Source organism: Centropristis striata, chromosome 17, assembly GCF_030273125.1.
Source record: "Centropristis striata isolate RG_2023a ecotype Rhode Island chromosome 17, C.striata_1.0, whole genome shotgun sequence".
NCBI lineage: Eukaryota > Metazoa > Chordata > Actinopteri > Perciformes > Serranidae > Centropristis > Centropristis striata.
Window position 1 is genome coordinate 28,245,532 of NC_081533.1, and position 72,089 is coordinate 28,317,620.

General features: G+C 37.1%; 3 protein-coding genes across 4 annotated transcripts; all 3 read left to right on the forward strand.

Annotated features, from left to right (window-relative positions):
- The first annotated feature begins 9,366 nt into the window (after positions 1-9,366).
- On the forward strand, positions 9,367-22,726 carry LOC131989386 (schwannomin-interacting protein 1-like). 2 transcript variants are annotated; one of them, XM_059354592.1, is made up of 4 exons: positions 9,367-9,485; positions 12,553-12,806; positions 17,660-17,784; positions 22,076-22,726. In XM_059354592.1, exons 2-4 carry the CDS (start codon positions 12,555-12,557, stop codon positions 22,299-22,301), a joined length of 603 nt encoding a protein of 200 aa, XP_059210575.1. In that variant the 5' UTR covers positions 9,367-9,485; positions 12,553-12,554; the 3' UTR covers positions 22,302-22,726. The 2 variants fall into 2 exon arrangements, with proteins under 2 accessions (XP_059210575.1, XP_059210577.1); XM_059354594.1 differs by having other exon boundaries at positions 22,154-22,726.
- A 752-nt stretch (positions 22,727-23,478) lies between these two features.
- Positions 23,479-27,394, forward strand: LOC131989258 (schwannomin-interacting protein 1-like). The gene is made up of 4 exons (XM_059354447.1): positions 23,479-23,496; positions 23,665-23,790; positions 25,838-25,955; positions 26,711-27,394. Exons 1-4 carry the CDS (start codon positions 23,479-23,481, stop codon positions 26,809-26,811), a joined length of 363 nt encoding a protein of 120 aa, XP_059210430.1. The 3' UTR covers positions 26,812-27,394.
- Positions 27,395-39,583: 12,189 nt separating this feature from the next.
- Positions 39,584-45,877, forward strand: si:dkey-6n21.13 (P2Y purinoceptor 3). The gene is made up of 2 exons (XM_059354580.1): positions 39,584-39,715; positions 44,252-45,877. The coding sequence occupies exon 2, from the start codon at positions 44,441-44,443 to the stop codon at positions 45,875-45,877; it is 1,437 nt and encodes a 478-aa protein (XP_059210563.1). The 5' UTR covers positions 39,584-39,715; positions 44,252-44,440.
- The last annotated feature ends 26,212 nt before the right edge of the window (positions 45,878-72,089 follow it).

Consider the following 72,089-nt stretch of genomic DNA (forward strand, 5'->3'; position numbering starts at 1 on the left):
CGTCTTTCAATCCGAACCTTTTTAATGAGATGTAAGGAGGAGGCGCAGGGCCGCTGCTATGAGGTCAATGAGGTCATGTCGGCTACAGCTCTGTTCCGGAACCATTACTGTACTGAACAAATGCACTAAATTGTGTGTGTGTGTGTGTGTGTTTGCGTGCGCGCTCGTGTGTGTGTGTGTGTGTGTGTGTGTGTCTGTGTGTGTGTGTGTGTGTGTGTGTGTGCGCTGTCTTAGATGTGTGTCATCCACTCAGTGTCGTGGACAGCTGTGATGTATTTCATTACCATTGCTCCTCTCTGTTCATCACTGTTTTATCTCCGTCCTGTCATTTATCTTTTCACATCTTTCCGTCCTTCCGCGCTCCTTTTTTTTTCCACCCCACATCTCTCTCCCTCTCCCTGTTTCTTTCCTTCATTCGATTTTTTCCACCAACTGCCCACCACTCTCCTCCCCTCCTCCCCTCCTCCCCTCCTCCATCCTCCCGTCTTCCATTCCTCCTCTGTTCTCCTGCATCTGTTCCTCTCCCTCCATCACCACCCTGTTGCCCCGCTTTCCGCCTCTCAGCCTTCCTCCTGTTTCATCTTCATCTCAACCCTCCACCCACCCTCCTGTCTGTCTTTCCTTCTTCCTTCCCTTCCTTTCATCCTTTACTCCCTCCCTCCCTCCTCCGCTCCTCTATCCTTTCTACAAACCCCCCTCTCCTTTCTCCTTCCACCTCATCTAACTTTTCTCCCCTTCATCGTCTCTCTTTCCTTCCTCATCCATCTCTCGGTCGCATCACTCTTCAACCTTCTTCCCCACTCGGCCTCGTGCCCTCCATCCCTGCCCCCCTCCTCCATTTCTCTCTGTCCTCCTGCTTTCTCGTTAGTCTAATGGAGGCAGAGTAATTCACTCAGCAGCAGGGTAATGTGACAGAGCGCTTGCTCAGCCTCTGGCCTGCCAGCCAACAGGACACAATGGATGGATGGGTGTATGGATGGATGTATGGATGGAAAAATGGAGGTGGAAGGTACAGAGATGAGGCAAGGAGAAAGGGACAGAGGAGGAGGAGAGAGGGGATGGAGGAGGCAGAAGGAGAGGTGGAGATGTGATGGAAAGATGAAAAGACAGTCAGAGAAATACATCATTATGTAACTCTTGTCCTTAGAAAGAACTGTGTGTATGTGAGCTTCAGCTTACACATGTGGCACTGATAATACATTGTTAAAATCGAATTAAAGTTTGAAAACCCTCATACTCAAAATTTCTACAACTATAATATCCTGCTCAGATTTGGGCTTCAGGGCAGAGTCAGGCTTTTTTCAGGCCTCGACCCAGAATTTGACTGCCCTTACGTTGAACAAACCAACATGCAGTTTATATATTTTTTATGCAAAACAATTGGCTAATGGTTACCCAAGTCGTGTTTCCATCCAAATAAAGTGCCAATTCTAACCAAATTTTGAGAATTTTAGCAAATGAATGCTTGTTTCCACGGTCACTATACGATTATCAGGAGTTGGTTCATTGAGATAAACAGTACAATTACACAGTTGTAAAACCACTTTAGCATTGCAGAAGAAGAGAGGAAAGCAGGATTGGGCAGGGTCGGATTCAAAGTTGTGGTTGGATGTCCGACGTTTCCCGCATCCATCTATTTTCCTACCGACTTCAGATGAAACCACTACAACGTTAGATAGCTAGCTTGCTAATTCCCTCATGCAAAAGTCAGTCATCAGGTGATAGCAATTGGCTATTCTGCACTATGATAAGGGTGTGTGGATGAAGCATCAAGTTGTTTACTCGTCTGGCATTTGGCTAGTTAGCTAGATTCTGATTCCACCATGCTTTCATGCTACATGCTACATGCTACATGCTACTCCCATTCATGTATGAATGGGAGTTTTGACTTTTGGCTGCCTTCTGACTCCACCTGTAGTGTAGTGTGTAGTTGTGTATCATTTGTCCTTCTACTACCTTTATTATCACTGTATCACTGTTGTGCGCGTGTGTGTGTGTGTGTGTGTGTGTGTGTGAGAGAGAGAGAGAGAGAGAGAGAGAGACATATCCTCACTGTCTGTCAACCTCTTTGCCATTTTTATTTATTATCACTGGGAGGGAACTGAATCAGCGCTCTGATTGGCTGATGGCTGTCCCAACAAAGTGTCTCTGTCGGCATGTAAAGCTCCTATTTATGGATCGGAGTAGAGTAGTCTAGCTTTAAAAAGAACTAAATATGAATAAAGGATTGTACCTGATGTCTAAAACACCAGTGAAGAATGCATGTGTGACTGGCTGTGTGAGTGACAGCTCCTCCGGCTCCTCTCATCCAATGGGAGACCCCCGCTTAAGCCCTCCTTCCCTTGCCCTCCTATCAGATCCTTGTGCATGTCCTGAAGTCCACCTGTCCCTATTATTATATCCTTCCAAACTTGGACTGTTATTTTCTGTAAAAATTTGTACTTTTGAACAAAACTATTATCAAAGTAACTAATATATCTCTAATGTTAGGTACGTTTAATGTTAGCAATAACGTAAATACATCAGTAAAGGAATATATTTGATATTTAAATGCAGTGAAAATATAACGTGATAAAACAACAATGATGACGGATAGAGGTTGTATTTTAAAAGCAATATTATTCTGAGTATAAACTAAAAATGAGTGCCATAAATCTTTTTTCTTGTATTTTTTCTGTTTGTTTGACTTTGTTTCAGTCCTCTGCCTCATCGTTGTTTGTTCCAGTCACTAGTACTGTAAGTGTTGAAGGCTTCTGTAGCTTCCCAGTATGTCTCTGTGTATCATGAATGCTGACTTGGTTAAGCTATAGCAACAGAAATAAAGACACCCTGCTGCTTCTGTCCACATGGAGCTTTTATTGAGTCCCGTGCACCATCACAAGCCCAGGATATAAAAGGTTCAAGTCTAGAGTCTGACTTTACATTACATCATTTCTACGTCCATCACTTCCACAGAACCTGGTCTCACAGGAATCCGTGAAATAGCCACGGATTCGCTTAACTCAAAATCCGTGGAATAGCCACACACTGTAAAAAAAAGACTGTGAAATGTACATAAAAACTATGTAAATCATTACAGGAAATTATTGTAAACCCAAAAACATAGATTTCTTGTATAAATTACAATGCAATTTTGTAAACTATTAAACAGAATGTTTTTGTCTTATTTACAACAATAATGTATAGAATTTTGTAAATGGTTAATAATAATTGGTTTATAAACCATCTATAAACATCACTTGGATGGTTATGGTAAAGTGTTACCAATTAATCTTAAAAAAATGTCAACCAATATTTTAAAGGTATATGAATAATTTAAAAAATCATTAACATACTTAATATATTGTTAAAAATGTTAAAATGAGTGCAACTAAAACTATTAATAAACAATTAATTATAATTTAATTGTTTTTCAGTGATAAAGTAACTATAAACTTACATTAATATACCATCCATTTGCCATTTATAAATGATGTAGTTAGTTAAACATTAATAAATGATGTATTTACCATTTTAAATGGCCTATATACGGTTTATAAATGATGATTAAACATTAACAAACTATCTGTTTACCATTTATAAATGATGGTTATTGTAAAGTGTTACCATAGTTTTTATTTTTGCTTCCACTGAAAAGTCCTGTAACAATTGTCACTTTGTGTGGAAGCAACCTGGTCACACAGGAATCCGTGAAATAGCCACGGATTTGCTTAACTCAAAATCCGTGGAATAGCCACACACTGTAAAAAAAACACTGTGAAATTTACATAAAAACTGTAAATCATTACAGGAAATTATTGTAAACCCAAAAACATAGATTTCTTGTATAAATTACAGTGCAATTTTGTAAACTATTAAACAGAATGTTTTTGTCTTATTTACAACAACAACATGTGATTAGAATCAAATTTATTTGTGAAAACTACAAACATTGGTAACAAAACTGAGAAATACTGTAACACTAATAACAAAACAATTTTGTGAATTTGACATGCAAATACTGTAAAAAGTCAGTTTGTTTTGAAAAATACAAGAACTGTAAGTCACTTTACATGTTTTTGCTGTACTTTTAACATGATTGATGAAACAATGCAAACTGGGGTAGTAAAAATGTTTTCACACAAAAGAAAAAAATCATTTTAGGCCTACCTGAGAGGTTAGAAATCTATCTCATGAGATAGATTTCTGTGATATAGCTAATGTCTTCGGGCGCAGTAGTACTATAACTCAAATTTCCGTGAAACTGACACGGATTTCGCTACAATGCAAGTTAATGACAGTCATATCCCTATTGGCTATTCCATGGATATTTTTTCCTATTGGTTTGTTCCAAGTCACGTGACTGTCAAGGTCCCGGCGGTCAGAACAAAAAACATGGCGGACAGTTCTCTCATTTTTAGTGAAAAATCAATATTTTGACTTCGTTTCTGCATAAAAATGGATTTTGATCACATTTCTAGCGAGAAATATATGTTTTATTTTCTAAATATTCACTCAGTGAATGTACATAATCACTTTGTATGTTGGAATAGCCACGGGATATGACTGTCATTAACTTGCATTGTAGCGAAATCCGTGTCAGTTTCACGGAAATTTGAGTGATTCCGTGGCTATTCCACGGATTTTGAGTTAGGCGAATCCGTGGCTATTTCACGGATTCCTGTGAGACCATGTTGCTTCTTCACAAAGTGACAACTGTTACAGGGCTTTTCAGTGGAAGCAAAAATAAAAACTACTCATGGTAAGTCCAAAACATGTCAAAATTATGATATACTATTCTGCCCTACACTGTAAAACCCAATGTTGCTTGTTCGTTATTATAACTATTTATTCCTTTTCAATACAACAACGATTTGTGCAAAAATTGATTTTAACCTAAAATATTGAGTCAAATAGCAAGTTTCATTGAGTTAACTCCATTGTCTTTGTTGTTTAGACATAAAATTCTTGACTGAAATATTAAAGTTGAAACAACAAGTTGAGTTTTACAGTGTACAAAGCCTAACTGCAGTAACTACATTTTTGGTTGAAATAGAGTTAGAACTAAAAAAAATTAACTCCTTGATGTCTGTTTTATCTTGTGACAAAGTTTTAGATTTCAATTTTGCTTTATTTCAGATAAATTATGATTTATTTTTTTTTAAATGGCCGTAACTACAAAATCCAACTCAAAACCAAAGCAGACCACAGTAACTTCACTTTGACTGTGATACATAATAAAACATAATCTGTTTAATTTACGGAAAAATACCGGCAGCTGTGGTTGCCAGAACTTCACCGTAAAAAATACAGTGAGATTGTCTATTCTAAATTTAAATGTAAATATCAGCAAAAACTAATTTAGACTGAATAATCCTGTTATTTTTAGGGTAATTGTGTCATTTATTCACACATCATGGTGTTTCTCCATAAATTTGTGTGAAAATGTTATATTTTTACAGCAAAACTGTGTGTTTCTTCCAGTTTATGACAGAAAAAGTAAAAGTTTTGCGCTATTTTTTGATTTACGGTAATTAATAGTGTCTAATACGGTGATGTACAATTTTTAATTTTACGCCCCATTTCTGATGTATTTGACAGTGTTTTACTGTTATTTCTACAAACATTTTTTACAGTGTGCAGCCTTGAATTTCTTCATTGTGTTGAATAGTGAAATAGTGAAATAAATTATAAGTTAATTTGATAGGGAAATTATTATCTTGATAGTGATTAAGTAAAAAAAAAAGTGAGATAAAATTATATTAAGATTAAAATATAGCATTACTTTATCATATGAAGTCAAATCTTTAATTACACAAATCTTTTAAAAGGAGTTGTTAAACAATTTTAAATAAATGTATAACAATATCAATTTGAGAATGTTTATTCACTGACAACAAAATATAAAAGCTGAAAGAAGACAACAACATTGTAGTCACTGCATTCCTATTATAACCTTTTACAGCAAAACCAGAGTGCAGTAACTACATTTTTGGGGGACAAAGGTCAAATAAATCGTCATGATTTTTTAGCATAAATATGACATCATCAATACATGTAGAAATATGTGTCATATCACGTACCTACCTATAACTCATTTGGCTGTCCAGTTAAAAAAAACATTAAAAAACAGCAACTTTAAAGCAGTTTTTCTCAGTTTTACCCTTTGCATAGTTACTGTAGTTAGGCTTTGTAGGGCAGTTTTGTCCGCCATGACTGTCTACTTGCATTTTTGTCATAAATAATGAACAAGTTTTGCAGTCCCTGAGGGATGCATGAAATAAAAATGAGAAACAAACTCGTGTTCCCAGAGGCATTATGACAAGTGTTGTCCTATACTAACTGATAGTGGTTTCATGCTGCCACCTAGTGTCCTGTCTATGTTCCTCCACTAGAGTAACTGAAGACCATCAATATAAAACGTACAGTGGTGGAAGAAGTATTCAGGTCCCTTTCTTAAGTAAAAGTACTAATGCCACACTGCAGAATTACTCCACTACAAGTAAAAGTCCTGTATTAAAAATTTACTTAAGTAAAAGTACAAAAGGATCAGTATCAAAATGTACTGAAAGTATCAAAAGATAGATAGATAGATAGATAGATAGATAGATAGATAGATAGATAGATAGATAGATAGATAGATAGATAGATAGATAGATAATAAAAACAACAATATAAAAAACAGAATTAAATAAGGACACTTTAGAAGTTAAAAAGAGGTAAAGGTAATTGTACTGATGATATGATGGTAATGTTATTGTGACTAGACAGTATATAATAATAGTACAGTATATATGTGTACATATATAAATATAGTATATGATAATAATAATAATAATAATAATAATAAGGTCAGTATAATAATACTAGTATATCACAGTATATAGTAATAATAGTAATGGCAGCAACAGTATATGAATATAACAATAATAGTAGTAGTAGTACTAGTGGTAGTAGTAGTAGTAGTAGTAGTAGTAGTAATAATAATAATAATAACATAGCAATGTGTCATATATTTAGCCTGTGCAAGGTGTGCATACATACATAACATATATACACACAAGATATGATATAATGTGATATATTGTACCAGCAATGCATTATATATGCATATAAATATTTGACTATACAAGATATACATACAATAGATAATGTACTAAGAGTATAAGAATATGTAAAGAATATTTGTTTATTAGAACACTTTTAGAATTTTTGATCATTTTATAGTAACCTCAGTGTCTTTGTAATGTGTGTTTGGATCGGCCCTGAAGTAGGAAAACTCACTAGACTTTTTTCCAGCATTTATTTGTTTCTGATTGTACATTTTATTACAATATGCATTCAATTCATTTTATACATTACTAATCAAGATTTAATCAATTCTACAAGATTTTTTACTCAAGGTCAATTTTATCAACAAACCTCCTAAAACCATATACAAGTGAAAAACATGTTATCTGGTGGCCATAGTAACACAATGTGTGTGGGGCCCCTTCTCCCTTTGTCCATGGAGAAAATGACATCACCTTTATTACAAACCTATTCATTTTGTAGGGCAAATTTCACATACATGAATGCAAATACTCCAAAACTCCACCCAACGTTAGAAGTTTCTTGCATGAGTTTAAAGAGTACATGAAATCCCTTACACTAATTGACACTAAACAAAGCACTACATCCGATCATACAGATATATACAAGAGATTTTTCAAAGAAGAAAATGCATTTACATTCTGTTCCCTTTTTTCTGTTTTTTTTATTTGTTGTTTTTTCCTCCTTTCATGTCTTATTTATTTATTTATTTATTTATTTATTCATAATCCTCCCTACTTTTCTAAGTTAACTGGCATTACATAATAACCTTAATTTACTGTGATTTATGTATTATTTATTTATTTATTTCTGTTGACACATGTATATTGGAGCACCTGTCTTCTGTTCTATCAACAGTTGTTTGTATGTTCAACCTTTTTCAATAAAGTTCAGTTAAAAAAAAAAAAAAGTGGTCCATTCCTCACATTTGAATGTGGACAGAAGAGTCTGAACGAGTGAAACAAGACACCTCCACTTCCACCTCCTCTCCTGACTGCGTCAAGCTAACACGGCTAAGATCCGCTCCAACCGGAAACACTGCCAGTAAAAAAATAAAAATAAAACTGGAATTTAACTGGTACATTATTGTATTTTATTATTATGTTATTGTTGCCTTTATTCAGAGGCTACACATTTTTAAGAACATCTGTCCAATGAGTTTATTAAATGTTACTTTGAGTTTGTACTTTAAATTATCGTTTTTCCTCTGTCTAAATAAAAAAAAATGTATATCTGTCTGACTCACACTTCAACTTGTGTGATAAACACATGTAGGCCTACACATGAAACAAGGTTAGTAACAGATATTAGCTAAGTCTAGTCTAATCTACATAAGAGTGACATAGGTGTGTCATAAACATGACATGGATTGTGTCATGAACATTAATGACACTTTGAAGTGACATTAATGCTCATGATACTTGTCATGTCATGTTTCTGACAGGCTTGTGTGACTCTTATGTAGACACCTTCAAAATAAAGTGTTACCATATCTTGCTTAAGTCACAAAGGCATGTTCAAAAAATTGCCTAAGTCATTTATTTCTCTTAAGTTACATAATTTACACACAGTGTTATTACTATGCCAATAGCCATCCTTTGTTACATCCTTTTTGAGTGAAATGATCAATAAATGCCATATGTTACACTTTTGGTGAAGTTTTTTGTGTTTCCCGCCAAACTTGAAAAAATTAGTTAGGCGATTATTTTAACAACGTGACGATATATGAATGAATGAATGAATGCTTTATTTCGGTGACAAAAAACAACAAAAAACAACAACAACAAAAACAAACAAAACAAAGACAACAAAATAAAATCACGTTTTTTACAAAAGAATCCATCAGACAGCAACCGAAAAAAGGAATAGGCTGAAGTCCCAAGGCTTATTTTTGCCTCTCCTGTACTATCTACATGCATATACATTACATTATATACATTACATTAACTGAGTAATTCACATTGTTACAAAACACATGATACCTTAAACTGAAAAATCAAATTCAATCAAATTTCATTGTAACCCTTGATCATTTTAGATTTTAAAGTCTTCTTGAAAACTAACATAGAATTACACATCTTTATTTCATCATTTAGTCCATTACATAATTTTACACCCAAAACTGACACACATCTGTATTTGAGATTAGTTCTGACTTTCTGAGTTTCAAACATTAGCAACCATATATAAACACTTTCTTATACATATCTATGGCTGCACTAGCAAGAGACGTATCAGGGCGGCTTTTATTTTGAAGGCATGTCCCGGAAGTGACAGAGTTAAATTTGTGTTTGCCAACTTTTTCCCCAAGCGTGAAATTCCTCAAGTTCGTGTCTTTTGTTTGTATGTTGGACCGAGAATGAGCGGATCTCTGGCAGGATAACAGCTACAGTTAAAACCTGTAAAGACACAATGTGAGTTAGTGTGCAGACGTTGGCTGAATGAGGCGTTAACGGCTCTTGTGGACATATTTTCTGTTGCTGGTTGAGTAAGAAGAAGACACAGGAGTAAAAGGAGGAGGAAGGAGGAGATCACTAGGAGGAGCTGAGGAAGGAGCGGAGCTGGTAGTCTATGTGGCAAAACTCTCAACTACTCCCCTGAGCAGTAGAGTGGTGCTTTATAGTTTGGAGAAAGTGGTAAGTTACTTTTTAAACAACTAATGGCAGTTATTTGGTGTGATAAATACACACGTGTACAACTTTCAGACACGCGCTGGCTCGTCTTAGTTTGACTTTAAGGCCGCTCCTTCTTCCACCGCTACCTGGAAGTTTATCTTTTTTTCTTATTAACAGTTGATAAATTTACTTAACCCTATAAAGCCAAGTGTATCATATTAGATACAGTAGTTTTTGAGACCTCTACATCATCAAAAACCTGATGTATACATGGGTTGAAGATAAACAAACTGAGCAACAAATTGCACAAAAATACCAGATGTAGCAAAAGTTATTGCTGCATTAAAAAACTTCATATCTGCAGATGTATGATGTTGTGTTATATGGAAAAAATATGTATTTTGAATGTTTGAGGAAAAAGGTAAAGTCAAAGTCTTAATAGGTTAAAAATGGTAGGGTGTATATGTTTTTGTTAGTTCAAGAAAAAAAACTGAGCAACAAATTGCACAAAAAAACCTGATGTATCAAATATGATACAAATAAGAATTCATATATGCAATTTATTTGTTTTTTAAAATTCGTCAGCAGGTTAATAAGCACTCAGTTTTTATAAAAATTGAATTTTCTGGCAATTATTTCATGGTTCAGGCTTTATAGGGTTAACAGTTATGGTTAGGGCATAATGTGGTTTGAATTCAAGGGATTGATCCATCCGATTTTTTGAGCATGATAGTGTTTTGAAAGTAAAAAAAAGATTCAAAATCACATTTTATGTTGGACTAAAGGACTCAAAATGACTAAAAAAAAAGACACCTAAAGACACAAAATGACTAAAAAAAAGACACAAAATGACTTACAAAGACATGAAAAGAATAAAAGTTTTAGAACACACCAACTTTTCCAGAATTTAATTGAAAATGATGCAGTTTAATGTCTCAGTGTACTCTGAAATTAATGCACATTTGCAACATTTAAAATTCTTTATTGAGCATGATAGTGTTTTGAAAGTAAAAAAAAAAGATTCAAAATCACATTTTATGTTGGACTAAAGGACTAAAAAAAGACACAAAATGACCAAAAAAAAGACACAAAATGACAAAAAAAGACACCTAAAGACACAAAATGACTAAAAAAAAGACACAAAATGACTAAAAAAAAGACACAAAATGACAAAAAAGACACCAAAAGACACAAAATGACTAAAAAAAAGACACAAAATGACAAAAAAGAAACCTAAAGACACAAAATGACCAAAAAAAAGACACAAAATTACTTACAAAGACATGAAAAGAATTCAAAAATGGACAAAATAGCCCAAGACTCCATAGAGTTAAGTTGTTAACCCATTTCTTGTTCCCTGAAAAAGGCCTACTTGTATAATTCTGAAATGTACATTATCTTTCAGTTTTGGTTAAGCTTACCTTTTTTTATTTACCTGTGGCAGTTCACCACTTACCTTTGTACCCTTTCAAGCTGTTCATTTGACTTGAACTGCTTGAATTTCAATAAAAAACTGGAAAATTGGGGTGTTCTAAAACTTTTGACCGGTAGTGTAAATACTGTCTGAAACTTCATTTAAATCAGGAACTTTTACAAGGATTGTGTATGAAATATAAATCTGACCGGACATTACCCGAAGGGTATCGAAGTCTGATGACCACTCACTTTTATTTGGCTTCATGAAGATGATGCTGTTACATCCCAGTCACAGATTACTTCTTTTTAGGAATGTAATCTTTCAAAAACCAAGAAGGTGATTTAGACGGAGCTACTGCCACCCAACAACATTTACTTCACTATTGAGCAGTCAGTTTTTCCAAATTATTTTAGGGCCCTTACAACCATTTAAATAAAAAAGTGTTGGTGCCCACTCTTTTACTAATCCACAACAACTACCTGTAATAACACATGCATCCAAAATTAGAAAGTGTTGTTATCTGTTATATTTGTTAATGTTGGTGCAACTTTCTATTATTTTATGTTTCATCATCAATGTTTCCATTTTCCCTGTTTCATAATATAAGCAGATACATTATGAAAATATTGAAATGTGATAACTTTGACTGATATTGCAATATGATTCCCAATTATAGGGTGAATAATAATGTTTGCATCTTTATTCTCATCTTCATTCAATGATATATACTACTGGTCAAAAGTTTTAGAACACCCCAATTTTTCCATTTTTTTATTGAAATTCAAGCAGTTCAAGTCAAATGAACAGCTTGAAAGGGTACAAAGGTAAGTGGTGAACTGCCAGAGGTAAATAAAAAAAGGTAAGCTTAACCAAAACTGAAAAATAATGTACATTTCAGAATTATACAAGAAGACCTTTTTCAGGGAACAAGAAATGGGTTAACAACTTAACTCTATGGAGTCTTGGGCTATTTTGTCCATTTTTCAATTCTTTTCATGTCTTTGTAAGTCATTTTGTGTCTTTTTTTTGGTAATTTTGTGTCTTTTTTTAGTCATTTTGTGTCTTTTGGTGTCTTTTTTGGTCATTTTGTGTCTTTTTTTAGTCCTTTAGTCCAACATAAAATGTGATTTTGAATCTTTTTTTTACTTTCTAAACACTATCATGCTCGATAAAGAATTTTAAATGTTGCAAATGTGCATTATTTTCAGAGTACACTGAGACATTAAACTGCATAATTTTCAATTAAATTCTGGAAAAGTTGGTGTGTTCTAAGTAGTGTATATAAAATGCTCATAGTGTGATTATATTTGCAAGAATCTCTACCCAACGTGATTTTGTATTGGAAATAGTCAAATCTTGAGGAAATGGGTTAAAAAACAACGATGCAGCGCTCTGTCCCAGACAGCTGTAAATAGACGTGAACCTGTTTCTGCTGCTTCCCTCCTGTAGAGATGGAGGGAGAGAAGGAGAGACAGAGGCAGCAGCGAGAGGAGAAGGAGAGCAACGAGGCAGAAGACGACCAGAGGAGTGACGAGGACGATGACGAGGAGGAGGAGGAAGATTCAGAAGGTGCGGCGCTGGTCTGGCAGGAAGGCTACGGCGAGGACAATCTGGGCCTTCCCATCATGCACTGGGAGGCGCTGAGCCTGCGCATCGCTGAGCTGGAGAAGCAGGAAGAGGAGAACAAGGAGAAGAGGGCAAAGGTCAGTGGTTGTAGTCTGACAGAGGAACAAAGTTCTGTCTTATATGTTCACAAAGCAGTCTGAGGAAAACTCTAGAAGTAGGGCGTTTTCACACCTGAAAGTCTGTACCAAGGTCCGTGTTCTGTTAGGGTGCTTTCACACCGCTAGTTCGATTATTTGGTCCGCACCAGGCAGTAAAATTGTTACATTGTAGCATACAGACTGCGTGTGGTCCGCGTTTACACATGCAAACGAACCACATTGATCTGAATGACGTTTCGTCATCTTCCAGTGGAAATAAGCACCAATTTCAACTTTCACAATGGAGTGACACGTTCGCACAATGTTTCTTGCGCTGGTCCTTGCTTTTTATATCGTCAACATTACCCATTTCTGGCAAAATATCCAGTTCTGGAATGAGTCACGGCTGCAGCTACAGAACAATCTTCGGATTTACTGGATCCGCCGAAGGCGCATAGCGCGTCATTTCAGGCAGAGGAGACGCACTATTTTCACCAATGCTGTCCTGCTGATGATGAGACAAGCACCTTTTCGATATAGCCCTAATAACGAAACGACAAGCAAGAATAGGCTATGGCTCGTTTGGTAGATTTAATTAAATTCTACTTTAAGCTTGATTTGAGACATGGTGAGATTCTACAGTTATTTAACACAGTGGATGATATTGTTATCAGTATGCTACTCTGAGAAGGATTTTGAAATGTATGGGGTTGTACCGAATGAAACATGTATATTAAAGATTAAATTAATTTCATACCAGTGTCACAACACCATTTGCTCTGCTGCTGAATGAATGTAGGGGAATATACAGGCAGCGTGCAAATTAAGCATTGATGCATTTCGAATAGTTAGTTTAGACCTGAGTTGGTCCAGGTTCGTGTTCTCACCAGAAGGACCGCACCAGAGGTTGGCATTTGGTGCGGAATCAAGCGGACCAAGACCACCTCTTTTTGGAGGTCTCGGTCCGCATGATTTAGTGCGCACCCGAGTGCGATTGATGCTTTCACACTGACGAAAACAAACCGAACTAAGAGCTTTTGGTTCGAATGGACTGTTTAGTGCGCACCAACTGCTGTTGGTGTGAAAGCACCCTTACATTGTATACATTTGGTCCTGTTGGTTTTGGTTCCACACTGCAAAAGGAATAACGGACTTTACAAGACAATTCTACTGGACACGTTATCTCCCTGTGTACTTCCGCGGCTCATTTTGTTTTGGTTACGCTGCGTTGTTAGGCCGGCCGGCATCTGATGTCAGTGTTACTTCCTTAACGTGTTTACACTAAATGAATCCAGCGAGCCGCCTTTTACCTGTGGTAATACTTTTGCTGGTCTTTGGCTACCAGCAGCACCAGCTTAATGAGCAATACGTGAGAGTGCTTGGTATCCGCAAGATGAGCCTCCTCATCATGAAAAACTGTATCGCCGTCGACAGGAGAGGAGGAGAAAACAGCTCGCAATCCTGCCAGTTATGGCAAAGTCTTTTCCTGTACCGTAATTCGAGAGCAGACGAAGAAAAAAACTTCCTGTCATTGATACGAAGGTCCGAACTATTAAAAAAAGTTGTTTTCACACTGCAAAAGGTTCGGACCTTGGTTCGTTTGGTCCGGACCGAGACCACCTCTTTTGGTCGGACCAAACTTTGGTCCTTTGGTGCGGACCGTGGTCCGTGGCACCTTTCACACCTGGAACTTAGGTTCGGATCAAACTGAAAAGTCCTAAAGTCCGGATCAAACGAGATAGGTGTGAAAGCGCCCTTAAACTCTAGGTCAGTTTCTATGGTAACATAAACTGTGTACCTAACATGCTCACTGGAAGGTGTTCTGGGACATTCATACCGATTCTGCAACACTGAATATTGGCGTCCCCTGTCAGAATTCACATTGCAGAACAAAGTGAAAGGAGACGGTAGTGGCATGTAACAGAGCAGCTGCAGTATTTGTACAATAAACGTATATGTTATTACCAACAAAGAACGTATGAAACGGCACAGAGGAATAAATATCGGGGCTTGAAACAGCCGTCTGCAAGGGGCTAGCGTTAGCACCTGGGCGGATCCTGGTACTTTTTTTTTGTTTTGTTTTTTTAAGATTATTTTTTGGGCATTTTTACTGGTTTATTAGATAGAGACAGATAGAAAGGGGGAGACAGAGGGGAAGACATGCAGCAAAGGGACCTCAGGCCAGATTCGAACCCGGGTCCGCTGCAGCAAGCACACAGCCTTCATGGTAAACGCTCTACCAGTGGGAGCCACCGGGATGCCCCAGATCCTGGTACTTTTATCAGTAGCCCCTTTCATAGTGTCGTTTCATGCCGGGACATTTATGGCTCTGTAACGTCTCGCCTGCACTATGAACGCACCTGAAGTAGAATGCCGGGAACAAGTGATCCCACCAATTTTCTGCCTCCAGAGGTAGGCACAGAGGTGGAAAATTGACAATTTTTGACATCGCACATGACGCCTAAAACACACCTCCCAAAACAACTGCAGCCGCCGTCGCTAACTGTGCACAGTGTCCTGCCTCTTATTGTAAACAAACCGGCTCCGCCAACTGTGCACAGTGTCCGGTGCTTGTTGTAAACAAACGGAGGTCGCTAAGTGAACACATACTGCTGCAGCACATACATACTGTACTGCTATAGAGCTAACTGTAGCCTATTAGCAGTGTGTCTCCTCCCACCTCATTCTGCGATGCTAGACTGCAGTATGAAAAGGCGTGAATATCACGCCTTTACAGGATTACTATGAACGTAGGCTAAGTGTCACTGATTTACATGAAGCAAAAGGTAACATAAGCCACTGATAACTCAAGTGTTTGTAAAGATAATTTTCGGCCTCTTTCGTGTCCGGCAGCTTATTAACAATCAGCTGATAACCATGGCAACCAGCTTTTACTTGCTGCCCAACTTGTGCATGAAAGGAAGGTCATTAGAAAAGGAGATATCTCTGGTGTTTTGGGTTGTTTCTGCTGGTGAGTGAAGTGACACGCTCTACTATGATCATGATACGCTTGCAAGCTCAGTATCATTAAATGTTTCTAAAATACTTACACAGTTATGAGACAGATTGGCAGCAGCCACTGTCGGGTTGTTTGTGATTTGCTCTCAGTCCTCTTAATGGGACCTCAAGCTGGTTTTAACCACTAAAAAGCTTCATGAAATACTAATACTGAGAGTCCAAAAATTAGGAGCTACCTTTAGCCTTAAAGGAATAGTTTGGATTATTTGACACAGCACCGAAGTCAGCCTGTACACTGTACCAGCTGGAGTGTGTAGTAGTATTACTTGTTTTGTGGTAGAATGGGGGACATTTCAGTGTACACATAGTTTGATGGCGTGAAACCTTGTGGTTCTGTGACCCTGCCAGCTTGCCGAAACTCTTTTCTGCGATTCCAAAATATCCCTTTAGGTTTGTCTTGAATACAGCTCCGGGGCTACTTTTTGTTAGACGATAGATATTTATTGACCCAGAAATAACTGCAAAATTTTTTATATTATTGTCATTTTAAGAAAACCTTTTTAAAAAAGCAGCAAACTTTTCGTCATTTCATCCATTGGCTTTAACCGCTTATCCGAACTAGGGTTGATGGGGGAGTGGTCTCCAGACTATCACAGGGCTGACACATAGGGTGTGTTTCCATTAGGTACTTTTCCCTCTCGTGAGCCACTATGGGTGTGGCTTGGGAGAGAGAATCGCCCAAGAAAGTACCTGCCTCGGGTGAGCCACTACTGGGCGGCGATTTCGCGCATGCATCGGGAGGACTGGGCCGCTTGTGAGTGCTTTGGGACGACGCTACTCGTCAAGAAGAGTAGGAACGAGTCTCCAAATGTCTCTAATAACACCTGCTTGCTGCGTCAGTCTGTTGTCACATTGGACCTCCGTTGGTTAGCTGCTACAAAAGAACCTGTATGGGAACAGAGGCCGAGGGGAACTAACTAGTGGGCGGAGCCAAAACACTCAGCCGCTTTCCAAAAAGTACTCAGAAAGAACTCAGTTGAAACACGCTTATAGAGACAGAATACCATTCACGCTCTCGTTCACTCCTACGGACTTTTGGACTGTGGGAGGAAGCCGGAGGACCCGGAGAGAACATGCAAACTCCACGCAAACCGGCGCCAAAAACAATGAATGAAATTAACTTTCAGGCTCTGTTCAGAAAATTGCATAAGTATGACATATTTATGCAAACAAATGTGCATCAAAAAAGAGGCAATATATAACGTTACAGGGACATGACCTCGATCATTTTTGCCAAGCTTGATAAGTCGATATTGTAATTACAGTGACAGGCCGAGAAAAAGAACTGAATATATTTTATTATTAAGATATATATAATTTAGAGTTGGTAGGGTTGGTTGGCCCCATGTCAAAGTACCCCAAATTGCTCCCGATGCTGCGTTCATTGGTGTGTGAATGAATTCCCAATGCCACCAGTATGAATGTGTGTGTGAAAGGGTGAATGAGCGCAGTCTGTAGTGTAAAGCGCTTTGAGTGGTCGCAAAGCGACTAGAAAATCGCTATATAAGTGCAGGTCCGTAAGTGCAGATCCATTCAGATGGAATAGGCATGTTTATGGGGAATATCATTTAAATCACTTAGCAAATTTAACATATAGCACTCCTTTAGCAATGACAGTTAGCTCTTAAAGTTATGTACTTACTTGATTCCTATGGTCTATGTCTAGTACCTTCAGGTTGAATGCACTTATTGTAAGTCGCTTTGGACAAAAGCGTCTGCTAAATGACATGTAATGTAATGTAATGTAATGCAAATAGCAACCATATCAACAACAAAAAAAGCCCTGTGTATGTATTTCTTTATGCCATTGTGCTGCTGCTGCTCCTGGTTTTCAGAGAGGAGTGTCTCTGGAGCGAGGCAGGGCTCCAGTCAGCTGGACGGAGGAGAGAGGGAGGAGAACGGAAAGCTGGGAGGACGGAGACGACGCCTGCAACAGCCACGTGCTGGCACTCACCTCCCGGTACACACACACACACACACACACACACACACACACACAATGACCTATTACTCATGAGCATAGTGTCATGTGTGTGATATCATAAGTGTGTATCATCTCTGCTTCACACGCCCAAATCTGACTGAAGAGGATTGTTCGTGTAATGTAGTCTGAATTTACCCATAAGCCTTATAAAAGTCTTATGGATGCTTTATAATTTTTTGGGCAGACAGAAATCACAAAACAACATTAACCAATTGTTTAAGGGAGTTACTGAGACTTTTTAAAAAAGGTAACTTTTTATTTTTGAGCCCTTTTCTTATATATAGCTCTTCAGTAGAAACAAAGCAACATCTGCCTGAAAAGGGAAGCTAATGTGAGTACCTTAAACATGCATTATTTCTAATGGCCAGCAGGGGGCGACTCTACTGGCTGTGAAAAGAAGTCTGATTGTATTGAAGTCTATGAGAAAATGAGCCTACTTCTTACTTGATTTATTACCCGAGTAAACATTTTCCTAATGAGTTTATGGTCTCAATCGTGAGTTTCAAGTCTTCAATACAGCATGATGTTCATTTCGTACATTATGGTCCCATTTAAAGTAAAATATTAAAGAAAGCAGGGTATGAATTAGGATGTGGCCCACAATGACCTATTACTCATGAGCATAGTGTCATGTGTGTGATGTCATAAGTGTGTATCATCTCTGCTTCACACGCCCAAATCTGACTGAAGAGGATTGTTAGTGTAATGTAGTCTGAATTTACCCATAAGCCTTATAAAAGTCTTATGAAATGCTTTATAATGTCTCTGATTATTTCTATAAGGCATTATAACTATTTATGAGTACTTATAACTATAACTACACAGTGCTATAAGCAGATTATGGAGTATAAACATGTTTAGAATGCATTTTAGAAGTGTTATCAAATGGTACATAAATCTCAACCTACACTCAGTACATTCATATTTTTTGAAGGCAATAAGTTTAATTTGTAGTTTTTAATTATTGAGTGTAAAATTTAACATATTACATGTTATATTGAGACTTCTGTTGCACAAACATTTGAAATAAAGATGTAGGCTGCTGTAACGTGTCCTAACCACTAGATGTCACTGTGCTTTGAAGCTTTTCTTTATTTCACACTTTTCCTCCGTGAGCTCATGTGTGAATGTCATTTTTCCACCACACACACACACACACACACACCTCCTCTCCTTTCCTTTTCATCCTCATCCTCTTCTTTAGTCCTGTTGCTCCTTCTCTCCTCCTCTCCCTTCATCTTCTCCGTGTCTCTCCTCTCCTCTTCTTTCATCTCCTTTCCTTTTGTCCTCTCTTCCTCCTCTTCTCCCTCTCTCACCTCTTTTTCTTTCATCCTCCTCTTCCCTTCTTGTATCCCTCTCCTCTCCTCACTCTTTTTCCTTCTCCCCTCATCTACTTATGTCCTCTCCTCACCTCCTCTCTTTTCATTCTCATCTCCTCTTCTTTTCAATCTTCTCCTCCTCTCCTCTGTCTTCCCCCTCTCCTTTCCTTTCCTCCTCTCCTCTTAATTCTCTCCTCCTTTCCTCTTTTCCACTCCACTTCTCTTCTCCTCCTCTCCTTTTGTCCTCTCCTCTTATTTCATGTTCTCCTCCTCTTGTCTTCTTTCCCTCCTCTCTCTCCTTCTCACCTCATCTCCTTTCATTTTCTCTCCTCTCCTCATCTCTCATTTCCTTTCATCCTCTCCACCTCTCTTCTCCTCTCCTCTTCTTTCATCTCCTCTTTTTTGTCCTCTCTTCCTCCTCTCCTCCCTCTCTCACCTCTTTTTTCCTCTCCTTTCAACCTCATCCCTCTTGTATGCCTCCTTTCCTCCTCTCCTCTTCATTTCATCTACTTTCCATTTTCTCCTCCTCACCTTTTCCTCCTCCTTCACCTTTCCCTTCCTTCTCTCCTCCTCACCTCCTAATTCTCCCCTTCCTTTCCTCTTCTCTCTTCTCCTCCTCTCCTTTTGCCCTCTCATTTACCTCTCCTCTTCTTTCATGTTCTCCTCCTCTTTTCTTCTCTTTCTCCTCTCTCCTTCTCTCCTTTTCATCATCTTTTTGTCTCTCCTTCCCTCTTCTCTCATTTCCTCTCCTTTTGTCCTGTCTTCCTCCTCTCTCTCTTTCTCTCCTCCCTCTCTCGCCTCTTTTTTCCTCTCCTTCCAACCTCCTCTCCCCGTTCTCTCTCCTCCTCATTTCATCTTCTTTTACATTTTCTCCTCCTCTCCTCTTTCCTCCCATTCTCCTTTCCCTTCCTTCTCTCCTCCTTGCCCCTTAATCCCAACCTTCTTTCCTCTCCTTTCCTCCTCTCTCCACTCCTTTCGCCCTCTCCTCCTTCTCTCCTTTCATCTTCTCTTCTCTCCTCCTCTCTTATCTCTTCTCCTCCTTTACTTTCATCCTCTTCCCTTCTTGTATACCTCTCCTCTCCTGCCTCTTTGTTCTCCTTCTCCCCTCATCTACTTATCCTCTTATTCTCCTCGCCTCCTCTTTTCATCCTCATCTCTCTCCTCTTCCATTTTCTCCTCCTCTCCTCTGGCCCCCCGTTTTTCTTTCCCTTCCTCCTCGCCTCTTAATTCTCTCCTTCTTTCCTCTTCTCTCTTCTCCTGCTCTCCTTTTGTCCTCTCATTTACCTCTCCTCCTCTTTCATGCTCTCCTCCTCTTGTCTTCTCTTCCTCCTCTCTCTCTTTCTCTCCTCCCTCTCTCGCCTCTTTTTTCCTCTCCTTCCAACCTCCTCTCCCCGTTCTTGTATACACCTTTTCCTCCTCTTCCTTTGTTCTCTCTCCTCCTCATTTCATCTTCTTTTACATTTTCTCCTCCTCTCCTCTTTCCTCCCCATTCTCCTTTCCCTTCCTTCTCTCCTACTCGCCTCTTAATTCTCTCCTTCCTTTCCTCTTCTCTCTTCTCCTCCTCTCCTTTTGTCCTCTCTTCATGTTCTCCTCCTCTTTTCTTCTCTTTCTCCTCTCTCCTTATCTCCTTTTCATCATCATCTTCTTGTCTCTCCTTCCCTCTTCTCTCATTTCCTCTCCTTTTGTCCTCTCTTCCTCCTCTCTCTCCTTCTCTCCTCCCTCTCTTGCCTCTTTTTTCCTCTCCTTCCAACCTCCTCTCCCCGTTCTCTCTCCTCCTCATTTCATGTTCTTTTACATTTTCTCCTCCTCTCCTCTTTCCTCCCCCTTCTCCTTTCCCTTCCTTCTCTCCTCCTCGCCTCCTCACCCCTTAATCCCAACCTTCTTTCCTCTCCTTTCCTCCTCTCTCCACTCCTTTCGCCCTCTCCTCCTTCTCTCCTTTCATCTTCTCTTCTCTCCTCCTCTCTTATCTCTTCTCCTCCTTTACTTTCATCCTCTTCCCTTCTTGTATACCTCTCTTCTCCTCCTTCTCCCCTCATCTACTTGTCTACTTATTCTCCTCGCCTCCTCTTTTCATCCTCATCTCTCTCCTCTTCCATTTTCTCCTCCTCTCCTCTGGCCCCCCATTTTTCTTTCCCTTCCTCCTCACCTCTTAATTCTCTCCTTCTTTCCTCTTCTCTCTTCTCCTGCTCTCCTTTTGTCCTATCATTTACCTCTCCTCCTCTTTCATGCTCTCCTCCTCTTGTCTTCTCTTTCTCCTCTCTCCTTCTCTCCTTTTCATCATCTTCTTGTCTCTCCTTCCCTCTTCTCTCATTTCCTCTCCTTTTGTCCTCTCTTCCTCCTCTCTCTCTTTCTCCTTCCAACCTCCTCTCCCCGTTCTCTCTCCTCCTCATTTCATCTTCTTTTACATTTTCTCCTCCTCTCCTCTTTCCTCCCTTCTCTCCTACTCGCCTCTTAATTCTCTCCTCCTTTCCTCTTTTCCACTCCACTTCTCTTCTCCTCCTCTCCTTTTGTCCTCTCCTCTTATTTCATGTTCTCCTCCTCTATTCTTCTCTTTCTCCTCTCTCCTTCTCTCCTTTTCATCATCTTCTTGTCTCTCCTTCCCTCTTCTCTCATTTCCTCTCCTTTTGTCCTCTCTTCCTCCTCTCTCTCTCCTTCTCTCCTCCCTCTCTCGCCTCTTTTTTCCTCTCCTTCCAACCTCCTCTCCCCGTTCTTTTATACCCCTTTTCCTCCTCTTCCTTTGTTCTCTCTCCTCCTCATTTCATCTTCTTATACATTTTCTCCTCCTCTCCTTTCCCTCCCTTCTCTCCTACTTGCCTCTTAATCCCAACCTTCTTTCCTCTCTTTTTGCCCTCTCCTACTCCTCTCCTTTCATCTTCTCCTTCTCTCCTCCTCTCTCATCTCTTCTCCTCCTCTACATCCATCCTCCTCTTCCCCTCCTCTTCTCGTAGTTTCTCTCTTTCACTCAGTCAGAGCTGTAATGAAATGAGCATAAATGGACCTTATGAACTGACTGGTGTGTCCTCCAGCCTGCAGACACAGATGAACCTGCAGCTCTGCTTCATCAACAACAGTGAGAGTGAGGAGGAGGAGGAGGACGAGAAGGAGGGAGAAATGAGGGAGAAGGAGAGCAGCAATACACGGGTAACTCCCCCACACACCACACCCTCCTCATAGACAACAACAGTTTGAAGTGTGTGTGACTGTTTCTGCCAACCGAACAATCTTTGTTTTTTTTGTGCATATGTTGTTTGATCTTTTTTTATTATTCACGTGTATCTTTGTGTACACTACCGGTCAAAAGTTTTAGAACACCCCAATTTTTCCATTTTTTTATTGAAATTCAAGCAGTTCAAGTCAAATGAACAGCTTGAAAGGGTACAAAGGTAAGTGGTGAACTGCCAGAGGTAAATAAAAAAAGGTAAGCTTAACCAAAACTGAAAAGTAATGTACATTTCAGAATTATACAAGTAGGCCTTTTTCAGGGAACAAGAAATGGGTTAACAACTTAACTCTATGGAGTCTTGGGCTATTTTGAATTCTTTTCATGTCTTTGTAAATCATTTTGTGTCCTTTTTGGTCATTTTGTGACTTTTAGTGTCTTTTTTTTAGTCATTTTGTGACTTTTGGTGTCTTTTCTTAGTCATTTTGTGTCTTCTTTTAGTCCTTTAGTCCAACATAAAATGTGATTTTGAATCTTTTTTTTATTTTCAAAACACTATCATGCTCAATAAAGAATTTTAAATGTTGCAAATGTGCATTCATTTCAGAGTACACTGAGACATTAAACTGCATCATTTTCAATTAAATTCTGGAAAAGTTGGTGTGTTCTAAAACTTTTGACCAGTAGTGTAGGTGTTTTTAGTAAACAACTACCGGTAAATGTGATAATGTTGAACAAATTAAGCACATTTATATTTTCTTCACCAAAGTGCTTTTTTTTTATACGTACGGGGAGATATTTTTATCTTTTTATTCAATCAGTTGGTTTTGTGACAGTCTTGGCACAAGTTTTTGATATTTGTCATTGAACAAACAAAACAAATGTTTACCTGTTATCTTTAGAAATTCACTACACTACACCACTCTGCTGCTCTGTCCTTTTATCAAGTAACTCCACTTTACCGTTTTTTTCTTTGTTTAGTGAGTCACTGACGGTAACAGCACTTCCTGTATATTTCACATTAAAAGCCTTCCAACAGCTCATTCCAGGGAAGCTATTAGTGTAAAACTTCTTCAGGACAGGTCGAGTTACTAACTTAATGAATAAATAATTGCAAAGTAGAAGCCTTTTGAAAAAATGTAATATGTTGAATTAACTATGTGAACTATTATAGTAGTTAAATCAGAGCAGATGCACGAGTGTTTACCTGTTATCTTTAGAAATTCACTACACTACACCACTCTGCTGCTCTGTCCTTTTTTTGTCCGTTTTATTCTTTGTTTAGCGAGTTACTGACGGTAACAACAGTTTGAAGTGTGTGTGACTGTAGCTCTCTTATTTCATGGACGTCTCCTCTGTGTGCTCCTGCTGCTGCAGAGAGGAACCGTTCAGGTCCAGAAGAGTCCTGCGCCTCCTGCCAAGCCCGACAAACCAAAGTCCAGAGGCTTCAGGAACACGCTGAGGAACCTGAGAGACCGACTGAGAACAGACCACAAAACTCTGGTGAGAGAGAAACTCCTCGTTCACCTGCAGGTTATTTCTCTCTGACTCCCAAATACAACTTTCAAACCCTCCTCTTCTCTCCTTTTATCGTCCTCTTTTCTCAATTCAATTCAATTGGCTTTATTGGCATGACGTAACAATGTATATATTGCCAAAGCAAGCATCAGAAAAAAAAGATAACAAGATAAGGAAAGCAATATTTACAATAGATTATTATAATTCTTTTATTCATTTTAAAAGAAAAGAAAAACTAATAACAATAAAAGAAAGCAATATTTACAATCATTGAATTACAATCAACATATCATTTATACAATCTAACTGTCCCAGCAAGAAAAGAAGAAAAAATAAAAACAAGAAAAACTTTTCTCCCCCACTTTCTTCCTTTCCTCTTTCCTCCTCTCTCCTCTGCACTCCTTTTGTGCTCTCGTCTCCTCCTCTCCTCTCCCATCCTTTTCTTTTGTCCTTTTTCTCCTTCTCTCCTCTTCTCGTCTTCCTTCTCCTCTGACCCCACCTCCTCTCATCCTCTCATCTGCACTCCTTTTTTAATCCTTTCCTCCTTTCATCTTCTCCCTCTCTCTGCTCCTCTTTCATCTCCTTTTCATCATCTCCACATCTCCACTCCCTGTGGCCTCTCTGTCACGTTTTCTCTTCTTTTGTCTTCTCCTCCTCTCCTTTTGTACTCTCTTCATCCTCTCCTCCCTCTCTCTTTTCCTCCCCTTTCTCCCTCCTGTCCCCTCCTCTTCTTGTACTCCTCCTCCTCGTCTCCTCTCCTCACCCTTTGCTCTCTCCCCTCCTCGATCATCATCTTCTCCTTCTCTCTGCTCCTCTCTCATCCCCTTTTCATCATCTCCACATCCCCTCTCCCTTTGGCCTCTCCTTCTCGTTTCCTCTCCTTTTGTACTCCTCCCCATTCTCCCTCCTGTCCCCTCCTTTTCTTGTACTCCTCCTCTCCTCTCTTCACCCTTTGTTCTCTCTCTTGATTTTCATCGTCTCCTCATCTTCTCTCCTCTCCTCTCCTCTCCTCTCCTCTCCTCTCCTCTCCTCTCCTCTCCTCTCCTCTCCTCTCCCTCCTTGGCTCACAAGGAGGAATAAAAAAAAGGGAACAGGATCCACCAACATTGAGCAAATGCTAAAGGGTTTAGTGGCTGCACGTATTAAAATAGAGTTTGTGTTATAATACACAAACTCTATTTCAACGGTGTCAGAAGTAGAATAATTTATTTCTATTTGGGGTTTTGGAGGTGTTTTGTGCAGTATTTTGCTGGAATCACTCATCCTCAGTTTCTAAAAAAAAAATAATAATAATAAAAAAAATTGGGTATGTGTGATATATATGTATGTATATGTGGTGTATTTATGTGTGATATGTGTATGTATATGTATATATACAGTACAGGTCAAAAGTTTGGACACACACCTTCTCATTCAATGCGTTTTTCTTTATTTTCATGACTATTTACATTGTAGATTCTCACTGAAGGCATCAAAACTATGAATGAACACATATGGAATTATGTACTTAGCAAAAAAGTGTGAAATAACTGAAAACATGTCTTGTATTTTAAGATTCCTCAAAGTAACCACCCTTTGCTTACTAGAATATAAGACATGTTTTCAGTTATTTCACACTTTTTTGTTAAGTACATAATTCCACATGTGTTCATTAATAGTTTTGATGAATCTACAATGTAAATAGTCATGAAAATAAAGGAAAAACATTGAATGAGAAGGCGTGTCCAAACTTTTGGCCTGTACTGTATATCTAGTATATATATGTATGTGTGATATATGTATATATGTGTGTGTGTGTGTGTGTGTGTGTGTGTGTGAGTGTGTGAGAGTATCTGTATGGGTATACATATATTTTATTTTATTTATTTTCTTTGGTTGTTTTTTTTTGTGGAGTGATAAGGGCGTTTGTCTAATTCCCTTGCATTTGTTTTTGTGATTATAAAATTGGACCAATAAAGGGTTTGTTAAAGTTCAAAGGTCTCCTCTCCTCTCCTCTCCTCTCTTCTCCTCTCTCCTCCTCTCCTCTCCTCAGGCTGCAGCTCGTAGTGAACCTGTAGCACAGAGAAGACACGTGGAGCGCAGCGATTTACAAAACTTCAACATCAAGGAGCTGAACGCCCTCTGTGTGTCTCTCAGACAGACCATCCAAGGTACTCACACACACTCTGACCTGACTTTGCCCTCAGTCTGACGCGTATCACACCTCAGAAGTGCTGCTTTTAGTTAAAAAACTGCATTTTCGTGTGTCCACATCAAGGTTATAATAGTTTTGGATTTTTCATTAGTTTTAGTTTTAATTTCGTTGTGAATTTTTGTTTTCAAATTCAGTTAGTTTTAGTTAGTTTTTAGAGTGAGTTTGCTAGTTTTAGTTTAGTTTTTAGTTTTTTTTAAATGCTTGGTTTTAGTTTAGTTTCTATTAGTTTTAGTTTTTTTGTAATGGGCTATGTGTTGGGTGCCAGATTCAAAGAGGTCATAATAAATTTTGCCTTTATTTCCTTTGGTTTATCATCTCAGCCCCAATAAGGTTATTAACTCTTACAGTTCTGGGTGTTTTGAATTTTGGTTTGAGTGTAGACATCCCAGTCTCAGTAAACATATTCACCATGTGTTGCATGTTCTAATAGAAACACTGAATTATGAATGAAAAAAGTTGACAAAAACGAAAACTAGGGACATTTTCACTATAATTTTAGTTAGTTTTAGTTAGTTTTGTAACCACAAAATACAGTTTCAGTTAGTTATCTTTTTTTTTTAAACTCTCGTTTTTATTTTTATTTCAGTTAACGAAAATGTTTTTTCAATTCTAGTTTTCATTATTTCGTTAGTTTTCGTTAACTATAATAACCTTGCTCTGAAGTGCTGCTTTTAGTTAAAAAAAACTGCATTTTTCGTGTGTCCACATCAGACCTGAGCTCAGACCTGGTGGGTCGGCTGCAGACCAGGGACCAGCTGAGGACGGAGCAGGACGCCATGCTGCTGGAGGTCCAGGACCTGACGTCACTGTGAACCTGCCGATCGCTCCCAGCTCAAGTCCACCTTGTGGAGCATTTGAACATTGTTGAATCAGACGGTGCAACAGTGTCCTCCACAAACATCTCAGTCAGGCCCTCCCACTGCCGGCCTGACCAGCCAATCACTGTGAAGAGTGTCACTCCCTTAAAGGACCAGGACATTCAGTTGCATAGTATTTTTTAACGTTATTGACTGTGTTTTTATATTTATAAGGGAAAAGGGAGTGTCCACCAGCAGTGGTTTAAAAAAACTCCCAGTGTGGTCTAGATGTCAGAGCCGTACGGTACGGTTAGCAACTGAAACTGAGCTGGACACAACAGCCAGACAGTGGATGGATGGATGGATGGTGGCCTTAAAGGCACACACTTAGGGAAATATGCTTCTTTGCCCTCTGATTAGAGGCTCAGCACCAGATTCATCTCCACTGTGTCCACAGCAGATTCAGGTCTAGGTCATGTTAACCCATTGAAGCCTGGAAAGCGGATACGTCGTTTTGTAGTATTTGTATAAGCTCTCAAATACTTTTTGAATTTCATTTCTATGTTACGGAAGCCCTGAACCGCAAGTGAAGACACTTTTTTTTTAGATGTTATCTTGTTATTTTGAGATAATATCTCGTTATTTCAAGATAATATCTCATTATTTCGAGATAATACACATATGTAAAAAAAAAAAAATAAGAATTAAAAAAAAAAAAAATCTTCCAAATTTTTTTTTTTCTTCAGATATTATCTCATTATTTCGAGATAATATCTCGTAATTACGAGATAATATCTCGTTATTTCGAGATAACACACCTATGTAAAAAAAAAAAAAAAAAAAGAATAAAAAAAAAAAAAAAATCTTCCAAAATTTTTTTACATAGGTGTGTTATCTCGAAATAACGAGATATTATCTCATAATTACGAGATATTATCTCGAAATAATGAGATAATATCTGAAGAAAAAAAAATTTTGGAAGATTTTTTTTTTTTTTAATTCTTTTTCTTTTTTTTACATATGTGTATTATCCCGAAATAATGAGATAATATCTGAAGAAAAAAAAATTTTGGAAGATTTTTTTTTTTTTTTATTCTTTTTTTTTTTTTTACATATGTGTATTATCCTGAAATAATGAGATAATATCTGAAGAAAAAAAAATTTTGGAAGATTTTTTTTTTTTTTAATTCTTCTTTTTTTTTACATATGTGTATTATCTCGAAATAATGAGATATTATCTTGAAATAACAAGATATTATGTCGAAATAACAAGATAACATCTCAAAAAAAAAATTCTTCACTTGCGGTTCAGGGCTTCAGGGCTAAAAAATCTATTATTTAGTAGAAGCGTTGACACTTCTGTTGAATTTCCAGAAAAACTTCAGGTGTTAGGGGCTTATTTTAAAATCGGCCAGAGGTTTTACAGGCGTTTTAGGCGTCAATGGGTTAAACCCAGTTTAGCAGCAAAACTAAACTAAAGGGGAAAAAAAACCTTAAAGTATGTAGTTATTAACACACTCCTGAAAGCCGCTCCACACGCAAAAAAATGGGAAGATTGTTTGAACTAAGTCAAATCGCACAGTTGTACAATGTTCAATTTAATTTTCTTTTTGTGCATCTGGTTAGTAATGGAGCCTTTCAAGCAGTCCTGATGAGGTGATGATGGGTTTAGGGTTGGATCGTAATGTTTTTGTTTACAGCGCTACTCGGTTTCTTTTTCACTGCTACTATTAGTCAACTTATTGTTGTGACCTCTGATGTGATGCATCATTCACTATAAGATGTGGACCAGAAATATGGAGAACAATTCTTCAGACAGATACTCATTTCATGGGTCAAATGCTCATTAGTGACACCTCTGAAAGGTTGGGGTTTGTAAAAAAAGAAAAGGAACAGATTGGTTTACATATCTGCTTGTTTTCACACAAACCTGGTGTGTTTTTCTACCCGGCAACACAAAACCCAGCTGAGGTGTTTGATGAGTAATTTGCCCTTGTTCTAGTGTAATTTAAGGCACAGATAAAAATGATCAGACCAATCAATGACTGTGGACACTTATCGATAACACTGATATTATCTCATCTGAGCAACATGGTCTCACAGAAATCCGTGAAATAGCCACGGATTTCGCTTAACTCAAAATCCGTGGAATAGCCACGGAATCGCTCAAATTTCCGTGAAACTGACACGGATTTTGCTACAATGCAAGTTAATGACAGTCATATCCCGTGGCTATTCCAACATACAAAGTGATTATGTACATTCACTGAGTGAAGATTTAGAAAATAAAACATATATTTCTCACTAGAAATGTGATCAAAATCCATTTTTATGCAGAAACTAAGTCAAAATATTGATTTTTTCACTAAAAATGAGAGAACTGTCCGCCATGTTTTTTGTTCTGACCGCCGGGACCTTAAAAGCCACGTGACTTGGAACAAACCAATAGGAACAAATATCCATGGAATAGCCACGGGATATGACTGTCATTAACTTGCATTGTAGCGAAATCCGTGTCAGTTTCATGGAAATTTGAGCGATTCCGTGGCTATTCCACGGATTTCTGTGAGACCAGGTTGCATCTGAGGGTTTGATGACAAAGCCATATATAACATATGGACCCAAACATCTGAATGTTCAGTCAAATGAGTCATCCAGTGTTGACAAAAGTTAGCTTCATTTTCCAGATCCCTCCCTCCCTCTCTCTAATGTTGTCTTCACACCAAACACAGTTATTTTTGGCCCCGCGCATTAACATACAGTACAGGCCAAGAGTTTGGACACACCTTCTCATTCAATGTTTTTCCTTTATTTTCATGACTATTGACATTGTAGATTCATCAAAACTATTAATGAACACATATGGAATTATGTACTTAACAAAAAAGTGTGAAATAACTGAAAACATGTCTTATATTCTAGTAAGCAAAGGGTGGCTACTTTGAGGAATCTAAAATACAAGACATGTTTTCAGTTATTTCACACTTTTTTTGTCAAGTACATAATTCCATATGTGTTCATTCATAGTTTTGATGCCTTCAGTGAGAATCTACAACGTAAATAGTCATGAAAATAAAGAAAAACGCATTGAATGAGAAGGTGTGTGTCCAAACTTTTGGCCTGTACTGTATTTAGTCCACGTAAAGACTTTCAGATAATTCAACTAGCACAAACGATTTGTGATACTGTGTCGTGAAAGCCTGAAATCCATTCGGAAAATAAGAATCTTAAAAGTGTATTGCTTGTCGTCTTGCAGACAGACCTGACAAAGCATGAATTCAGACTTTTTACACACCTGCATCATGTTGAAGTTATTTCGGTATACTTTTGATCGGATTATTGCCAAAAAAAATCTCAGAGTAAAACAGTTTATTTTGATTACATACAGCTGTAATAGCAGCAGTCATCCAGACACAGGTGGTGATAATCACTGAGCTGTGTGCATGTCCAGATGATGTTATAAGCCCAGACATGACAGTGTTTGCTTTTCCAAAATATCCGGGACTTTACAACAGTTACAAAGCAGCAGTCGTGGTTGCTGACGAAAATGAATGAATGAATGCTTTATTTTGGTTACAAAAAACAACAAAAAACAACAACAAAAACAAAGACAACAAAATAAAATCATGTTTTTTACAAGAATCCATCAGACAGCAACCGAAAAAGGAATAGGCTGAAGCCCCACTAAAGGCTTATTTTTGCCTCTCCTGTACTATCTACATGCATATACATTACATTATATACATTACATTGACTGAGTAATTCACATTTTTACAAAACACATGATACCTTAAACTGAAAAATCAAATTCAATCAAATTTCATTGTAACCCTTGATAATTTTAGATTTTTAAGTATTCTTGAAAACTAACATAGAATTACACATCTTTATTTCATCATTTAGTCCATTAATCCATAATTTTACACCCAAAACTGACACACATCTGTATTTGAGATTAGTTCTGAGTTTCAAACATTAGCAATCCCCTTAAGTTATAAATCCCCTGCCTTAATTTAAACATTTTTTGAATACAAACAGGAATTGACATGTTTACCACTCGAAACATAATTTCTAATGTTTTTGAATTTACAATGTCCTGAAATTTATAAACTTATAAAAAGCTGATTAATAAATGTTGTTGGAACACAATCAAACAATCACATGAGCAAAGAAGTACAAATAGATGAAAAAAATTTTGTTTTTGGTGTTAATATTTTAGTTTACCTTTGCTGTTTTTGACCAATAGTCGTGCTATTGAGCAGTGTTTTAATCCCTTGTTGCATTATAAATCATGATGTCAACATGTATTCAAATAGTGGACAATATTTAACCTTTAAAATACAGCAGAGCATAAATATCACAGCACAGATTGTGATCTGTAAAGTGGAGGTTATCTTTTATCAACGCTGGAACGATGATTTAAAACATTGTGTTATGCATCTTTTTTAAAGGCTTAAAACTGCAATCTAAAAAGGGACTCGTGTTAAGAAGCTGCTAATTCTGCCAACCGAACAATCTTTGTTTTTTTTTTGTACATATGTTTGATCTTTTTTTATTATTCATGTGTATCTTTGTGTAGGTGTTTTTGGTAAACAACTAAATGTGATCATGTTGAACAAATTAAGCACATTTATATTTTCTTCACCAAAGTGCTTTTCTTTTATACGTACGGGGAGATATTTTAATCTTTTTATTCAATCAGTTTGTTTTGTGACAGTCTTGGCACAAGTTTTTGATATTTGTCATTGAACAAACAAAACGAATGTTTACCTGTTATCTTTAGAAATTCACTACACTACACCACTCTGCTGCTCTGTCCTTTATCAAGTAACTCCACTTTACCGTTTTATTCTTTGTTTAGTGAGTCACTTCCTGTATATTTCACATTAAAAGCCTTCCAACAGCTCATTCCCGGGAAGCTATTAGTGTAAAACTTCTTCAGGACAGGTCGAGTTACTAACTTAATGAATAAATAATTGCAAAGTAGAAGCCTTTTGAAAAAATTTAATTTGTTGAATTAACTATGTGAACTATTATAGTAGTTAAATCAGAGCAGCCTGGTCTCCTAACAACCACATTTCCACACAACAAAACTGCATTGTCAGTGATATTTTAATGATGTTTTCATTTATTCTCTGTAATGTCTTTTATCCCGAGCCTGAGGTCACTTTTACATTAGCCTCATAGCATAATTGCCTAAGTCATCTTTTGGCCAAATTGTGATATCTGCCTAAGGTAGTTCATGTTTCTTCAACTTTCTAGACAAATGTACTTTCAGTCAATCAAAGGGATTAGGAGAAGTGTGTTTTTACTTTTATTCACATTTCTGCAACAAGGTATGATGAAGTGATGTAAACGCTAGCAAAACACTTTTAAAGAGAGACTTGTAAAGAGATTTGTTTTGACTAGAAATAAGACATTTTGACAATATATAAGATAAGTATTCTTGTTTAGGTTTTGAGTTTTTGCAGTGAGCCTGTTCATATTTTCGGAATAGCGTTCAGTGAGCAGAAGTACTCTGTGTTCGTTCCAAAAAAAGACCAGAGTGATGTATGTATCGTTTTTTTCTTGTTTTCCGAAACGCTCAAATATGACTTAGGCAAATATGCTATGAAGCTAACGATATAAAGTCTGGTGGACTAGCGATACAGTGGTGACGTTGCAACATTGTTGCATTTTTCATTTGGTTTGGTTTGCTTCCACACTGTGCTTTATCAGGCGCACCAAGCATTGTCAACAAATGTCCCACTGTTGACACTGTCCTTCATCTTTTGGACAGAATATATTTCCATTCTTATCCCCAGAGCTTCCACTTTTTCGAAGCAAGTTGCAGACTTTAATGTATTGTTTTCAGAGGTTTTTCCCTTTTTTTTGCAGCATTGATCCACTGTCCAATTGGATCACTTAGGCACCATTCTGTGCTTTGTTGTTTTTGTGTTCGTGTTTGTGATCTTCGGACAGTATGACCATATAACAGCCTTTGCTTCGTCATTGGACCACGTCTGTCTAAGAGGAATTTTTTTTAAGTACGTTACGTGACAAATGTACTCTGTTAAACATATACCATTAGCTTTTCCTAAACCTTACCAAGTACTTTTGTTTAAAGTCCCATCATTTACCACTTGTTTAAAACTGTGACTGTAATCCGGGAGAAAACGTGTTTAAACATAACGTAATTGAGAATGCATTTGTGTTGTATGCAAATATCATTATTAGGAGACAAGTTGGGTTTTACCAGGCATTTATTAGAAACTGGTTATCATTTGATTATCAGCTTTAATTGTGAAAGTACCACACATGTTTAGCATTGGCTCAAATCTATGTGAGTGACATAACAATACACTCATCTTTAGTGGTTTAGAGACAGAACTCAACTAATCTGATTGCTTTTTATAATTTAACCATGACCTCAGTCCTAAACTAACCTCAAAATGAACTCCTTTGTTATTAATTAAATAGTGCCTCTGCAACCACATAATTAACATCATATTGAGGTAGAAGAAAAGGATTCTGTTAAATTTGTGTTATTTACAAAATAATGTAAAGAAATGTTTATCAGAGAAACATGAATCATTAAGACGAATTGAGTTATTGCATTGTATTAATCTGTGTATTGAAAAACTGTTGGTTAACTTGATTGCACACTCCAATACTGTGTTTGTTTGGTGGTGGTTCAACCGTTTTGTTTACATTTGATGACAGACTGTTTCTTAAAATGAATAAAGTATTGGTCCATTTCAAAGGAAGATATTGTACGGATACATTGTATCAGCAAACTGATTACTTTTATTTTTTTTTAATTTAAGTACAATATTTTGAATGCAGAAATTTAAATATATACACTACTGGTCAAAAGTTTTAGAACACACCAACTTTTCCAGAATTTAATTGAAAATTATGCAGTTTAATGTCTCAGTGTACTCTGAAATTAATGCACATTTGCAACATTTAAAATTCTTTATTAAGCATGATAGTGTTTTGAAAGTAAAAAAAAGATTCAAAATCACATTTTATGTTGGACTAAAGGACTAAAAAAAGAATCAAAATGACACAAAATGACAAAAAAAGACACCAAAAGACACAAAATGACTAAAAAAAGACACAAAATGACCCAAAAAAACCCCCACAAAATGACTTACAAAGACATGAAAAGAATTCAAAAATGGACAAAATAGCCCAAGACTCCATAGAGTTAAGTTGTTAATCCACTTCTTGTTCCCTGAAAAAGGCCTTCTTGTATAATTCTGAAATGTACATTATTTTTCAGTTTTGGTTAAGCTTACCTTTTTTTATTTACCTCTGGCAGTTCACCACTTACCTTTGTACCCTTTCAAGCTGTTCATTTGACTTGAACTGCTTGAATTTCAATAAAAAACTGGAAAAATTGGGGTGTTCTAAAACTTTTGACCAGTAGTGTATTTCTAGTTCATTAGTGTTTATACTGCTTAAGGCAGTTTAGATTGAAGACTTTTACAACTGTTTTAATGCCACACGGGATGAAATCTAAGACCAAGGTAACCAAAGCTGAAAAAGAAAGAAAATATGAACTAATATTAATTGCTTAGACTCTGGGACAATTTTGTGTTTACTGTAAAATAAAACATGATTTGCAGTGTAGGTGAGGATGTGACGTTGGAATTATTCTGAGATTTTTCAATGTAAAGTCAGAAAAAAAGGATTAATAGATTTCTATTTTGCATGTTTAGCATTTTTAAGACTTTGATTTAGGACATTTTAATACCAATTAAAGGCTTATTTTAAGAATAATAGATTGATTGCCTCATAAGACTTTTTGGTAACACTTTCTATGAAGACTACATCTATAGTGCATTATGAGCGCATTCATAATGAATTATAATACTCATTATAATCAATCATAATGCATTATGACTGCATTCATAAACACATATAAAGCTTCATGATGCACTATATCAACAGTTATAAATATAGCTTATAATGACTTATAAATCCAAGTGTCTTATGAGTGCTCTTGACTGGTTATAAACTACAGGCTGACTGATGAGGCTTATAATACATTACAACTACTCATACCCCTCTATACACACACCTCAACAATCAATTGTTATAAGGACTCATAGGATGCCATAAGTATAAATAAATGATCAATGTATGCTTTAAGTAAAGTGAGGTTCATATAGACGCATCTATAATGCAGTATAGCTAATCATGATGTTTCATGATTCATCATTAGCATTATAATTCACTATGAATGCGCTCATAATGCACTATAGATGTAGTCTTCATAGAAAGTGTTACCGACTTTTTAAATATTACATGGATTATTTTCTGCTCCTCAGGATAAGGATAAGGATTCAAACAAGTCTGTCCAACACTTTGTTCCAGAGCAACATTTCATCTCAACAGCTAATGGTTGGTATTTATTTTGTGGATGATTTAGAAACATTTTTGTTTGGCTGTCAGGCTTTCCAAATATTAAATGTAAAAGGTACTAAAACTTACAGAGGGCGTAGATGATTGAAAGAGACAAACCTTTCTGTTTCCATAGTACAATGACCTGTTCTTAAAATGCACCCTCTGGCTGGACATGATACATTTATTGCTGGCTCTGTGAGTAGCTAATTAATTTATATGTTCTGTTTTGTCATGATTTTTTAATTAATTTCATTTCTGCTTATCCAGCTTACCTGTTTACTCCAGCTCAGAGGGAAATATACATGACAGCTTTTTATCCTTAAGTTACTTACTTCACTTTTCACAGTTAACTTTATACATAAAGTATTTACTGTTCAATTTATATATTTATATATATTATATATATATTTTATAGAATTTTTGATCATTTTTATAGTCACCTCTGTGTCTGAAGTTAGCCAGTCAGCTAGCCTAGCTGGCTACTAAAACGAATAAAAGCACCATCAGTTTCGTGGGCAGTGTGAGTTTAGCTCTGCTGAGTTTAGCTCTTTCCCTCTTTGCTTTTCATCAGTTTTTATTTCTCTTCCATGAACTTTCACTCCATTCCAGCTAATGCTGAGTCAGAGCGACTTAACTAAGCTGTGAAAATCAGGCTAACGTTGCTGCTAAACCAACAAGCTAGCGTTGCTAATGGTTATCAACAACCCCGTTTACACTTTGTTTTAAAATGCGTCTTGAGGAATCGGATCACAAGTAAACAGGGACCAAGACGCATTGTGATTGGATCACTTAAAACCACTTATCGAAGTGGTCTAGGACACATTTGACCGAACCTGCTATCTACCGAAACAACATGCAACATTTATGTATTTAACAGGTATATAAACACTCTCTTAATCCGATTCAGGGTTTTTTTCCCTAAAGTAATCTGGTGGACTACCAGTCACCACTAGCCTGGCTAACGCCAGACTATATCACAAATGAGATCTAGTCTGGACACAAGCAATTCATTTTTCCTTAGAGGAGGCGTGGTTTACGATCCTCCAGAGCCGTTTATTGGGCGCTACGAATGTCTATCAAAAGCATCTCTACATAGCTCTTAGCCAATCGTATCAGTTTTACCAGATGACAGAAATTGATGTTTACATAGCCAGACTAGCCCATCTCTACCTTGAGACTAAAATGCTCAATTCTGCTTCTGCAACGTTTTTCTGCAGCATGTTCTGGCTCTGGCTGCTCACAGTCTACCAGCAGTGTTGGTGTGTGTGTGTGTGTGTGTGTGAGAGAGAGAGAGAGAGAGAGAGTGTTGCTTTCTGCTTTGCTTCTCCAGTTCTCACTTTCTGCAAGATTATTTATTTTCACGCTTTATTCCCCCTCATGTCATTCAGCCACACACATCCACTGATTTTATGGGCAATAGACAAGCTGCTGCGGGTCTCTCTGCGGCTCCGCTGTCCCCCGGCTCGTAGCCAGATCACCGGTGTTTCAGCAGTGAGCGGTAGCGGGGCTAATTGGTAGATTAGGCTTTGGCCAAATCCTGTCGGAAGCTAGGCTAAAACATCCTTTTTCGTGGTGAAACAGGAGTGTAAAGTCAAACGTTGTTCTTCTTTTAAAATAAACTTTAGCTCTAAACTATTTAAAACGCCGTCTACAGCTAGATCGAAAGAGAGTTTCGCGTCTGCTGCAGCCATGTTGGATCTATAAGGAAATTACAAGCTTCCATCTGTCGAGTAGTATGCGTCATCGTCTCACCGTCCCTCCCCGTTCTGTGATTGGATCCCTAAAACAGGGCTAAGAAACGGCCGTAGTTTCCAGACCCTTTCGCAGATCGAAATGAAATCGAGCGTGCAAGGCAGTATGGGTATACCCAGGCTAAGTCACCACCATAGTCTCAGTGGAATTATTCTGCCACATAGACTATGTACTAAACTAACTAGGGAACATACTATCCGTAACAGTCTGGTGGTTTCACAACCTGGGGAGGTTGTTGGAAGTTGTACGTGTTGGGGTTGGTCGTGGCAACTTGAGTTGTGACTGGAGTGGAATTCACATCTGCAGCAGGTAAATTTAACCCTCCATCACCCACTATACACCCCTCCCCCTTGTCCTGGGGAGCCTCTGGAGTGGTGTGAAGGGGTCTGAGGTGGCAATGCTCCAACTTATTATCCAGGTATACACCTAGATACTTATAACTTGGCACCACCTGCATGTCCACCCCACAGGTATTCACTGGCTGAAGGGGGGCTTGAACCTGCGGAAATCTCTGATCATTTCCTTAGTCTTTGAGGTGTTCAGTAGGAGATAGTTCTTGTGACTCCAGTCACTGAAGGCTTTTATCAGATCCCTATATTCAGATTCCTGTCCATTCCTGATACACGCCAACATTGCAGTGTTGTCCGAGTACTTCTGAATGTGGCAGGACTCAGAGTTGTATCTATTTGAAGTCCGCTGTGTACAGTGTGAACAGGAATGGAGCCAGAACAGTTGAGGTCAGCAATGACCTCGTTGACCACATGGGAGCGACATACTACAGGAAAATGTTCCAGCTTTTACAGTTATGCATGTTACAAGTTAGTATGCACTCTGCCGCATCTGGAACATTTGTGTCCAGTACTGTAAACACCCCTGTTTTGCCCTGGCTCCTTTGTTTTGCCCACATCCATTTTTTTTTCTCTCTCCATGCTGCGCTGGTTGTTTGTATGTTACTTCAGCCACTTGTGAACAGGTTGCATCACTCCTTGCTGACTAATGTGCACTTTCACTTGCTCAGATTGCTTCACAAGCTCTACCGCTTTGTTCAACATCAAGTCTGGCATTAGTTGTAGCTTTTCAGACAGTTCTTTATCTGATATTCCTATGACTAACCTGTCACGGATACTTTCATCCATAACATCGGAAAATGCGCAAGTATCAGCCAGCTCATACAGGCTTCGAATGTACTCCTCAGAGGTTTCTCTGGGCTTCTGAGTGCGCTGATGGAATCGAGCCCCCTGGTGAATCGTATTCAACTACAGTGCGAAATAGCTGTCTAGTTTCACCACCATGGTCTTGTAATCATTTTCATCTTTCTCGTCCTCCCCCGAAAATGTGAACATTTTGAAAACTTGCTCTGCTTCCTTCCCCAGTGACTAGATCAGTGTGTAGACTTGTACCTCTCCTGTTTCAACATGGTCTCACAGAAATCCGTGAAATAGCCACGGATTTCGCTTAACTCAAAATCAGTGGAATAGCCACGGAATCGCTCAAATTTCCGTGAAACTGACACGGATTTCGCTACAATGCAAGTTAATGCCAGTCATATCCCGTGGCTATTCCAACATACAAAGTGATTATGTACATTCACTGAGTGAATATTTAGAAAATAAAACATATATTTCTCGCTAGAAATGTGATCAAAATCCATTTTTATGCAGAAACAAAGTCAAAATATTGATTTTTTCACTAAAAATGAGAGAACTGTCCGCCATGTTTTTTGTTCTGACCGCCGGAACCTTGAAAGTCACGTGACTTGGAACAAACCAATAGGAAAAAATATCAATGGGATGGCCACGGGATATGATTGTCTTTAACTTGCATTGTAGCAAAATCTGTGTCAGTTTCACGGAAATTTGAGCGATTCCGTGGCTATTCCGCGGATTTTGAGTTAAGCGAAATCCGTGGCTATTTCACGGATTTCTGTGAGACCAGGTTCCCTGTTTACTTGTTTAGTTTCATTCCTATCCTGAAGCGATGAAACCGCTGATGCTACTCTGGCCGTTGTTCTGGGCGGGAAAAGTCAAAGTTTTCAGGAGGTGGAACCTTGGCCCTCTTCTGACACCATGTAGTGTTAAGTAGAAATATATGCAGAGGCAATCATACCTTTAACCTAGCTTTATTTAAGCTAATAAACAAAAGTTAAGCTAATGCTAATAAACACAGTTTTCTGGCCGACTGGACTTGTTTACAGTACAAAACTAGGAAGAGAGTTCCGGTCAGGTAAGCGCGGGCTAACACCGCATCAAATGACGTCACAACCAAAGAGCAGTACAATAAAATAGTACCATTACAGTAATAAATGTGCGCGGGGCAATGGATGGTCAGCTGTTATTTGCAAAACATCCAGCTCAGCTCAACAGGTGACAAGAGAGGTAGACACTCTCTTTCTCTCACACACACACACACACACACACACACAAAGGTGAAGCGAGGAAGACGAATTGGATGACACACAGTGAGGGACAGAGGGAGGGACTGGATTACCATAGAAACTGCTCAGACTGTTCAGAGAAGCAGCAGAAAAAGGTGAAAGCAGAAGTGGTCCAACTGTCAAGGTCACTGATCAGCCAAACTGTTCAGCTCTGATCACTGCTCACTGCTCATGATTTCTTTTTGCTTTTTAAAGAACCAAGAATAGTTTTTTTTTATAGCTGCTGACGTACAGCAGCACTGCATTCAAAGCCTTTTGGATGTTTTTGTATTTTCTTGTGATTATTCTGAACGGCGACAGAACAGGAGCCATATGGAGTTAAAGTCATCGTTGGCACAGGTAAGCTCTTTGTCTAACAGCAGATTGCAGTGATGCAGGTATTTATGAGTCTGATGCAGTTCCCTTTACACAAACACTAAACTCCTAATGCATCTCTCAAGACTTCACAGGGGTTATTTTTAGTCCAAATTGTTTGCATAAAGCAGTAAAACGTTTTTTTTTTAAGATTTGTAAGTAACTTTAATTACATTAAAAACTTTCTCTGGAACATTTCTTAATTAGATTAAATATGAATTCTGAGGCAGATCATACATCGGGCTGCAGTGGGTTTTCTCGGAAGCTATTAGCTGCTCCTGGAAAACAACCTCTCTTGATTTGGCTTCCAGGAAGAAGAAAAAGTGCACTCCTAGTTATATGTTTTTTAGGAAAACAGTAACTGTGACATTGATTTTGTGATTTTGTTAAAACTTTTGTTTGTATTTCCTCAAAATGTCTTCCATTTTGCAGTTAACAGGCCTTAAAAGTCACAGAAATGTCTTAAACCTGAATTTGAGACTTCATTTTAACAACACGGTTCTATCTTATTTGTTATATTTTCCTTTTTGTCGCCTCCTGTGCATTTCCTGAGCAGCAGCAGTGTTTGATCACCTGTAAGTTCTTCTCATGCTAATATTGGACCTAAAAGGGTGAATTTGGGACAGCAGGTGAAATGGGGCAAATAAGGTTTTAGATCTTTGGCTTTTTTAATATTAACCGCCAACAGTCAAACTGCATAGTTGCTACAAATGTCCTTTACATGAAACAATAATCTGGATCAGCCTAAGAGAATAAGAAATTTTTTTTTTTGAAAATCACTGAATTACTGCAGCAAACTTGTAGGATGTTCTATTGTTCCAGCTGTTTGACTTATAATATTTTCACAATACACCTTTATGGGAAATGTCTTTGAGTGACTCCATAATATAACTATGACAGAATTAGGTATCACAAGGATATTCCACATTTAGTTTAATGATTTGAGAACTCAAAAGATAAATGGATTTAACAATTTAAAGAACAAATATTAAATACTTTTCTTCCGTCATGCTTTTATAACCATCAGTGTCCCCATTTTACCTGAACATGCCATCAAACTGGGAGGGGTTCTTGTTGTGTTTGAAGGTCCAAGTATTGAAATATTTTACTTGGCAACATCTTTTCTATATAGGAATATAGCAGAGATTTTAAAAAAACTGTCAAAGAACAATGAGGTGGTCTTCATTTCACCCTATACTTCTAAACTTCACTCTTTCGGCCTTTTAACTGACTGATCCCATCATACTGAACTACAGAGAGAAACTCAAAGTCTAAAACAAAAAAATAATCTTCAATAATGTAAATGTGATTTGTAGTGAATTTGTTCTTACTGTTTTAGGCAACTAATTGTTTCGATTTCATTTCTGTGTGGTGTGAAAACCTGCGGACTGGCAGACTCTTGAAACAAGTTTGAGTATAATCCATCAAGTCTGCATTCATTTTTGTTAACCAGTGCATTAAGTTAGAAATGAATGGAAGCCAATGGTGGCCTGTAATAGAAGAAATAATGTATCAACATTTCTTAAACACTGTACCATTGTTTGATAATTGGTTGGGAATAATCACTTACTATATTATTTTCTAATTGTCAATTTGTTGTGAGTTAATGGGCTGAAATGTGCAAAACTTTTATTGGTTTCCATTGATTTTTCTAAAGGATAAAAAATCTATTAGCAGTGTCATGAAATGTTCCACACAGTGAGGCTTGATTTCAAGATTTTTTAAATGAGAATGGCACCGGGGGGGGGCCAAGAATCAGTCAGGAAGGGCCCCTGGGAAAGCAGAAAATTATAAATAGAGTTGAAAATTGGTTTAGAAGACATCGGGCACAATTTTCAGGCTCTTGTGAAAAGTGGCTCAGGACAAGAATTGTCCCTGGTATTCTTGACAAGTGGTATAGGGGGCATCTATATATTTTGCGGGAGGGCCCCTTTATATACGCCCCTGCAGTGAAAAAAATCAAGCCATTGCATATTCATGTTTGTCAAAATAACATTGACTTTTTAATCTGCATTATCATATGATAATGTAAAACTGATAAAAACCAATGGAGACTACACAGTTTAAACTATTTTCAAGAGTCTGCTACACATCTCAAAAATCTCAAGATGTGTATCATGCATTCCAAAATAGTCAGCACTTGTAGTTTAAGACCCATGTCATTTAAAAGGGGACACAACCTCATGCAAATGATTCTCTGAATGGTTTACTAACAGGTTATTCCATTAAACCATAACAGTTAACGCAGCAGAAAACACGTCTAAAATGTCATACTTTATAAGTGTTTTAGCTCTTAATAATAGTCTTTAAACTAATAATCTTTAAACTTCCGCACATTCTGTTGTTGGGATTACCACACCCACAAATAAAATCATCCCATTGTCAAAAATTGTGGAATGTCTTAACATATGCTGCACGTAAAACTATACTGCTGAACTGGATTTCAAATAAGCCACCTACAGTTTTAGATTGGCATAAGGTAATATTTGACCTTAAACAAAAATGTTGTATATGTGAAAAAAGTTGTGAAACATAATTACTAATAAAGATATATTTAAAAAAAAAAAAAAAACTTCCGCACATTGATGAGAATGCCTCAGGTTGCAAGATCATATTAAGGTTAAAGGTCATGGGCCTTTTACGTCTTATTTGTGTTGTACTGTTAATATGTCATGTTACTGGTTGACACATTACCCTTATTTAGTTGAACTTCGAAGTGAAGTGGTGGTATAACCTGGGGATGACTCACTTAACACTTACACAAACACACACACAGTTGCACCTGCCTGTGTGCTGATCCTAATATGCAGGTTTAGAGCTGATGGTGAGGCTTTCAGCTCAAGCATCGCTTGAGTGAATCCTGGTTAGTTGTGTTGACTTTAATGATGCTGTCGCACATCTAATGCAAACGACTTAAAATATTAAAATAAGACAGTGAAAAAAGCAGTGATGAGTTGTAGTATATAGTGACAGCAAGACCAATGTACAGACGGGTGCATGGAGACACCTAGGGGAAGTGTGGTTACTTATTGCTGAGTTAATGGGGTGAGAAGAGACTGAATCAGCAGCATACCCTTGTAAACAGGAAGGCAAACAAGCACTAAGAATCAGCAGCATACAACAGGAGGTCAAACAGATTGTGTAAAGGCCCTAGTAAAAGGGGAGGGGTTGTGGGGTCTTTCCATCACTCCCCTTTAATATGAGCCAAGAAAACAAATGTTTTTTCAGGGGGCCAAAGGTTATAAATACTAACCTCAGCATGCTTACAAACACACAGGTTGACATGCAAATGATTATGAGGTTATATCTTTTTTGCTATCTTGGTCTGGCATGCATACAACAATAGCTACATAGCACTACACACAAAGTAAAGCTGAAGCTGACAATTTAAATGACGTTCAAACCCATATTGTAAACAATTAGATTTACATGTTTTTTTTTCTATTTTGGTATTTTTTCTATGTGGTATTAAAACAAAATCCACAGAGAAGTGCACACAGCCTGTTTCCAAAACTGTGCATTTAAATGAGACGTCTGGACCTTGGTATGGTTGTTATGTCACATCTGCACTATATATAAGTAGAAGTGCTGCTACAGTATCAACGCAGTCATTCCCCGGCTACAATGATGGTGCAGAGATGCCAAAGCACAGTTGTGAAAGACCCGGAGAGAGTAAAGAAAAGAAAAAGTAAACAGCTTTTTCAAGAGGGGGGTTTAAAGAGAACAAAGCAGACAGAGGATGAATACAGGAATATTTGGACAGACCATCTGAGAAAAATATGTTTAAAAGATGTAAACTGGACATACTTATACTCACATGGGCTTTGAGATTGGAGCATCTCAAACAAAAAACAGACAGTATAGAAAGCTTAAAGTCTGAGCATCCATTCAAGTAACTGAGAGGTTCTTAAAAATTACAAGTAAGTTAGTTCAGGCTTTATTATTTGAAGAAGAAGAAGTGTCATTGAGATCAACATCTTTTTTTTTTTTACAAAAAAGACCTGACAAATTACAAAATAGAAAGGAATGAGTATCTTCAAGTGTGTTTGTCCGAAGTTAATTTGTGAATTAATATGCAGTATATCAGAAATCAGGCTTTTCTGGCTCACAGCTGGTATGATAATGTTTTGTGTGATCATTTAAAAATCTACTCTAATCTAGAGGAAGCTTTTAATTAATAAGGGATGGCTAGATGTTGTTGTTGTTGTTGTTCTCATGATGGTATCATCTGCAAAAAAATGGACATTGGAGTTCTCAGTTGAAAAATAAATATTATTAATATATAGCAGTGGGGACTAGTATTGCTCCTCAACCAACCATTTATGGACTTGATTAGGAACCACTGGTAAAAACTACTCTACCAGAATGAGTCATATTGAACTAGCTGTAAGCAGATTCACCAAAACCAATAGAAATCAAGGGATGATATGGTTAGTTGGTGCATAGTACAAGGAAGATACTACTGATTGCACTGTCAAGGTGAGACATGAAATGTGACTAATGTGTCTCTTTTTTTTCTAGATAAACAATCACTCCTGGATCTGACCATCTGAAGTCATCAGAAAATACACTGTACGGGATAATACAGAACAACCATTAAACGCTACAGAGCACAAGGATGACAGAGGAGAAGCTTGACGGAACCTCAAACATACAAGCCACAGTCTTTTTGAACTTCTCCCTCACATGAAAATCACTTAATCCCTCACAATGTCATCCAGACGTGGCGTTCCTCCAAACATCACTGTCTCGGTACTCTATGAACTTGTCAGCTCCTCCTCGCCCTATCCCGCCACCACCACTCCACCTCAATCTTGCAGTATAGACGAGTCCTACAAGTACATCTTCCTTCCCATCTGTTACTCTTTCACTTTCCTCTTCAGCATCTCCCTAAACTCTGTCATCCTCTACCGTTCCTTTCGCCGGACCAAGCGCTGGAACGCTTCGTTGATCTACATGGTGAACCTGGCCTCTACAGACTTCATGTATGGCCTGTCACTGCCATTCCTTGTGGCTAGTTACATCATGCGGGACCGTTGGGTATTTGGGGACTTCATGTGCCGCCTGGTCCGTTTTCTCTTCTACTTTAACCTCTACTGCTCCATCTTCTTCCTCACTTGTATCTCTGTCCACAGGTACCTCGGTATCTGCCACCCAATGAAAGTCATCACACTAGAGACGAAGAAGGCTGTCAAGTGCACTTGTGTCCTGGTTTGGATTGTAGTGTTTGCTTTGACCTGCCCTATCTTCCGGTTTGCTCAGACTGGTCATGTTACGAGATTGGGAGGGCCTGGCGGCAATGCAAGCAGTATTGACAACCCAAGCCATGAGATATCATTGATAAATGGTAATGCCAGCTATGCTAACATGGGAGGTGTGATTGAGGAGTACCAGAACTGTTGGGACGATGCCATAGATAAGGAGTTTCCTGATTACGTACCCTATGGCATCATACTCCATTTGCTGGGCTTTTTTGGGCCTTTCACCATAATTGCTTGGTGTTACTCTCACGTTGTTCTGACCATATTTAGGACTTTGCATTCTCAGCCCTCATCCCGCAGGGGTCAGAGAGAGGGACAACATGAAGGAATAGAGAGAAGAGAGAGGAGTAGTCCTTCAATACTTGCAAGCGGAAGAAGAGGAAACAATGGACTGTCAAGGACGCTCAGAAGAAATGAAGGGGTTTCCATTTTCCTTGGTGCCCACTCCCCTTATGCCAATCGCAGACGTAAATCTATCAAGACCATCATCACCATCACCCTACTCTTTGCTCTGTGTTTCTTCCCCTTTCATGTTACTAGAACCATCTTCCTCCTGCTGAAAGTGACCAAAGGAGTCCCCTGTCACACTATGACCATGGTCTCTATGTGCTATAAGATCACAAGGCCTTTGGCATCGTTCAACGCATGGCTCAACGCGCTCCTTTACTTCCTGACTAAAGACAAGGGGGGAGCTCACTGCTGCCAGGCAGTTAACACTACCACCCAACAGCATGGTGGGCTTCTATTGCCACTGAGGATGATGGGAAAAGGAGAGGATGCAGAGGACAGAGGGCTCGAAGACAGAATTGAAAATCAGGAGAATAAAGCATTTCACAACAGTCCATCATACATGAATAGAGCAAAAGTCAGATATATAGTTGAATGAATGTTTTCATACAGAATGAATGAAATAACTTTAGATACACTGTAGGTTAACCTTTAGTAGAAAAGCAAATATATCATATACTATGAGCACTGTAGCTAAATCAATGATTAAAGAGGACCCAAGCATGAATCCTATTATGCCTTTTATTTCTAATTGTTTGTGCCTAATTGCTTGTCTGCTATGCTGAAAGTTACCCAATGGGTTAATGCAACCTGAGTGCAAATGTGCCACCTCATTATGTTGATAATCTGTTATTGTGTTTTACATGGTATATTTTTAAATTGTGTTATAAATGAAAGTGGGATCACTGATTTCCAACTAAGGCCAGGGTACGCTTAAAAAAAAGTTTGTACAATGTGAAATTTAATCATGTCTAAAGATAAAAGTGTTTCTACCTGTTCAAAAGTTATAAAGAGGGACAATGTCCGTTAAATGGCACTCTTTTAGTCAGTTTCTCCATGAGGGCCTTGATCATGTTGCACTCCATTGTCTACACAGTACGTTACAGATGTAATTGTGTGAAGGTTGATGAAATAGAACTTCAGAGAGACATTTAAACCCTTCATATATTTACATATTTTCACTACTTGCCGTTGCTACACAAAGTAGGTGTGTAGGTCAGCTTTCAGGTTTTAGGAAAATACTAAATATTGTCATGTTTGGAAAGGTTAAAAATTAGGGTTTTTCATATACTGTCAGACAAATGTGTTGGGCAAGCTATACTGTTTTTGATCTGTCTGACATTTGATATGTAAGTGTTTGGTGAATATTCTGTTATTCTGTTGAGTGTTCTGGTACAGTTACTTTCACAATGAAAATAAACCCCATCCCCTGATCATGATTGTATGATTCAAATGAAGTACATGGCAGATCATCACAAATTGTCTTAAATACCCCTCACATCTGTTTAATGTCAGAATTTGTTGTCTGTGGGAGGTTTCTGGTAAATTTCCATAAATTTTCCATGGGAAGTTAAGCTGACGAATTTTGGAAATATTAAAAAATTAAAAAAAAACATGACATTTCAACAGATTTATTTGTAAGTGGAAATTTATCAAGTTTTAATTATTTTATTGAACAATCAATTATTTTATTGAACAACAAAAACTAATCATGTTAGCATTAACTGTAGCATTAACTGGGATGTTAATTTTGGCTAGCAAAAAAACAAAAACAAAATATACATGACTTAGCTGAAAACTGAAATGTGACTCTTTGGAGTGTCTGTTAGTCCAACCAAATTCTGAACAAGACATTTTTACTGAACAAAACGTTCAATAAACTGTCATTAAGTGAAAATAGTGACCTGTCAATCAAAGGTAGCCACGCCCCAAATCATACGATTCTTTATCTTCTATTTTCTTCTAAATGGGGCCGTTATTTACCATATTAACATCAACTTGTCTTGAAGAAGATTTTTTACTAGCGATTGACACCATAGTGTTGTCCTAAAAAAAAAATTCTGAGGTACTAAATTAAGTGAAAAGTTTTCTTATTTTGCATTGAAATGAATGGGCCCAAATGCTTTTGCAGCTGCCGTCAACGCCCCCTGTTGGAATTTTCGGTAGAACGCAGGCTTAAGGCACTTCCTGGTTTGCCTCACTGCTCAGACCCGGAGGTTGCCGTCTGAGAAAAGCAGAAATTCAAGTGCACTTGCATGAAAGTTTTTAGTCAAGATTATGCTAGCATATATTTTCCTCAACTATATCTAAGTTCCCTGTTAAGGGCCAACCTTCAATTTTGTAAATTCCTGGTTTTATTCCAATTAGTTTCGATTAATTCCCATTAATTCCCATGGAAAGTTTCCAACTATGAAAATTCCTGGAACTTTTGCAACTGTCGCTGTGATAGACAATTCTCAAAACTTTACAAAATCTTATATTCACACCAAATGTACACCATTTTATTTAGTTTTATTTAGTTATTGGCCAGCTGTGTGTTTACTGTTTGTGTGTATGAGTGCAACGCCATGACTGCCTTCAAAGAGAGTGCTTGAAAAACAACTGCACCGTTATCCCCATCCACAGGCTTTTCACCCTGACTTCAAATGTGGCCATTTGGAACAACATCAAACACTTTTTGCCTCTGGACATGTTTAGTGTTTGAGGCATAGTCAAGACTACTGTCTGTGTTTTTTACCATCTCTGCAGCACAGCCTGGGTTCTTTTTTTTTTTTTTTAAGTGATCAGATAATTGTGATTCATGCCTTAGTTCCTCCAGACTGGATTTGTTTCTGTAATTCTTTTTTTTCCCAGTCAGAGCAAATGCAAAAATACTCACCATGGCTAGCACCTGGCTGCGTCTCAGATCTCATTAGACCATATCAAAGGATATATGCTGTCAACATGGTCTCACAGGAATCCGTGAAATAGCCACGGATTTGCTTAACTCAAAATCCGTGGAATAGCCACGGAATAACTCAAATATCCGTGAAACTGACACGGATTTCGCTACAATGCAGGTTAATGACAGTCATATCCCAAGGTTTGGCTATTCCAACATACAAACTGATTATGTTCATTCACTGAGTGAAGATTTAGAAAATAAAACATATATTTCTCGCTAGAAATGTGATCAAAATCCATTTTTATGCAGAAACTAAGTCAAAATATTGATTTTTTCACTAAAAATGAGAGAACTGTCCGCCATGTTTTTTGTTCTGACCGCCGGAACCTTGAAAGTCACGTGACTTGGAACAAACCAATAGGAACAAATATCCATGGTCATTAACTTGCATTGTAGCGAAATTCGTGTCAGTTTCACGGATATTTGAGTTATTCCGTGGCTATTCCACGGATTTTGAGTTAAGCAAATCCGTGGCTATTTCTTGGATTCCTGTGAGACCAGGTTCATGCTGTTTAGCTTTACAATCTGTACAGCATACAGCACACTCCACTGACCTTTGACCCTCTACTGGACATTCTCTTTGTTGACAGAATTACTTTTCAGAATGCATAAAAAGTCATCCAGTTCCAGAGTACTTTACATCAACAGTCTTTACCTTTGAAAAAGTCTTCCTACCTATATAAGAGTAGCTTCTTCCCTGGAAAACTTTAAAGTCAGGAAAAAAAGTATAACCTACAGCATTGTCTTTAACCCTCATCCCGCATTCACCCATTGTTAATCTTTATTGGTTTTATTGTTTTGTCATTTTATCAACAATGTATAAAAAAATGCAGCTTACAGTGTTAGTACTTATTCTCATATTCTTGTGTTTTTTTTTCTTTTTTTGTAAATATAATACACCTTAGTGTAATAACGCACTTAAATAAATTCGATTTGACTTAAACTGGTTGGACAAATGGACATTTTACCTGTTGGTGGCACAACACTAAAGGACAGAATGTCCTGGGTGCCAGCAACCAACCTGCAACTTGAATTTCCATTGTAAATACATATAAATAAACTTCTTATGAAAATATAGCACAAGTATTAGTATTTGTATTATACACTGTAAAAAATGTTTGTGGAAATTACAGTAAAAAACTGTCAAATTGCATCAGAAATAGGTTGTAAAATTAAACATTGTATATCACCGTAGTAGATAGTTTTAATTACTGTAAATCAAAGAATAGTATAAAACTTTAAATTCTACTGCCATAAATTGTAGAAAACACACAGTTTTGCTGTAAAAATATAACATTTCCATGTAAAGTTAATGGAGAAATACCATAATGACACAATTATCCTAAAAGTAATGGGATTATTCTGTATAAATTACAGTTTTTGCTGATATTTACATTTACATACGTTCACTGTATTTTTTACGGTGATGTTCTGGCAACCACAGCTACCGGTATTTTACCGTACGTTAAACAGATTTTTTTTTTTTATAGTGTAAGTTAAAGGCAGTAAACACTGCAAACAGGAAATTTGCACAAACTCGACCTGATTCAGGCGCAAGGCAATCTTGAAAAAAGATTTTGGCTCGGGCCTGGTCAAGTTAGGTTCAGACAGATAATCAAAGCTCTACACTGTATACGTTTAAATAGCTGTGAACTTGTTTTAGGGTTTTGTCTGTGTTTTTGTCTTTAAACTTGTACCCTTTCACAGTGTATTTTCATATTATGAAAGGCTTACAAACGGTAGTCCACAAACTGAAGGAGAACATTACCTCAAAGCATTCTCATCCCAACCCATCAGATATTTTTCACGGCCCTCAGCATGTGATACTGACGCACATGGACCCCCTTTGTTTCAGTTCTGGACATGTCAGGAATGGTGAGTCACTTCCCGCTAGTTACAAGCCGAGTGGCTTTTCAAAATGCCACCAGTATGTGCCACAAGCTCCCTTTTACAATAATTCACTTTGCACTGGTGTTTCTGGTGCCCTCCATTGGTGCATATTGACCAGGTAAAGACAGGACCTTTTCCCAGGTGACTTTATAACAACTTATTAATAAAGTACACACAAAACACAGTACAAAAAACTATATACAAACTAGGAAACTTAGATATTCTTATTTATTCACAACGAATTTCAGCTTTTACAATAAAAAATATATAACATGGTTTTGTGTATTTTCTTAGACAATGTTTTGACTGAGATTCAGTATTGACATTATTTTAAACACTTTTGAGTTTGTTACATTATTCTTCATAATAGAGGTAAGATTCTCGATTTAAGAAGTCTCAAATATATGTATGTGAATTTGTTTTGCACGTCTTTCAATGTCATGAAAACCTTAAAATTAACACTTTCGCTATTAACAGAGTCATTCAAATACTTCAAATACAATCTTTGTAAGTTAAGGTCATGTGCCAAGTATTTTTGACCAATGTGGCAGATTCAGACACCTTTTAGCCTGCCATGTGGCATTTACAGTGATTGAATTTATTATCCTGAATGGCTTATCTGAATTCGGACCGCGGGGAACTGGAACCACTCCCAGCAGACATTGGGCAAGAGGCGAGATACACCTTTAACATGTCGGCAGACTATCGCTGGGCTGGCACCAGGGCTAGACTGGGACAAAAAATTGTCCTGGGCATTTTTGCCCCCCCCCCCATTCCAGTAACTGCATAGTTACCAATGAGAAGTTAAATCTCTTCTTATTACATGTAAAATTTCATTTTTGAAGGACTTCTTAGTTCAAACTTACTATTCACATGCACACATTTGGTAATAATATGTGTAAAGTTTGTGTAAAGTCGTCACTTGCGCGCACAAACACACACACACACACACACACACACACACATACATACACACACACACACACACACACACACACATTCTTGTACTTCTTTGTGAGGGCCCTCATTGTAATAGTGAATTCCCTTGCAAGGTTATAACAATTTTGAATTTTTCAGTAGTTTTAGTTTTGATTATGTTGTGAATTTTCGTTTTCAAATTCAGTATGTTTTAATGAGTTTTAGAGTGAATTTGCTAGTTTTAGTTTAGTATTTATTTTTTTGGAATAGGGCATTTGTTGGGTGGGAGATTAAAAGAGGTCACAGTAAATTTTGCCTTTATTTCCTTTGTCTGATCCATCTTCATTATGTATGAAAAAAGTTGACAAAGACGAAAACGAAGGACATTTTCACTATGATTTTAATTAGTTTTAGTTAGTTTAGTAACCACAAAATAGAGTTTTAGTTCATTATCATTATTTAAACATAAACCTGATGTAACCTGAACCCTTAAACAAAGTCTGAACTCTCAAACAAGCCTGGCCGAAATGTCCTCATTTTGCAAAAATGTCCTCACTCTGTTGGTTAAAAACGTGTTCTGGTCCTCACTATGTGAGGATGTACAAGACCACACACACACACACACACACACACACACACACACACACACACACACGAAAACGAAGGACATTTTCACTATAATTTTAATAAGTTTTAGTTAGTTTTGTAACCAGAAAATAGAGTTTTAGTTCATTATCATTATTTAAACATAAACCTAATGTAACCTGAACCCTTAAACAAAGTCTGAACTCTCAAACAAGCCTGGCTGAAATGTCCTCATTTTGCAAAAATGTCCTCACTCTGTTGGTTAAAAACGTGTTCTGGTCCTCACTATGTGAGGATGTACACACACACACACACACACACATTCTTGTACTTCTTTGTGAGGGCCCTCGTTGTAATAGTGAATTCCCTTGCAAGGTTATAACAGTTTTGAATTTTTCATTAGTTTTAGTTTTGATTAGGTTGTGAATTTTCGTTTTCTCATTCAGTATGTTTTAATGAGTTTTAGAGTGAATTTGCTAGTTTTAGTTTAATATTTATTTTTTTGAAATAGGGCATTTGTTGGGTGGGAGATTAAAAGAGGTCACAGTAAATTTTGGTTCATTATCATTATTTAAACATAAACCTAATGTAACCTGAACCCTTAAAACAAAGTCTGAACTCTCAAACAAGCCTGGCCGAAATGTCCTCATTTTGCAAAAATGTCCTCACTCTGTTGGTTAAAAACGTGTTCTGGTCCTCACTATGTCAGGATGTACAAGAACACACACACACACACACACACACACACACACACACACCCAGCCCCTGCAGGGGGAGACACTACCCTCCTCTTCTCAGACCGGTTAGAAATTCAAAACACAACCGCCTTGCACAATCTCCCGTCCTGCACCGCGGCCTCGAAAAGCCTGTGACGGTTATTTTAATTTAACATAAAAAATAAATAAAAATCACAGGAGCAATATTATTCAAAAGTGAGCACGGGGATCGATAGCGCTGGTCGATAGGCACATTTTGGTACGGGTGAAATATTGCTACTTGCGCGTTTGAATTTCTATTTATTTTCTGTGTGTGTGCCGGCTGCGTGGGGAGCGGAGGAGCAGCGCGGTGGCGCCACTTTCAAATCCTCCACTGACACAGAATGAGAGTGCGGCTTCAAATACATTTACACACCACTTAACTTCTCTTTTTCATAATTACTATAAGGCGAGGAATATCTTAACACCATTTCGCTTTTGGACCGTTTTTCATCCGGAAGGTAAGCAATTAAATATTTTGCATATGTGTTTGAATTTTACGCACAAAATGTAGTTTATTATGGGGGTTTTATTCCCGTGTATGCTTACCTAATATACTTCTCGGCTTCTTATAGTTTAAGGGAAATAAAGTGGCGTGTTTTTTAAGTGTTTTACTGTACAGCACAGTCATTGTGTAACCTGCTTAGTAAGCTATAACGCACTGCTGTTTAAGACAAAGGCTGTGTCGCATTATAACAAAGCTTTACACGCTCTTTTTTTTTTTTTTTTAGGACAGCTGCCCTCTTTTATCCTTTTCTACATTGAAGGTGGTCGATTAAAAAAAAAAAAAAAAAAAAAAAAGTGGAAGCCGTTTCAATATATGGGCTAACATTAACATGGGAGGAATTGTTTTATATTTCTGTACAAAAGAGTTTTAGGAGATAAGTGAGTAAGGAGAGGAAGCGGACACTCCCCCAGTGTCAGCCCCCTCCCCAAAAAAGACCACAGCCCACTCCTAATGTTCACCACCACGTTAGATAAATGCGCTTAGAAACCACATTTAACCGTATAAAAACCAAAAAAATAGTCCGTTTCGGGCTTAATTGTGAGGCAGAACTAGTTTAATCCAGTTTTGCAGGAAAAAAAAAATAGCTCATACATAGGAAGTTGTCGGTGTAGTTGAAAAACTGACTCAGCATTTTACTGTCTGTCAACCTGCCATTACTGTGTAGCTCACTGTTCACGTAGCTTAGGGATGGGCAACTGGAGGCCCGGGGGCCGCATAAGGGCCGCACCCTCACTTGACGTGGACATTATCATAATTGCCATCCGTCTATTTCCTGTTAACTGACATGCATCATATTCAAAAAGGAGGCTATAAATAAAAAGAATTAACAGCAAAAGCACTGAGTGAGAAGATTTTCATAATTCTTTACTAGAGTCAGAGGAACTAACTGCCTGCACTGAATGTGAGACATCAAAGGGAATAGAATTAGAATTAGAATTAGAATTGGAATTGGAATTGGAATTAGAATTCAAATAGTCCAGAACTGCCATTACTGTGTAGCTCACTGTTCACGTAGCTTAGGGATGGGCAACTGGAGGCCCGGGGGCCGCATAAGGGCCGCACCCTCACTTGACGTGGCCCTCAGTACAACTACATTCATTTGAGCATGAAATCTTAACCCTATAAAGCCTGAACCGTGAAATAATTGCCAGAAAATTCTAAAGTGTTTGTTGAACGAGCTAACTTTTTTTTTTTTAGTTCAATATCAATTTTCATATATGAATTTAATTTGGATCATATTTGATACACATAGGTCTTTTTGTGCAATTTGTTTTTGCTCACAATTTGCTTTTCTTGAACTCACATAATCACATAAAACCTAATATTTTTAACCAAATAAAACTTTGACTTTCCTTTTAACATTTTCCTCAAACATACAAAATATTTTTTTCCATATAAAACAACATCATACATCTGCTGATATGAAGTTTTCACACAGCAATGACAGATCCACCGGTGGAACCGGCAAATCTTTTTTGTTACATCTGGTATTTTTGTGAAATTTGTTGCTCAGTTTTTTTAATCATCAATTCATGTATTCATCAGGTTTTTCAGGAAAAGAAAATATCACACTGATGATGAGAGTGTCTTAAAAACATATGTATCAAATATGATACACTTAGCTTTATAGGGTTAAAAGTGCAGTGTAAAAATGCACAAAATTCCTATATTTGGTTCTGTGGTAGTGTCCATGAAAAATTGTGGCCCCATCCAGTATTTAAGTTGCCCAACCCTGACGTTGCTCCATTCCTTCTTAGCTACGCAGTTAACTCAGTGGTTCCCAAAAATTTTCTACGGGCCCCCTTTTTTTATCTAAAAAATACTCTCAAGCCCCCCCAACCCCACCCCAGTCATGATCTGATATATCTTTTACCACACTGTAAAAAATGTTTGTAGAAATAACAGTAAAACACTGGCAAATACATCAGAAATGGGGCGTAAAATTAAAAATTGTACATCACCGTATTAGACACTATTAATTACCGTAAATCAAAGAATAGCACCAAACTTTTACTTTTTCTGTCATAAACTGGAAGAGACACACAGTTTTGCTGTAAAAAAATATAACATTTTCACACACATTTATGGAGAAACACCATGATGTGTGAATAAATGACACAATTACCCTCAAAATAACAGGATTATTCAGTCTAAATTAGTTTTTGCTGATATTTACATTTAAATTTAGAATAGACAATCCACTCACTGTATTTTTTACGGTGAAGTTCTGGCAACCACAGCTGCCGGTATTTTTCCGTAAATTAAACAGATTATGTTTTACAGTGCATTATTGGAGAACAATGAAATTATTTCAATTTAGCCTTGCCACGCCCCCCCTTTTGTAACCCTGGGCCCCCCCTAGGGGTCACGCCCCCCAGTTTGGGAACCACTGAGTTAACTTAATATTATTTCATTACTTTTATCCTGCTGATAATGTGTCTAATAATTAGCGTATTTAAAATTATCAGTATTGTTAATCACCACGTCATCACGTTAAATGTAAAACAGGCCTTTTCATAAATTATTATTTTTTTAAAACAGTCATTAAGACCATTCTAGTAAATGTTGAGAGCCATATCAAGAGCTGGGGTGGTTTATTATAGGTAAGTGTAATTATTCTAGCAAAATGTAAGATAATAATAGCATGGTGTAACTTATATTTGTAAGTAGAACTTAACCTAATAATATAATGTAACATACTGACAAGCCTAACTATGTACAGTGCAGACAGACAGAAAAAAATCTTCCCATATGGATTAAATAGGATAAATAGTGGTTTTAGGAGTTTGTTTTAAGGTAATTCTGAATGCATTAAGAAGTCTTCATATTCCTACAGCCCCCTCTTACTGTTCAGCAATAATTTACTGGCTGTTAGCACTTAATATGGACTCTAACTATTGGATTAACTGCAAATAAAACCACCAGTGTGTCTTGAAATTGTTTAAAATAGTAGCAGAAGGGAAGTCAAGCCAGCCTAACCTCGTCTAATCTTAAAGTAATGTTTCACTAAGAATAGTGCACTTATTCTGAGAGAAATACAGTTGGATAATACTAAAACAGGTGCTCACATATCTTGGTTTACACCTATTGATTGTCTTTATTATCAGATAATAATTGATTACAATTTAATGAATTGTGTTAAGTACAAAATTATTTTCCCATTACAAATTACAGTAGCAGAAAGAAAGAAAGTGATGCCTTCAAATGGCTGACTTAGTGAAAGCCACAGACTGCCATAAGAAGCAACAACAACCAAAAAAAGAGCAGAAAGTGTTCACATTTGAAAAGTTGTGTTTCCTGGACATTATCATAATTGCCATCCGTCTATTTCCTGTTAACTGACATGCATCGTATTCAAAAAAGGAGGCTATAAAAAGAATTAACAGCAAAAGCACTGAGTGAGGGATTCTCATAATTCTTTACTAGAGTCAGAGGAACTAACTGTCTGCACTCAATCTGAGACATCAAAGTGAATGGAATTAGAATTAGAATTAGAATTCAAATATTCCAGAACTGCACGTCAATGAAATACTACATATTATAAAATTACAATAAGATATATTTATCAACTGAAATGTGCCATCAGTTTACCCACATGTTAACTACATTAAAGGTACCTGTCTTTTTCATTATAAGGGGAAAATATATATACTGAGCAGTTTCAGGCAGATATTTTTTAATATCAATTATTTGAAAATGATATTTGGATTAGACATTTGTCTTAAGGCAATGAAAAATTTCCCATGTCTGTTTATCAGAGCCCAGGGTGACGTTTTCATACAGCTTGTTTTGTCCGAACAAACATCAAAACCCTGAAGTTATTCAGTTAAAGTGATATCAAACAGAGCAAATGCTCACATTTCCACCTGATGTGTTCCACACTTTTTGCTTGAGAAATGATTTAAACAATTAATCAAACTTTTAATCAATTAAAACCTAAATGCTGCAGCAAAAACTAAATAAAACTAGAGTACTGATGCCGGTCCCTGATTTTATTTTTAATCAGATATTCACATTTGTCAGTGACTTACTTTGTTGAGTTAACACCTGTTTTTTTATACCGAAAACCTTTTTTTTTCTTTTTCACCTGACAAAAAAACTTCTCAACTGCATCACTAGTCATATTGTCTAAACACAGTGACTCGCAAGTAAACTACAAAATAAAATACTTGACTCAAATTAGGAAATATTTGATTAAAAGAAGAGAGTTGCACCAGGGTGATCAGTTATAACTTCTAAGTGACAGATTGTGGTAAGAATACATTTTCAATCAAAAATCAGGAGGTGGTGAAAAACTTTACAGCTTCCAAACTGACATTTAGAAAGAAAACGTGTAGTACGAGTTAGTTTGATATTATTATCACCCTGATAATAATGATGGGACGGTGTTAGCCTCCCCACTGTGTGAGTGAGATCATTTCTTGTGAATAAAAGGAGGGTTAAAATCAGATTGCTGTGTGTTTCGAGGCCTGGAAGCTTTTACTCTTGTTAAACGGAGTAAAGCTGCAGAATTCAAGTCATTTTGTTTGTGGCTGAGGATTTTTTTGAAGTCGGAAATCCAACTAACGCATAGAGAGCAGAGCCTTGGTCTTTTTTTATATTGTGCACTGTTTTCTTTTTCTCTGTGTGTGTGTGTGTGTGTGTGTGTGTGTGTGTGTGTGTGTGTGTATGCATGCACGCGTAACAGAAAGGGGGTGGGCAGGGCCTCTGTGTCCTCCTGGTAAAGCAGTGTAGTTTTAGAGCAGCACTTTCAGCAGTCGGAGGGCCATCGGTGCAATTAACAGCATATTTGTGCATGAATGTGAGTCCACCTGTGTCTCTGTCCAGCCCGGTCTGTCTCCCCGTGTCTCCCTGTATAAAAGTCGGCCTGTTGCTCTCACTTCCCCCTTATCGTTGCTGTGGTTTATGCTTTTTATTTTCGCAACTTTCCCCCATGAAAGCAGACTTCTTAAAGCGTGCGTATGAAAGCAAGAGAGAGCTTCCACCCAGAGCCACACTTTCTTCATTTTATTTCCCTCCCTCTCCTCCCGCCCTGTCCTCCTCAGTCTTTTTCTTTTCCGTCTGACAGCCGAGCAGCTTGGCAGGCTTACAGCTCAGCGCTCGACGCAGCGCAGCAGCCCCCTCGCCTCCCACAAATTAATTTTTTACTCACAAACGGTAGCTCCGTAAGACCCCTCCTTTCACACCTGTTTCACACACACCCACGGGGGCCAGCTGATTTTTTTTCAGATTTTTCGGCGCCCCCGAAAATTGTCGATTTGTATTGTAGAAAGTGATGGCCAGGGAAAAAGGCTGCAGCTCTGTAGGTTTTTATGCCTACTGAGCCTCCTCACTGTCTCAGTGTGCGTAGCTGGGGCTCCAGCGAGGCAGCAGGCAGCACTGAGGAGGACTGGGATACACACACTCACATAGCTAGGAGGTGAAGATGTGAAGGGGCCAGGAAGGAAGGATGAGGGGGGGACATTCAGTTTTTGGGGGCCAATTTTTGGGACTGGGACCAGAACCCCCCCACCCAACCCCCCCGTGACACCCCCCCTCTTACTAGGAACAGAAGCAGGAGCAACCAGAAACCCCTAACAGGCCTTTTTTCTGCTCTCTCCCTGTCACTATAGTAGACTGGGGTATATTCCCATTGATATGTGTTTGTAGGAGCATGTGTGTGTGTTGTAGTGACGTTTTTTTTTTTTTTTCTTCTTTTGTAATTTTTTTTTTTTTTTTTTTAGGCCTGCCGATTTTCCTCTTTTTTTTATTTTTATGTGAATATCTTTTGTCATCCTGCCGTCTAAATGTGTGTGTCTCTGTGTTTGAGCACGTGTGTTTCATTGTATTTTTAATTATTTTTTTTTTTGGGGAGGACTAGTCATAAGTGAGGACTAGTTTGTGTCTGGTTCGTGTCACTGGCCTTTTTTTGTAAGAGCATCCACACAAAGTGAGGGTGGAGTGTAGTTAGTTAGGACTAGTTAGTCCTTCCATCACTTGGTTTATGATCTCAGCAGCAGACGGTAAGTGAATCTTTTTTTTTTCCTCTGAAGCATTTAAAATGGCCTCTGTTGCTGTGAATGGAGAGAGCAGCAGGCCACAGAGGAGCTTTTCTCAGCTCTGCGTTGCTTCTTTCTCCTTCCTCTCCCTCCACCACAATTTCAGTTGTGCCCTTTTTTCCTTCTCTCCCTCACCCCCTCCTCCGTCTACCTCTCTCTCTCTCACTGTTTCACGTTTTTCTTTTTCTTTTGAATGAGGCTGAGGAAGTTTGGGGTCTGAATCTACTTGCTTGTCTGTTGCTGCTCTGCCTGCTGACATGACCTCTCGTTTCAAATCCAAGTCACCTTCCATCAGCAGAGCTCGTTGTGATTGACTGTGTGCTCGTAAGGCTCTATAAGGCTCTATAAGGCTTCATATGAGCAGTCCTGGAGGCTCAGCATGACTTGCACTGCTTTTTTTTTTTACACTTCATCACGTCCTGGTTTGTCTTAAATGTGGACCCCACCTTTTTAAATTCCTCATCTGAGTTTTTAAAAAGTCAATTTGAATTTTTAATATTTAATTCAAAACAGAGCCGATACTGTATGTGAGAATTTTTAGCACCTAAATCCAAACTTTTGTGAAAGTGAAAATCTTAAGTACATGAAGTGGGGTGTGGTGCTTCCAGGCCTGATTTCCTTCTCACTCCTGCCCTCAAACTTTATTTCACTTTCAGTCAGAAAATTACACCACAACTCGTGCTTTGCAGTTACATTATGCATATATTGTATTTAAGTTCCAAACAATAGTCAATTAATGGATTAGTCAATTAGCAAAAAAATTAATCTGAAATGTATTTATTTATATGCAAAAATGGGACCAATTCTCTGGTTAAAGCATCTCAAATGAAGGATTAGACTGTTTGATATCACTGTGAAATGAATATTTTTGGGTTTCTGACTGTTTTTGGATAAAAAAAGGCATTTAAAAACCTCGCTTTGGACACACTCCAGTATTTTCTGACATTTTAGAGACCGAATAATTAATTAAATAGTCAAGAAAATGCTGCAGATTTAATTAATAATAGACAATCATTAGTTGTCCTGAAATGTCATTTATAGTTCAATGTTGAAGTGATGAATTAATGCTGAAAACACACCAGCAACTATTTTAATTACAAATGATTGGTGGAAGTCATTTATCAAGCAAAAAATGTCACATATATCTTTAGGTATGAACATACAACAGTAGATATTTACTGCGGCTCTGAAAATTGTGATTTTTTAAAAATAATTTCTTTTTAACAATAATTGCTAGTTGTAGTTCTGCTGTAGTTATTTATCATAGTAGTTTTAGCCTCTTGTCTTTAGTTTATAACAGCAATATTTGAGCTCTCAAATTGTTCTATACAAATATATTAAAGAAAACAAACATGTAAAACACTCATACTGTTAAAATACAGGTGTCTGTCCCTTTAAGATATGAAAGTACTGGATTCTTCTAATATTTTTGACATTATTGGAACGAAGTGACTTATTTTGTCTTGTATTTAATTCATTAGATGAGCCAAAAATACACCCAGTCATTTGGGTGTTTAACCAAAAACAATTCCTCAATAGATTTTTCCAGAAAATGTACAAATCACAATATAAAATTAAAACACCCTGCTTCTAATTGTGCATTTGAAAGGCTTCTTGCTGCTGTGTACACACCTGTGTATCAGAGCTGAACAGTTTTTCTACTGTGATGAGTAAAACAGCTCACTACTCATTTAACCACTAACAGTTAATGAGTGTGTGACATTGTTCCTATTAGAACCCTCTTCTAGTCACATGGTGCAGCCCTGCTGGCTTTGGCTGCTGTTGCTTTGGTTATGTGGCATTAATATGGCTGCTTCACTAACTAACAACAACACTTGTAAAAAAAAAAAAAAAATCCAGTCAATTTACAAGCATTTCTTCTGTTTGGTTAATTTAGATAATTTTATTTTGAAACCAAACTGCTGTCTGTTTGCCCACTGAAAGGATTAGCTGCTTTTTTTTAGTCTCATATCATATTAATTAAATATCTTTAATCCAGAAAAATATGCAATTTAACAATCTTTTTTTGGGTGAGCTGATGTGTGCGACCTATACAGTCAAATTATCTTATTATTTGTAGATCTTAAAATAAAACTAGTGTTTTAAAAGATTCAGATGTGTGTTTGTAAAGATGCATTCTTATCACCTTTAGCAGCAAAGATGGGAAAACTTTATTTTTTTCCTTGTTTCTACTTATTTCTGCTTTTAAAATTACACAAAGTGATTTTCACTGTGACTTTCCCCACTTTCCTGGTTTATCACAGCACACTAGTGATATTTTTGTTTCATATCATATTAATTAAATATCTTTTAATCCAGAAAAATATGCAATTTAACAATCTTTTTTTTTAGTGGACACTTGATTTCTTGACATTTTATAGAGAAAGTGTGTGAACAGCCAATCAGTCCAATGCTGTAAAAATAATTGCAACTTTCTGTGATGGCCGTGTGGAAATATATGCATCTTTTTTTTTTCTTCTTTTTTTTTAATATACATATTTATTTCGATGCTTTTTAATAAAATATAACACATAAGCAGGTTAGGCTGATTCCTGCAGCCTGACTTGTTTTTCCCCTCTCCACAAACACTTCTCCTCCCATCTTGTGACACATTAACACACAGAGTGGATTCATGGTGGAAAACATGTAAAGTGAGAAAAGTTGTGTGTTTAGATGGCGCACCTCTAAAACCGGACCAATAACCAATCATTTTAAAATATTACTGTAGTGTAGTGGCATGAGTCTGGGCCACATCAGCAACACATGACCCAGCAGCAGCCCACACCCCCACTAACTCACTCACTCATCTCTCCCTTTCAGAGTTTGATGTGAGACCCTGTGCAGGTAAGATGCTGTTCAGCTCATCACACCTTCCTCCCACAGCTACAAACTCCCTCTGCTACACTTTCATTTCTTTTCATTTTGGCTTATTTAAATAGCAGCATATGTTGATGTTCTGTACCAGGCTGTTTATTATAATTTTTTTATTTTTTTTTATTTCGAAATGTGTATTTTGTGCAAGTTTTACAAGCAGATTTTCAACTCCTGTTCTCTTTAGTGCTCGTGTGGATGAAAAAAATGAATTAATAATTAATTAAAAGCCAAATTTAGCCACATCGGATCTCTGTTTGGTCTGTGTTTGGCACTAAAACAAACCGAAGAGAAAAAATGAAAATCATAAAATTCTACTTTTAAATTTAAAATACTCGTGATTTTTATATCATGAAGCTACTTGCTACTATTAAAGTAAACTACTAATGCATTTTGAGCAATCATCATCAGTGTGTTGAAGTCAGAATAAAGCAGATTATCCCACTCAGTGGAGTTATGATACTATGAAATTCTCCTGTGCGACCTATACAGTCAAATTATCTTATTAATTTTAGATCTTAAAATAAAACTAGTGTTTTAAAAGATTCAGATGAGACTAGATGTGTTTTTGTATAGATGCATGCTTATCATTTTTAGCAGCAAAGATGGGAAAACTTAATTTTTTTCCTTGTTTCTACTTATTTCTGCTTTTAAAATTACACAAAGTGATTTTCACTGTGACTTTCCCCACTTTCCTGGTTTATCACAGCACACTGTAGTGATAGAGATATTACATTTTATTGATAAAGCTTTCTTAATTTGTTTATTTTCAGTGTAAATTTTTTTCAGACATCTTTTGTAAAGTTTCTTCACAAAAGTGACACAACAGGAATTTTGTAACATCAAAAAATGAGCCTAAACAACACATGAGCAGGTTAATGTGCACCAAAAAGTTTTTAGCTCTCCAAACACAAATACACAGTGAGGAAAAGAAGAAAAAGGAGGAAAGAAAGTGAGAGTTTATAATCCCACAGATGTAACTAAACCAGTTTTCTGAACATAAATGCAGATTTTATTCGGTACAATACAGCCACTCTAAGAGCAGATAAGCAGTGTGTCTCGTGTGCTCTTCACCTCCAGTCCTTCCTCTTTTTTTTCTTCCTCTTCCTCCATTTTGTCCTCTTCAACCATTTTGTTTGGCTTACATTTCCCCTACAAATGATAGAAAACATTCAAAAACAACTGTGTGTGTGTGTTGATCAGAAAAATGACATTAATCCTGTCATTTGCCACAGATTGTTACACATTTAGCTGCTATAAGAGAGAATATTCTGTCAGCTAGTGTGCAGCTGTTGGCTCCTACATTAAACTGAAGACATTAAGAAGGCATGTGTTGGGGGAAATTAAACAGATTAGTAATTAATTGGTGCCTAAATTAAGCGTGGAGTAAAAACATCACACTTAACACTTAAATTTTCCTTTTATGTCTTGTGTGTCAAGCTGCTGTGTCCCCCTGCAGGGAGAGAGAGCCAGTCTGTGATGGACTCGTGGTGTCTCAGTGTCCAGGATGCGCTCTAGCAGCACATCATGTTTTGCAGATATGTGCTGAATCACTCCAAATCATTATGTGCTGCCACCGTGAGCCCTGGGACTCCCAGCAGCAGACTGGGAGCAGATCCCAGTCTGCGCAGAGACACTCCTGTCTTCTTAAAGGTCAGAGGTGAAACGCGTCCTCTCTGTGTGTGTGTCCATGTGTGTATTTTGTGCTCACTGTGTCCTTTGTGTTCTGCAGGACTTATCCAAATTCTGTAAGACAGTGGGTTTTTTTTTTCCAAAAGTAGTTGGATAAAAACATGTAAATATAAACTAGATAGATAGATAGATAGATAGATAGATAGATAGATAGATAGATAGATAGATATACTTTATTTATCCCAAGCTGGGAAATTACAGTGTAGCAGCAGCATTACACACAGAGACAATAACAACACAATTAAGTAAAAAGAACAACCTAGGCATACTTCAAGCAATAAAATATAAAAATACAATAAAAAATAAAGTGTCTAAAGAAGGAGTATGTATTAAGGAGTAGAATAGAATTCCAGTGCAGAATAAATATGAATATACAGTATTAAAATGTTGGTGCTATGAAACAAATAAGGTGCAATGAACAGTGTGCATAAAAACACATAAAGTGCATAGACAGTATGTAATGAACCTGGTTATTATTTGTTATTGTACAGTGTGATGGCATGTGGAAGGAAAGATTTTTTATATCTGTCCCTATGATAGATAGATAGATAGATAGATAGATAGATAGATAGATTTGACTTTATTAATCCCACAGCGGGGAAATTTCTTTGTTACAGCTGCAGAAAATCACACAATTTTAAGATAAGATAAAAAACAATCTAAGAAAAGACATTTAACAATATACAAAATAATAATAATAATATGCTATATACAACTTAGTGCAAATTAAGTGGAGAAAGTGCAGATTATATGCAAAAATGTTCAGATTGTGCAGGTGTTGTACAGTCTTATGGCAGCTGGGATGAATGACCTGCGGAAGCAGAATCCAAATTATGTAAGACAGTGTTGTTGTTTTTTTTCCAAAAGCAGTTGGATAAAAACATGTAAATATAAATTATTTACTCTGGTAATTTATTGTCACTACTAATGATTGAAAATGATTTTTTTTTTTCCCTTTTTTACAATTTTAATAACAGGTGAGTTTCAGTGTGTTCAGTGATGAATGAGTAAGAAAACTGGACAATCTGGTCAAAGTGACCTTTTTTTCACCACACTGTGACATTAAAACTAACAACTCTTCTGTCTGTGGGCTCAGATCACCTGTTATACACCATAAATGACAAAACATAAATGCAAACTAACATAAAAGGGCACATGGCAGCATTTGTATCAAAAAGGTTAAACTTGGTTTGTGAAAAATAGTTTTTATTTTTATTTTTTAATGGAACCCTAACATTAAAACTTATCCGATCGGCCAATTTTGCCACTTTTTTTTAAAGAAACTGTGGTGGAATGAATAAGATAATTGAAAACTAACAACTCTTCTGTCTGTGGGCTCAGATCACCTGTTATACACCATAAATGACAAAACATAAATGAAAACTAACATAAAAGGCCAGCATTTGGCATTTGACAGCATTTGTATCAAAAAGGTTAAACTTGGTTTGTGAAAAATAGTTTTTATTTTTATTTTTTAATGGAACCCTAGCATTAAAACTTATCTGATCGGCCAATTTTGCCACTTTTTTTAAGAAACTGTGGTGGATTGAATAAGATAATTAACTAAATGACTTGTTATGGAGGGTATTTCTGTAAAGTGCTGTCGGTTATTGTAAATAGCCAAAATTACAAACATGAGAAAACATATTTTCTTACCACACAAATAACCCTTTCAGTATAAAACCAAAAAGAAAGGGTTACATTTATGACAGGGGTCTGAGTGGGTTAATTAGTGACTGGAGTGAAATGTTAAAACTGCCCTTACTGTCCATACGGGCTAGCAGCAGGAAGCCACTTTCCTTCTCATTAACAGTCATTAACTAAATAACCCCAGCCCCCCCCCCCTCTCCCCTATAACCAATTTCATATTTGTGAAAATTTGTAACAAAATTAGCCGTGATTTTAAGTTATTGAAATAACAATTGCAGAACATGAAGTGTTTATTTGTTTATTTATTAAGGATCCCCATTAGCTGGTACCTTAGTAACCAGCTAGTCTTCCTGGGGTCCACAGGAACAACACAGAATATACAGAAAAACATATTCTCAATATATCAAACATCGAACATCAAAACTGGCAATCCATACAAATATAAACAAAGAGTAGAAAAAAGACAAAAAGCATCCATAAAAAAAAGCATTTAAAAGATATAAAATCTTTCAGTCACTGTTTGTATCTTGTGAATTACAACAGAGCCTGGGGCTGTGTGGTAGGGAAGTGGTCTGAATGGATTAATAGTGTAAGCAACGATACCCTCAGCTTTAGCAAAAATTTGTGAATTTGTGGATCTGGCATTCACAATAAAGGCGTTGAATTTTAGTCTTTCAAAATTAATAATTACAAGTAATTTAATGCTGTATTTAATTGTCACACCTACCAAACAGAAGCACAGACGAATAACTGCTAGGACTATCATTTAACCCATTGACGCCTAAAACGCCTGTAAAACCTCTGGGCGATTTTAAAATCAACCCCTAAAACCTGAAGTTTTTCTGTAAATTCAACAGAAGTGTCAACTCTTCTACTAAATAATAGATTTTTCAGCCTCTGTAGCAGATAGAAATTAAATTCAAAAAGTGTTTGAGAGCTTATACAAATACTACAAAACGACGTATCCGCTTTCCAGGCTTCAATGGGTTAAAATACTATAATATTCTATATGTTGTGCTATATTTGATTGAAAACTAGTGAGTCATAGCTGTCTCAAAAGTTTGATCTAAAAATACCTTCCTGGGGCGGAACCTTCTCCTCTCAGAGAAATGATGCATAAACTGCCAAACAGGATTTGCATCATGCTCATGGTCTGTTCTGATTGGCTCATCGTCAGCAGCGGACAGGAAGTATTCTGTTTTTATGATGCCAGTCAATATATCCATGCTTGCTATTAGTGAAATTTATCTGTTCTACTCTAAAACTACTGTAACTTTGGTACCAGTGGCGGTTCTACACAGGGGCCTCCAGGGGCCACTGCCCCTGTGAAGAAGCCCTTGGCCCCTGCTGTGGCCCCTGTGTCAAATTAATAATAAAATGATCATTTTATAACGATGAACGACGGAACAATTCTTACCAATTTTTTGTTCAAACAATATCTCATTGTACACAAAAGGAAACCATAATGTGTACATTGTATAATAGTTTAATTGTGCAATAAAAGCTAAATATAAAGATCATTCTCACTGTTCTGCACTTTCAAAATAAAAAAAGTAATTGTGCACAAAAATGAGAAATGTCATTGTCGTACAAAAATAACTGTTAATGTTGGTAAGTCTCATTGCTTCAATCAATGTAGTTCTTCCAAATATGAGAATTTTAGCTAAAATAAAGGTTTTGAATGCTTAAATTTCATTTTGGACGATTTTTAATGTGCCCCTCTGATTAAACACTGGCCCCTCCTTGGCCCCCACAGTAAAACTGGTCTAGAACCGCCACTGTCTTACAATGCTAACTAAGTAGCTTTCCTAATTATAATCAAACACCACACTGACCCCAAGTGTCTGCAGCCACTGAACGAGTGTTAGCAGAGCAACAGTGGTTAATTTTGTTTCTTTTTATTTCTTCATTTACACTTTTGGTTTGTTCTTTCCAGCAGGTGGATGTGTCAAAACCTTCCTGTAAGATGTTCACTCCCACAGTGTCACCGCGAGGGGGTTTTTTGTGTAAAAGTGAAAATTAAACTACATCCGTTCACACGTTGCTAATAACATTCCTACAGAAATAGTCAGTCAGACTCATCTACTTTGTATTTGTGATCATGTGATTTTAGCTGTTAGCGGAGCTATTTCTGGACACTTTGGCTCAATAACACCATAAATTATAAAATTGGTGGATGTAGCTGCTGTGGCGTCGCCCATTCTGAAGCCTTAATTTTGGCAGCGATGTCTAGAAGGTAAGCCTCGGTTTGCAAAAAAAAAACCATGGCGAAAACCCTCTTACACCCTGCAAGACTCACTGCCTGACAACCTTTCAGGTGTTTCTCAAATCTCCTGTTGCCTCCTAGACACGACCCATTTTAGATGTCGCCATCTTGGTTTTTTGATGCCAGAAGTGGCCATGTTTGGGCGATTACCAGCCCAGTGGGGCCGGGCAACATTACTAATGCTAAAATACAATCTAATGCTAGCTCTAGCTAGCTAGCTTGGTGAGCAAGTTGCATCCATAATCTACATTAACTGTAATAATATTGGAAAGCTAACTAGTGAAAAACAGAAAGAGAATGTATTTACCAGAAAAAAAAGAACAGCTGAATCCTTAGTAGCGGTGGGCAATATGGCCCTAAAAGAATATCACGATATTTCAGGCTATTTTTGCGATAACGATGTTCTTGACGATATTACGAAATACTTAAAAAGATATAGACAATATGTTTTTGTTAGTCTGTATAAATAAATAAAAATCTAAAATGTAGTGTGAAGTGCAAATCTCAACAGTTGCCAAATAAAATAAAAAAATGTATGAGAAAATAATAAAAATAACCATTTAGGGGTTCTGGGGGCATATTTTAATGACATTTTCTAAAGGAGAATAAAGGTTCTTGTATGTTTTATTTAAGGCATCTTATTTTGACAGTCTTCTTGTAAGTTCTGTGGTGGATTATGTTAACACACTGTGCTCTTATTTTGAAAGCTGCATGTGTTTAGCGACAGAGAGTAAGTAGCTTTTTGTGATTAAAACAACTTTAATTGTTAGCTAATGTTAACCTTACGCCACTACATCAAGAAGTAGGAATGTTGCCAATATCATGATATGCATTTTTTTTTAACCATGAAAAAAATATACCGATATTATCGTGAACGATACGATATGGCACACCCCAAATCCTTCGTGTCTTATAGTGCAACCAATGTTGAACAAGACCAAAATAATACAATTAACTGATGCGATTAGCCATTGAGACAAGGAACTCGTTTAGAAAATGTTTACTGAGGCAGTTAGTCAGGTGAGAAGTTGGGTCTTTGTCACACAGACTTCTATAAGTGCAATTTTTTTTGCAGCCAGTAGAGTCGCCCCCTGCTGGCTGTTAGAAAGAATGCAGGTTTAGGCCACTTATGCCTTTGTTTCACTTTTCAGACCTCGATCCAACTATTTTTTGACAGCAGTTTGTTGAAATGGTTAGCTACATCTCCTAGTTTTTGGTTTTGTTTTTTCAAACTTGATAAAGCCCCATGCATGTAAAAAAAACAATTTATGTATCACTTTTATGGTCAAACATACACTGTAAACACAATCTGTGTGTGTATTGGGGGGCAGTCTGTCCTGTCCTGTTGAATCTTGCTTCAATGTTTCTATTTATCTATTTTATATATTGTCTCTTTGCCTTGTTCTGTAATTTTACTTAATCATTTTCTTTTTTTATACTCATTTTTAATAGTATGTATTGTTCCATCAACCTGCCCAGGGACTACAGGTGGAAAATAGCAATCTGCTAGAACCTGCACCGCACAATGCATATTCTCTTGTTGTACAAGATTAATGTTTTATTGTGCGCTGTCCTTGTTTGAAATAAATAAATTACAATTACAAAATTGTAAAAATTATTTCATAAGAGAATGACTATTGGAGGCTAGCAATCAGTGTGTCCAGCTGTAGCAGCACATCATTACTGGTAGTTCTTCTCTGCATTACCAGTATGATATGTGCTGCTTCTGTCAGACACACACTCCTCTTCATCACCTGCTTCTTCTTCCACCAGAAATAAGGCCATTGATTTCCACCTTTTTATACTTTTATACCTGTAATAAATGAAAACACCTCTGTGCAGTGTCACTTATTAAATATTAACACTGTACCCCACGTCATTCTTTTTATTGATGTTGTGTTTTTACTGAAGTGTTGTTTTATCTCACTTCATGTAATTGTTGTGTGTTTTGCATGAATTTTTATAGCCGTGTCGAAAGACAAATTTCTGTTCTGTTGAACAGACAATAAAGATATATTTTATTCTATTCTATTGGTTTGTAAAGGCTGACAGATGTATTTGAATGCTGACTTTTAATAAACCCAAATGTTTAAAAACCAAAGTGTCGGATGCTTTTGTGTTTTTTTTATTCACGTCTTTAAACATAACTAAAAAAGGGTTAATGAAACAGCCAGTTGTGGCGAGCTGCCGAAGGCCCTTTCACTTATTTTTCTGAACTTTAGCAAAGAAGCCATCTATGTTCCCTTTGTTACACAAACAATACAGACTAAATTGAGCCTGAAAATCACCCAAAAGGGGGGCAAACTGGACCAAGGAGACTTTCAGAATAAGAAGCTATAGGACTGTTTCTGATTTTGAAATCCAGTGGTGGATTAAAGAAGTTTAATGAGAAAAATGGAGGCAAACGATCTACAAATCTTCACCTAGCCACTGGTTTCCCTTCATTTATTTAAGTTTAAGATGGATTCTTTGGGGGCATGATGTCACCACTAATTGTTGTCAGTTATGTTAGTAGGCCTTTAATTCTATAAGTTCTTCCCCTGGGCTGTCAGAACTCTCAACACCCACACAGGATAAATTAATTAAAAGGTGCAATAAAACGGACATGTGCAATACAATTGATATGTGCAAAACACTCAATTTACCTCATGTATAAATTATAGCATTTTAAGTAGGCATTTATTTATTTTTATACTTATTTATTACATCACATGTCCTTGTTCTTGTTTTTGTCCTTGTTTAGCTCGGTATTTTTTAAATGTTTTTACTCATGTTGTTTTTGTGTTATGATTGTCATAACTATGCACCTTATGCAGTGGCACTTTCAATTGCGTTGTATAGTGAACTATATAATGACAATAAAGACTATTTGATTTGATTTGATAATAACAGGTGACAATATAGTTTCTCTAAATTCCTAAAAAAAAAAAAAAAAAGTTTTTAAATAAACATGAATTATTTTAAAACTGCAGCAGATCTTCAATGATTTTTTTTTTCTTAATCACAAATCCTTGAGTCTAGGCCCTTCATGGGGTTTCAAACGCATCTCGAGGTCTTCATCAGCTGATATAATTTCCTCAGGTGTCAGAACTTTTAACGTTTAATAAATAAAAGCAGATATGATGGGCCAAACTAGCTCTTCTTCCATACTGCACTGAAATTATTATGGAATGGACTAAATGATGAAATAAAGATGTGTAATTCTATGTTAGTTTTCAAGAAGACTTTAAAATCTAAAATTATCAAGGGTTACAATGAAATTTGATTGAATTTGATTTTTCAGTTTAAGGTATCGTGTTTTGTAACAATTAATGTAATTAATTAATGTAATGTATATGCATGTAGATAGTACAGGAGAGGCAAAAATAAGCCTTGGGGCTTCAGCCTATTCCTTTTTCGGTTGCTGTCTGATGGATTCTTTTGTAAAAAACATGATTTTATTTAAGGAGCAGTAACAGTAACAATAACAAATACAATAAGACATACATAAGGACTATTTAAAAACCATCTCATATCATATTTATTGTATATAAATTGTTCTTTTTCTCTTATGTGTGCTTTTTAACCTGTTTGCTGCTGGAAACTCAATTTCCCTGAGGGAGCTATCCCAAGGGATCAATAAAGTTTTATCTAATCTAATCTTTGTTGTCTTTGTTTTGTTTGTTTTTGTTGTTTTTTTGTAACCCAAATAAAGCATTCATTCATTCATTCAAATGAATAGAATTAAAGGATGGCTGTCTCAAAGGAGAAAAACCACAGAAAATGCCAACTTTAAATTTGACTTAACTTTCAGACTGATGGATTAATATCATAATATGAAGCCTGTGGGTATTTCCAAAAGTATTGATGAACATTATAGTTATTGGGTGGTAACCTGGTTATTCCTTAGGTCCAGTTGTAATGATTCAGTACTTCAAGACCTTTTAGCATTTTTGTTTGTGTGAAGAGACAAATGAGACAAACATGAGGTGAGGTGTGCATCTGAACTTTAGAAAGTGCTGGCTTCCTGTTTCCTCCTGCTTCCAGTCTTCATGATAACTGAAGCAGACACAATCCATCTCCGGGCCAAGAAAACCATTATAACCCATAAGAACCCACAGTGACACGGGTGTCACAAACATTTTAAATGTTCTAGTAATGTTCACGTATGTTTTCTCAAGTACATAAGTGTGTTTTTGGTAACACTTTACTTGAAGGTATCGTCATAATAGTGACATGATACTGTCATAACTGTGACATGACACCATCATAAACATTATGTCAATGTCATAAACGTTTATGACTGCTGTCATTAAGTGTCATTCGGTTTTTGTCATGACATGTTGACATTCCTTGGGTTGTCTTGATTATGACAACTTGACTTTAATCAAAGTGACATTACCAGAAATATCTTTGTCATGGCAACTTGACATAAACAAAATATGTTTCTATATTTGTGTTTATGGCAAGTTGGCATAATGATTATTATAATTAGATGTGCAAGGTTACAGACCAATTCTAGCAGTTTTGGGTATCTTGTCAGTATTCTGTCAAACATCTATGACCAAGTGCTAGAATTGGTCTGTAACCTTGCACATCTAACTATAATAATCATTATGCCAACTTGCCATAAACACAAATATAGAAACATATTTTGTTTATCTCAAGTTGCCATGACAAAGATATTTTCTGGTAATGTCACTTTGATTAAAGT

What these genes read in the sequence shown, in the direction of transcription:
- LOC131989386 (XM_059354592.1), top strand. Translation starts at nt 12,555, where the DNA reads ATGGAGGGAGAGAAGGAGAGACAGAGGCAGCAGCGAGAGGAGAAGGAG. An exon ending in ACAAGGAGAAGAGGGCAAAG is followed by an intron (nt 12,807 to 17,659) that starts GTCAGTGGTTGT and finishes CCTGGTTTTCAG; the next exon opens with AGAGGAGTGTCTCTGGAGCG. An exon ending in GTGCTGGCACTCACCTCCCG is followed by an intron (nt 17,785 to 22,075) that starts GTACACACACAC and finishes CTCTTCTCGTAG; the next exon opens with TTTCTCTCTTTCACTCAGTC.
- LOC131989258 (XM_059354447.1), top strand. An exon ending in GAACAGACCACAAAACTCTG is followed by an intron (nt 23,791 to 25,837) that starts GTGAGAGAGAAA and finishes TCCTCTCCTCAG; the next exon opens with GCTGCAGCTCGTAGTGAACC. An exon ending in TCTCAGACAGACCATCCAAG is followed by an intron (nt 25,956 to 26,710) that starts GTACTCACACAC and finishes TGTCCACATCAG; the next exon opens with ACCTGAGCTCAGACCTGGTG.
- si:dkey-6n21.13 (XM_059354580.1), top strand. Translation starts at nt 44,441, where the DNA reads ATGTCATCCAGACGTGGCGTTCCTCCAAACATCACTGTCTCGGTACTC.